The sequence below is a fragment of the Danio rerio genome, chromosome 7 (assembly GCF_049306965.1).
Source record: "Danio rerio strain Tuebingen ecotype United States chromosome 7, GRCz12tu, whole genome shotgun sequence".
In the NCBI taxonomy this organism is placed as follows: domain Eukaryota; kingdom Metazoa; phylum Chordata; class Actinopteri; order Cypriniformes; family Danionidae; genus Danio; species Danio rerio.
Genome location: NC_133182.1, coordinates 6,032,270 through 6,094,171, shown reverse-complemented (window position 1 = coordinate 6,094,171; position 61,902 = coordinate 6,032,270). Strand labels below are relative to the sequence as shown.

Below are 61,902 nucleotides of genomic sequence, written 5' to 3'. Positions count from 1 at the left end.
ACATAGGCCAAATCACTACAAAATATTGAAAAGACATTAATAAACGTAATAACCACTTAGTCAGTACTCACATTTGAGCAGCAGCAGCAATTTTGTTCTTAAAATACCCGAACCAGAGTGCATTGGTAGCTTTAGTAGCATGCTGTTCCATACCAAACACAACTCTTGCTCTTTTGACGAGCTGAAATATATTTTGTTATCGCACCCTAGTGGCGCCTAGTGCCATTACAATCTCTGTTTTTCACATGACAAAGAACCAAAATGAACATTTACAAAAACATGTGATGTTTATCCGTTACAATGTAAATTAAATAAAGCATTTTCAAATAAATAACTTTGTTTTAAAATTATTTATGAAATGCTAAAATACTGCAATTACTTCTGAGTATTTTCTGACAACGATAGTGTATTTAAGGTTGTGAATATGTATTGTGAATATGTTTATTTCAAACTTGAGTAGCTTATTTATGAAAAGCCAATTAATATCTTCCTTGAAAGCCAAGGTTAAACTTTTCATTCACTTTCCTTCGGCTTAGACCCTTTATTCATCAGCAGTCGACACAGTGGAAAGGACCGAAGACTTTATCAGCATTTGTTCTAGAGAGGATGACCTTCTAACTGCAACCCATTACTGGGAAACACCCACTAGCACATTCACTCTCATAGACTACGGCCAATTTAGTTTATTCAATGCATCTATACCGCATGTCTTTGAACTGTGAAAACTGGAGCCCCCAACACAGGGAGAACATGCAAACTCCACACAGAAATGCCAACTGACCTAGCCGAGACTCGAACCTGCGACCTTCTTGCTGTGAGGCGACAGTGCTAACCACTGTGTCACCCCTAAGGTTGAACTTTTACCCCCATAGACAGTATTGACAGTGCTTACTTTGTCTAAACATTTTCATGACACAGGATTAATTGCATCTCTGGACAGCAGACATTATAGACAAGGCATATTAATCATGTTTCTATTAGTTTTATGTTGCAACAAAAACTGAATAATAAACTTCTGATGACTGCATTGTTATTTACGGATTTTGTATTTCGTAGGATTTGCATTTTCTTATATATAATCCATTATATTTTATTTATTTTATTGTATGATGAGCTCCGGTTTGCATTTTTCTTTTGGATTAATAAAGTGCAAACAAACAAACAAACAAAATATAAATGATAAAAAGGGTCTTATGTTAGAAAAAGACAAAAAAAAAAACACACAAATAACTCTTGCTGCACATCTTGTTATATTTTTTCCACAGGCCGTATGTGTAGTAAAACAACTTCAGTGAATGAACAGAAGATAAATGACTCCATAAATCTAGAAAAAAATTCAGGGCGTGTCCTATTTGAATTCCACGGAAAAGCCTTGACCCTCTTCATATCAATAAGGTATTTCTAGTCTGCTGTAAAACATTTTATTGCACTTTTTTTAGTCTTTGTTTAAACGGAGAAAGCACAAGTTTTGTGTCGAGGCGATTGTCTGAGGAGCTGTGGTTGAGTCTACACGGTTCTCATGTGGTAGTTAAGTTCACAGCGCCGCCCAGCAGAGCTTCATTATTCACTGCTAGTTGTAGGTGAAGGTTCTTCCACTGAGAAATGGCTGAAACTGCTCCAGCTCCCGCTGCCACGCCGGCAAAAGCTCCTAAGAAGAAAGCGGCGTCCAAGCCCAAGAAAACGGGCCCAAATGTCCGCGACCTCATCGTCAAGACTGTGACGGCCTCCAAGGAGAGAAACGGCGTGTCTCTCGCAGCCCTGAAGAAGGCTCTCTCCGCCGGCGGATATGATGTGGAGAAGAACAACTCCCGCGTCAAAACCGCCGTCAAGGCCTTGGTGACCAACGGCACTCTGGCCCAGACCAAAGGCACAGGCGCCTCCGGTTCATTCAAGCTCAACAAGAAGCAAGCCGAGCCCAAGAAGGCAGCCAAGAAAACCGCCGCGAAAGCCAAGAAGCCGGCTGCTAAGAAACCCGCCGCTAAGAAATCTCCCAAGAAGGCGAAGAAACCGGCGGCCACATCTGTGAAGAAGGCGACAAAGAGCCCAAAGAAAGCTAAGCCAGCAGCTGCCAAGAAGGCCACCAAGAGCCCCAAGAAGGCAAAGAAACCAGCAGCTGCCAAGAAAGCAGCCAAGAGCCCCAAGAAGGTGAAGGCAGTCAAGCCCAAAACGGCCAAACCTAAGGCGGCGAAGCCTAAAAAGGCGGCTCCCAAGAAGAAGTAATCGCCTATATCTGCTCGAGTCTTCCAAAAACCAAACGGCTCTTTTAAGAGCCACTCACATAACAGTGAAGAGCATTATTTCAGAAGCCTCAAACAACTAATCATGAATAGTAACTAAATAAACCACCAGAATAAAGAAAAGGGCAGGAAACGTAACGTATGTGTTCGAAAGCATCCCTTTCGTTCCGGATGAGGAATACCTTTGTTATTTGCAGTTTTGTTTCATCCACGTGAATCAATTTACTCAAAGGCCTAAAGTAGAACACAGGTCGGCGCACAGGTTTAGCACAAACGTATGACGCTCGCTTAAAGCTTATTTTTGTCCATATTTCCACTTGAAGCATTTACTCACATGAAAATCACAAATTACGGTTGGCTTATTCTACTCTAAACGGAAAAAAATGCAAAGGATTGAACATAAAGTTAAACAAACAAATCTACAAATTAAAAATAAAATGTCTAGTTTCTCCATTACTTTCCATGCAATAAGAACGTATCCTAAATAAGCTTTTTTTTGAGCGGGAAAGGCAGTTGGCTGTCAGTCTGTTAAAAAAAAAAAAAAAAAAGCACTGCCATTGGTCAAAATGTTCACGTCACACTACGTGTGTTTACGACGTAAATGCAACAGCCAATCAACCGCCTCAACAACCACTGCCTTCCTATAAAAAAGCTGAGTCTGCGTACAGTGAACATCATTCTACTAGAGCTCTATCTAGAAGTTTAGTCACAATGGCAAGAACCAAGCAGACCGCCCGTAAATCCACCGGAGGAAAGGCTCCGAGGAAGCAGCTCGCCACTAAAGCTGCCCGTAAAAGCGCACCAGCAACCGGCGGCGTCAAGAAGCCTCATCGTTACAGGCCTGGTACCGTGGCTCTGAGAGAGATCCGCCGTTATCAGAAGTCTACTGAGCTGCTGATCCGTAAACTGCCCTTTCAGCGTCTGGTGAGAGAAATCGCTCAAGATTTCAAGACTGATCTGCGTTTCCAGAGCTCCGCCGTCATGGCTCTGCAGGAGGCCAGCGAGGCTTACCTGGTGGGTCTGTTTGAGGACACAAACCTGTGCGCCATCCACGCTAAGAGGGTCACCATCATGCCCAAAGACATCCAGCTGGCCCGCCGCATCCGCGGAGAGCGCGCTTAAACCCACTGGTGACGCATTAAAACCCAAAGGCTCTTTTAAGAGCCCCCTCAATGTGTCTAGAAAAGATGCTGTTTTTTTTAATGGGTGAAAACTTCACTGTTAATATAGTGCGGTTTGATGTAGGCAGATTTAGCTAACTGCATTGTCTCCTAAACCTTCATAACATTTTTTTTTTACCGCGAGTCAACGGAATAAGCATATTTTACTTGTTGAGAATTATGAGGAAGAATTCATCTACCAGATAGAGGTGGCTGTTGGGTTCTGCTTACACACTTTAGGTGAATGCAGTCACACAAAAGATTCTTGAATAAAAGTAAAAGATGCTACAGTATTGTTCAGTAAATACCATAGCAGCTTTGAATTATTTTAAATTAAAGTGCATTATACTTCAGATACTTTAGTATTAATTCAACACTTGGTTAATATTACAGCATACTTTAAGCCAAGTAATGTAGTAAACTTTAGTTTTTACTACAGTAATCTATAATATTCTGTGGTTTATTACATGGCTTTCTGGAATACATGAATGAATTTGATCAGTCATTCCAAGGTATGTTTTTCCAGATAATCACTGACTCATGCTTTTTCGTGCATTTGCTTTTTACCAACAAAACACAAGCCTCTCCTAAAAATGAGCACTGAAAGTATGATCGTCGGAACTATGGCTTCTGTGCAGTATTGCCAAAAGTGCCAGGAGTAAAAATGTTACTATTTACCCCACCTGCGGGGCAGGTTGTAACAGACAGGGGGTTAATTGTAACACATGCTTAAAAAGACAGATTACACACAATTAATTAAATCCAGTTTACTTCAAATAGCTATATTTTCAATTTATTTTTGATTCTACATAGCACAGAATGTATATTTATTGATTTATTGGATAAACACATTTGGATCTATTTGGATTATTACCATTATTATTATTATACAATGTTTGTATTTGCAATATTAGCAATAAAATATTTTTTGTCCATCAAAAAAATTCTATTTAGCATTTTATTCAAAATGTTCTCAACATTACACTCAAAATTAAAAATTATATATGTATTGTGTTAGTTTAATTGGTGTCCAACAGTGTGTGGCTTAACTGTAACACCCTGTTACAACTAACCACGCGGAGTCGTTTTTTCTTCAAAACTGGCTAGCAGCATAGGCTAGCAGTCACTGTTTCTTACAACTTTCAAAAGGGAAGACGGCAATCACAACAATATAAGATTTAGCTTATATACTTTCACAATGTTTTTTTTAATAAAAAATATTGACTTTAATAAAAAATACTTTTATGCTGCAAAAATAATCCAAATTTCACCAAACTTTTACAATAAATGGCTGGAAGACACAGGGGCGTTGCTAGGGTCGAAAGGGATAAGGGGCTTAGCCCCAAAGAAATTGCCCCACCCCACCCAAAATAAAAAATTTATATAAAAAAAGAAGTTTTAATTTACCAAACTAATATACCTACTCTAATCTTATTAACAGGATTAAAAATGGTTAATAATAAATAAGGGGTTTTTAAGACTTGTAAAATCCAAATAGGAAAAAAAACATTGATAAATTAACCCACTTCTCATTTAATAGTCTGTTATGAGCCATACCAATCCTCTTGAGCCTCCTATCTCCTCCTGATTTGAACTTTCTGTTTGTTTTTTGAAAATGTAAATTTCTGCATGTCTTCAAATCTGAAAATATGAATTATTTTATAGTGTGAGTTGTTATCCAATGTGATACAAAGCTACAAACATGTTCATTTGGACAGAGTGATTAACTGAGGTGTAGTGTTGTCAAGATAATGGAATTTCTAAATTCAATACCTTGCAAAATATTGATATTCAATAGGCTACTATTTTTTTTATATAATAACAATTCTATCAAAAGTAGTAGGCTACAAAAAATAAAAATAAAGATCTATATGCTAGAAATATGTTTACTTTAAATTTCTTCAGGGAATTTTTTTTCAGTTTTCCTCAAAATAGGGTGATGTGGGCATTGTAGCACTTTAAATGCATGTAATGCCTGTTTTAATCATACTTGAGCAGAAATTCCATATATGCCTCACAAAAGTAGAACATTCTAGGAAATCCCTAATATGGATGAAGGCAACCAGCTGTTGCTGTAGTAGAATGAAAATAAGATCTGAATAAAAATAAAAAGGCTTTAACTGATCATTTACACGACTGCAACAATAAATGTTTTATACAGTTGAATTATTAGCCCTCCTTTGAATTTTATTTTCTTTTTTAAATATTTCCCAAATTATGTTTAACAGAGCAAGGAAATTTTCACTGTAGCCTATGTCTGATAATATTTTCCTTTTGAAGAAAGTCTTATTTGATTTATTTCAGCTAGAATAAAAGCAGTTTTACATAAAAAAAACATTTTAGGGTCAAAATTATTAGCCCTTTTAAGCTATATTTTTTTCGATAGTCTACAGAACAAACCATCGTTATACAATAACTTGCCTAATTACCCTAACCTGCCTTTAAAGCCTTTAAATGTCACTTTAAGCTGTATAGAAGTGTTTTTAAAAATGTCTTGTCAAATATGACTGTAATCATGGCAAAGATAAAATAAATCAGTTATTAGAGTTGAGTTATTAAAACTATTATGATTAGAAATGTGCTGAAAACAAATTTCTCTCCATTAAACAGAATTTGGGGAAAAAAATAAACGGGGGCTAATAATTCAGACTTCAACTGTATGTGCTCTTCCAACCATTTTATGTATTTTCATAAGAAAGTCGATTTATAATTTGATGCAAATTGACATAGCATGTTACACTAGAATATAGCTATATAACAATAAGCTAGATGAATAAACTCACTGTGATTTAACTATTACAGAAATATGTGACTTGCTATCTCATATATATATTATATCTAGAAAGCTAGAACAATTTACGTTTTTTTGTACTTACTCGCATGTATTTACATTGATATGATGCCCATTTTACTGATTATAGTTATTTTAAAATCACCAGAACTACACACATTTTATACTGGGGAAACAAGTTTCATAGTTAAAACTATTCAGTTTCGCGAAAGAGTTGTATTATTACCTCATTAGCTTCAGCTCCTCAAAATAATGAATGAATGAAGTGCAGTGGCGGGATTTTTTTTAACACCATGTGACAACAGAGCCACTCCCACCTGCCGGTAGAAACAGGTACTGCTGAACAGCTGACGATTTAATTACCTAACACAAACGCTGCGTTAAGTGGAATGTTCGTGATGTATGTGGTCATTTTCAGTACTTAGATAACAAAATAAATGTTATACAACATATTTTTATTTAAGTGCAATATATTCCAAGAGATCAGGGGCTTTTGACAATACATCAGGGGCTTAAGCCCCCAAAGCCCCCCCCTCGCAACGCCCCTGGGAAGACATCTGCCGACACTGGTGAAAACCTTGGAAGCAGTCCATGGTTCACCCTGAGTAAATACCTTAAAACTCTGTTACATTTAACCCTGCATTACTTTGTGCCCTGCGCTCCCCTAGGTTAGTATATGCTCCATTCAGCCATTTTATTTTCTGTTGATGTTTAACTGAACATTTAATAAACTATTAGACTTCGGGACAATCCATCTAAATTGTGATGTCTTGTGTCAAGTAGCCAGGCATGTGCACAGATAGGGCTCAACCTGTGCAGTGTACATGTCCTTTTTCTCTTGGACTAAAACATGCCCTTTAAAAATTAACTACAGTAAATTGAAGGACACTTTATAATTTAATATACCCTACAGTTGTAGAAAACTGCAGTATTGGGCAATTTGTCCACACGCCGTACTTTGTGTTTGTATTTTCAGCTGTTAAAATCCTTCTGTTTGGTCGGCGTATTCATTTTAAATACATTACTGACATTATTAGGTGTTCACGCTTGACCAGAAAAGTTGACTAAATGTAAATAATCTACCTTTCATTGTTTGAATTGTCGCCAGTAAACGTGGCCTAACCGCTTTTCGGGCTCTCCTAAAGACACGTGACTTTGTGAAGCACCGCCTACACTGGTTTCAACTAGGTCCTATAGATAATTGTAAAAGTCGCTTGTGTGCAGTTGATGTGGTATTATACAGTTTGCGATTACTGTGATCATGTCTGGAAGAGGCAAAGGCGGTAAAGGACTGGGAAAAGGAGGCGCTAAGCGTCACCGTAAAGTTCTGCGTGATAACATCCAGGGAATCACCAAACCCGCCATCCGTCGTCTCGCTCGCCGTGGCGGAGTCAAGCGTATCTCTGGTCTGATCTATGAAGAGACCCGCGGAGTGTTGAAGGTGTTCCTGGAGAATGTGATCCGTGATGCCGTTACATACACTGAGCACGCCAAGAGAAAGACCGTGACCGCCATGGATGTTGTGTATGCGCTGAAACGGCAGGGACGCACTCTGTACGGATTCGGCGGTTAAACTTCTCAATTCTAAAACCAAAGGCTCTTTTAAGAGCCACCCACTGTTCTCAAGAAAGAGTCCGCTATTTTATTGTTGATTTTGTTGTAAAGTTGATAGGGTGTTGGGCTCGTACTACAGAAATGAAGCATGTGATTAGCAGATTACATTGAAACTTCTGTCCAATGAAGTCTTGTCTGTCTAAAATTAACTATAGGGTCGATTAAATCACCAGTGTGTGTCATTCAGAAGAAAAAAAAAAAAAAAAACAAAAGCCAAACTTAATGTCTTTAAGCTTTTAATTACACAAATATATTTTAATCTTGATAAACATTTTACATTTAACTATTAAAATATCTGGCGTGTTGTACTGAGATGGCGAAAATGAGAATTCATTAGCTCCCATTAATGAATAATGTAAAGATTTTTAATGTATTTGTGTCTAATTTTATAAAGGAATATTTTCTCTTTTGGTGTATTATGAAAGATCTACAGTAGCATTGTTTAGTATACCTAAGGATTAAAACTCAAATGAAATTACAATCATTCTTAAGTTGTAAGCTCAGCTTCTATCAAAATAATTCCATATCAATCAGATTTCTTTCTTCACTCAATTCTTTGGATAAATAGCAGTTAAAATAGACTCTATCTGGCACTGATGAAAACAAGTGGTGCTCGCTGCAGAGCCATTTGAGGAGAGCTGAGCTCCAGCGAGGGGGAGCTTAAGCTTGAGCTCCACCTTTTTTGCACTTCTTCTACGAGTGATGTCACTGAGGGTAGGGTTAGGGGTGGGGTTGGTGTACGCATTAAAACAGCTTACAGGAGGAAAACAGCCTTTAGACTACGAACCACAAACAGGTTTTTGGTTTTCTATGATTTTATCCATTTATTAATTTTGTTATTATTTTTACCTGCTATGAAACCGCTTACAAATGTTTAGCTCAACTGTTTTGTGCGTCGGTAGATTCAAATGAGTTTAGATAAAGTGCTTTAGAAATTACAGAAAATAAATATGTAAAAAATCATCAGTTCATTACAGTTTAAACACTTCAACAGTATTCTTGCGTCAGATCATGTTATTATAAATAATAACACAAATGTGAAGAAACATTTAAATGTATTTATTACACACTCATGTTTTGTTCTACAATCAGTTATTCAAGCATGCTATCTAGAAGAGCAAACTGGTTCAAAACACTAAAATACAAAGAAAATTATGTACTATCTGATAAAAAGTCAAAAATTTACAGCCTTTAAAAACAACACTAATAGAATATATGTAATGTTTCATGAAAAATAACCAAATATATAAGGTTATTAAAGTGTTGCAATAATAACAGCATTAAAGATCAACATTCAGAATCTTTATATGTTAAACATGCTTAAATCAAGGTGAAGTTAATTCCTCTACAACGGCGTTCTGACTCTGTGCTTTAGCAGATTGAGCTGTGAAATAAACACAAAATACTTATTCACAGTTTAAAAATAAATAAAGAGTTTGGGAGACGGACCAGACAAAAGTTTTACCTCTCGCTTTGTAGATTTTGAAGAGCAGCACGACTGTCGCTGACAGAAACGGACAAACAGCCAGAAGAAAAAAGACAATCTTACAGGCAGAAATCTGAGCTGCAGAATCAAGTGGTGGAAAAGAGCAACACAAACAATACTGGTTAAACATGAAATACAGTCATTGTTAGTCTCAGTCATTGTTTTTTATTCTAGAGTACACCGATTTAACATTAACATTAAGCTGCACCACGCGAAATCCCTTTAACTGTTCAACAGATGAAACTTAAATAATAAAGAAATGTGGTCAAAAAAACCTCATCCTATATTCTTAGGCCCCATATGGTGATGCATATGTCTACAAAAACCCGACAGGTGGACAAATCTAAGTTTGTTTTTATTAAAACAAATATAAATATACATATAATAAATGTTACTACTCATAATAACATTATACAAATGCAATTTGCCATGAATAAACAGAATACAACAGAGCCAGCTTCCAAAGCGCCCTGAGGTAAAGAAGACATTATTTCAAATATAACGATATTTGTGTATAGCTGTACATCCTTTGTGTGTATTGAGCAATCTGTCAGTGTGGTTTGGACCTGCATAGGTAAATAACTAACACGCTCTTTGAATAATAAAAACTCTGTGATATTGACTTTAGACCAGCTTTTGGTTGGTCAATGGCATGGTCTATTTCAGTTATGATAGATCTATTTTAGATATTATTTTTGGCAGGTGTATAGTGCCCAAAAAATCATCACAGTAATGACATGACATTTAAGTTATGTTTTCATTTTGTGGACTTTTGAATTTGGCATCATGCCGCACAACATGACATGTTTACTATTGCAGCCTGTCTTTTTTTGCAACCGGGGACCCGTTGGTAATTGGTCTATAAGTTGCTTTTGGAAGTTGTGTTAGTATGGCCAGCAGGGGGCACTCAGCCTGTGGTATGTGTGGGTTAAGGCTGATTTGTACTTCTGCGTCAAGCAAACGCGTATGCTCCAGCGCAGCCTGCGTGTGGTCGCATAGCCCCCGCCGTCGCTGACACTGACTTGCACCTCTCAAAAATTGCAACTACATGTTGCAACGACGCGTAGCGCAAGCTCTGTGATTGGTCAGCTAGGTTGCGCTGACGAGTGTGGGCAGGACGGACAGCCACATGAACCCACTGGAGTGAGTGTTTACAAGTGTCGAGTCCTAAAGAGGAGCTCCAGATGGAGACTGATGTTTTGTGTTTACCTTATGATTAAAGTTGCTGCACGTCCACCGGTTCCTGCCTCAAAATGAGCAAGTTTTAGCTACTTGTACGTTAAGGTAGTGTTCAGAAAAAACAAAACGCCAGCGAAGAAACTTGACACAAAAAAACAAACACCTACTGCCAGCTAGCGTTTTGAAAATATTATTGCAGAGCAACACAAACAGCATGCAGAAGTATAAATGCACTACTACGCGTAAGGCAGGCACTGTGGGTCACGTCGATCACTCAACACAGAACACAGAAGTATAAACCAGGCTTTAGTGCTGTGCACTGCAAAGTGAGGCTCAATGAAACACTGAAACAGTCAAAGAAAATGTCAAAGCTTCAAAATGTTTGAAACCCATCTACAGTAACCTAGTGGTCATTTTTATGTATTGCACTGAAACAGCTTCAGCAAAGAATCAGTTAGCAAATGGATGTGTTATGTTGTAGAATTGAGGTTTCAAGTGATTTAGTGAAGCGGCAAGTGTTCCTGACTAGCTTGCAGAGAAAATGGGTTTGAATCAATAGTAAAGTTAGTTTTTAAATGCTCTGTTGAGTCTGTTTTTATAACATGTTATGTTTTAACATTAGTCTGACACCAGAATGAACACTTTGAATAAATATGTTTTGTTTTGGTCATAAAAAGTAACATCTTTACAACACATCGTAATTTCAGTCATAATTCTGTGCGCAGGCATGGTCCACTGGCTACATGAGATTTTATTTTGACCCTGTCAGTCAAACACAGATTTGCCAGGTCTTAAAATGCTTCTGAAATGACAGATGTTTTGAATCGCTCTAGTCACATCATCTGGTGTTTCAAAACACTTTAGTCACATGACGTGGTTGTTTCAGAACACTGTAGAAGTGACCTGGGTGTTTCAAAACACTGTAGAAGTGACCTGGGTGTTTCAAAACACTGTAGAAGTGACCTGGGTGTTTTAAAACACTTTAGTCACATGACCTGGTTGTTTCAGAACACTTTAGAAGTGACCTGGGTGTTTCGAAACACTTTAGACATGTGACCTGGTTGTTTCAAAACACTTTTGTCACGTGACCTGGGGTCCGTTCTTCGTACCTCGCTTAAATGATCTAAGATGATTTGGCAGATCCTGAATCTTTTAATCTTGATAACTGATCTCTCGCTTATTTGGTTCTTCAAACAAGTTCGCGAATCAGATTAGAATGTCTGGATGAACTGATCTGAGATCGCTGCGTTTGTTGTTAAGGACAGATCTATCGATCCTCGAAATCATGATCAGCAATGCAACGATTGGCTGACGGCACAGCAGCGTAATGACATCATCTGATTAATATTCAATTATCCATGTGAGCAAAATTACATCAAATTAGCAGTAAACGGCTTGTTAAATAAGACACGCAGTAACTTCACATTTGTTGTGAGCTGCAGGCTTTACACTTTCATTTGTCAAGACAAGAGTATTCATCATGTATTTCAATGCAAATCAGTGTATTTAGTTCTACATTTAGAAAAGATTTTCTTTATTATAGTACAGTTTTTAATCGGTGTAAAGAATAACTGGTTGTTTACAAAAGCATTTTGATATTGGTAAAGGCGTCTGCAACTTTCGTGAAGCATCAAATCACTGGCATATAAACTGTCAAAACATGTTTATGACTGCATAAATGTATTATTGCTTTTAAAAAGTCACATATTGTGCATTTCTATTATACACAATTTGTACTAAAGCGATCTAAAAAGTTCATATCAATAAGTTTTCTCTTTGCACCACCAGGTGGCAGTCTTTGTACTTTCATTTCGAGGGTGCAGATTGCATACGTTTTATTAATATGTAAAACTTTATTCATTTTATTAATGACTATAACTTTAAATATATAGTTAAAAACTACTATTTTCCCAAGTGTATATAACTTTTACTGTAAGAAAATATCAGAACTCGGTACATACTTTCTGTATTATCTTTGCTTGAACTGAGCCGATCTAATCCTGTTTATATGATTTGAACCTGCTCCCGATCAGGTTTGACCTAGCAGATCTGTTGCCATGACAACAACTCTCGGATCAGCTTTGAAGAACGAAACGATCCTGGATCGTGTCAAATCGTCAATATCCAAATCCAGCTAACTGAGTAATCCACGTACGAAGAACTGACCCCTGGTTGTTTCGAAACACTTTAGACATGTGACCTGGTTGTTTCAAAACACTTTTGTCACGTGACCTGGTTGTTTCGAAACACTTTAGACATGTGACCTGGGTGTTTCGAAACACTTTAGAAGTGACTTGGGTGTTTCAAACCAGTTTAGACATGTGACCTGGGTGTTTCGGATCATGCTTCAGCGCAGTGTTTCCAAAAACTTGCACTTCAGAATCTCGACACTGTCCAAACATCAGTGTCACTTCAGCCATCCCTAGTGTTGGTCCTAATGCCTCAGTATAGTGATGGGGACTGTCAGTGAGCATCTTCTTTTGGATGAGACATTAAAGATGACTTTATTTAGCATTATTTACATAAAAATAATTTATTGATAAGCAATTAAATTTTTGGTGGGGACATTTTAATAATCGGTGGATACTGGTGGGGAAACATCCCCTTCGACCATGCTAATACTACACCCATGTCCCAATCGCTGGAAATTAGAAGTCCAACGCTCACTGTGTATGCGCTCTCACTTCTTACTCAAAATGTGTGCGCGCACTTAGATGAGTTAAAAGCAGAGGACCAGTTTCAAGTACAGGTAAAACCTTACTTGCCAAGACACACTAAAGGTTAGGGATGTAACCCCTCCATTGGCCATTACCTATCATGGCTTCCTAATCATCCCCATCCATTGAATGGGCTTTATGCAGAGCTAGTGTTTTTCAGCCACTGATAAAAGTTTAGTAAAATAAAAAGGTTTGACTATTTTCAATTTCATGCTCAAACTGGTGGTGGTCTGGAGAGACTCCCTCATAAGATTATGAAGAGCTTTGGCAATACACAATAAATGCACTGCAAGTATGATTCTTTTAGAAGTACATTAAAAGATGTGAAGTACAATGCCCTGTTAATGGATCTGAAGCAAAATAAAGTAACAAATTAAATATTCAGAAAGTCAATAATATTCAACTCACGTTTGACAATGAAAAAAGATGTTGATTGTATAGAGACTGATCTTCCATCTATGAGTCCTTTACACTCATAGAAACTCTCATCAGGCTTAACTCCTCTGATAGTGAGAGTGTCTCGGTTTACAATGTGACGATTAGACGACTGTAACTTGACTCCGTTTCGGTCTTTATACCACTCATACTTCCAGTCACTGTGACCAGTCTCAATCACACACTTCAGAATGATCATCTCTGTCATAGTAACTGTAGGTGTGGGTAAAGCTGTGGAGAACAGAATAAAGACAGTGACTCAAAGCAACTATCTAACTCACACACTTGTTATTACATTTCAAAACATTTCTCTGTTTTAGTTTTGTGCGGTCATTCATTCTCATCTAACGTTTTTAGGGAAGCTACTGCTTTATTTCTACAATGTAGAATTGATCGTAAGGAGCCTTTCATGTGAGTATATTTTCACCAAGCTTACTGATAGTGAAACGTAAAGACATTTAGAAATTACAAAAAAAAATATTTTTCTCAATTACGAAAAATAAATGTTAGGGTGACATGGTGGCTCAGTGGTTAGTACTGTTGACTAACAGCAAGAACGTCACTAGAAAAAAAATAAATAAATGAAAATAGATGTTAGTTAATGCATACATATTGATTAATACCACAAAACCTTATCAAAATTCTAAATAATATAAAAATATATTATTAAACAAAAAATATATGTAAATGATTTTATTAAAAAAGAGAGGGGTGTTCGTCTCCTTTTGGCCACGAAAACCACAATTATGATTAACAAATGAGGAACACCAGAGGATTAAAGATGCACTACATTTCTTTTAAAAAACACATGGCTCATTCAGAAGAGCACAGTGAAAGTTATTACACTTAATCAAAAATATTGATTGTAAATGTGATAAAAAGCCTCACCCAATACAGCCAGTGTAACAGCATCACTGATGTCTGATCTCTGTGAGTCTGATCTCTCTCCTCTACAGCTGTATTGACCACTGACAGACGCAGAAACAGCTCTGAAACTCAACTCTGCTGCTGATGTTGTTCTGTGTGGATTGTTAGTGTCTCCATCTTTAATCCAGCTGTATTTGACCCACTCAATGTTTTCCCTTGTCTGTATGACACATGTGAGAGTGACTGTCTCTCCAGTGAACACTCGCTGATCTGGACTCACCTTCACTACAGGCTTCGGTCTCGCTGCATTAATCCACACATGAGGAAATATTGATGAAAACAGCATCTAAGTATCGGGATTACTGAACTAAAAAAACTCTTATGAGATAAATACTGCATTAAATAAAACATCTAGTTTGTTTGTGGTTGCATTGGATACATCAGCAAATATCTGTATTATATAACCTAAAATACATTTTGATTTTAATCTACAATTAATAATAATAATCAGAATAGAGTATATACAGTATTGTGCTGAATTCAATAACTGTAGAGTGTAGGAAGATAATAGTATTGAACTCACGCATCACTGAGAGAGAAACAGCAGAGCTTGATTGTGATGAGTTTGGTCTTCCAGATCTCTGTCCTTTACACTGGTACTGACCCTGATCAGACTCAGCAGCTCCTCTGATTGTGAGAGTGTCTCTGTTTACAGTTTGACGAGAAGATGACTGTATCTTTACACTGTTTCTGTTTTTATACCACTCATATGTCCAGTCACTGTGACCAGACTCAATCACACACTTCAGATTGACTGGCTCTCCAGTAAATACAGGATTGCCTGGTCTCGCATGCAATGTAGGCATGGGTAAGGCTGTGAAGCAAGACAAAAGTGAAAAATGTATTTTGGAAATTCCTCACAAAAAAAATAAATACATCCACAAGCTCAAATCCTACGAAAAACAAAAACAACGTAAAGCAATATAATTTCATTAAACAACATTTTTAATATTATTAAAAATAACCTTATTAAATAAGTTTAGGATTGCAATTATCCAAAATGTACTGTAAAATTTAATGTAAAGCAGATTTTTATATTTGATAATTTGTTGATCACCTTACAGCAGTAACAGCACAGTATTTACTGAGATACTTACCCTTTACTGAGAGATAAACAGAGGTTAACTGTTTTGATACTTACATGTCCAAGGAAGACAATGATATTGAACTCACCCTTCACTGAGAGAGAAACAGCAGAGCTTGATTGTGATGAGTTTGGTCTTCCAGATCTCTGTCCTCTACACCAGTACTGACCCTGATCAGATTCAGCAGCTCCTCTGATAGTGAGAGTGTCTCTGTTTACAGTGTAACGACCATCAGACTGTAAATTTACACTGTTTCTGTCTTTATACCACTCATATGTCCAGTCACTGTGATCAGACTCAATCACACACGTCAGATTGACTGTCTCTTCAGTGAATACAGCACTGTCTGGTGTCACAGTCACTCTAGATCTGGGTAAAGCTGAGAAAAAAAAAACACAAAAACATAAAGTGGCTCAAACTTATTTCAGTGAAAATTGTTAAATCTGTAAATTAAATACTATATAAATCTTATCTCATATTTCATAATGTGCTTTTTATTTTTCTTGTGTGTTGTCAATAGTTTTCTGGCTCCCTCAAGTTCTCAGACAAACACCAGCTAAATTTAGTTTTACTCAGGAATTTGTTGTACTGTTTCCACAGTGAAAAAGTCTGAATAACAGCATTCACTGTATATATATTGTTACACTGCTGATCATTTCATAATAATTTAGGTCATTTCAGTTATAATAGGCAGCAGTTTTAACTGAACTGTATGTTAAAATTATTTATCTCATTTATGCAATTTGATATGTCCAAGTTTGAATTATGAAACATGCTATTTTTATTTGTTAATAAGTTTTTATTGTGCTGTAGGGTTTTGTGAGTCGCTTCAAGGTGTATGGGATAAAGATGCTGTGCAAATATAGGTTAGATTGCATTTCTGATTGAATAAAAAAACACATTATATGAGACTCCCGGAGTCGATGGATTTCTTAAGTTGTACAGTGTGTCATGCACAGAGAAATCTAAAACTGAATTGTTTTATCCTTCTTAATTGAAGAGGCTGATATAAAAACAGCATAATAACAATTTTGTGTCACAAATAATGATTTTAAATGAAGCTTCACCTGATACAGTCAGTGTAAGAGTATCACTGATGTCTGATCTCTGTGAGTCTGATCTCTCTCCTCTACAGCTGTATTGACCACTGACAGACGCAGAAACAGCTCTGAAACTCAACTCTGCTGCTGATGTTGTTCTGTGTGGATTGTGAGTGTCTCCATCTTTAATCCAGCTGTATCCGATCCACTGAATGTTTCCTCCTGTCTGTATGTCACATGTGAGAGTGACTGTCTCTCCAATGAACACATGCTGATCTGGACTCACCTTCACTACAGGCTTTGGTCTCGCTGCATTAATACAAACATAAGAGAAATATTGATTAACATTACCTTTACATTGTTTTCTTAAGTTCTAAACAGTATTGTGCTACATACATCATACAGTATTTTATTTTTACAGTTTAGTGACAAAAACAAAGTTGTCTTTTACACACACACACAAACACACACACACACACACACACACACACATATATATATATATATATATATATATATATATATATATATATATATATATATATATATATATATATATATATATATATGTGTGTGTGTGTGTAAAAGTATATGTATGATATATATATATATCGGGTATATAAATATATTCATCGGTTCAGTTCAAGCAATGATAATACTGAAAGTATGGACCAAATGCTGATATTCTCTTACAGTAGTAGTTATATACACTTGGTAAAATAGTGAATATATTGTTTAACTATATATATATATATATATATATATATATATATATATATATATATATATATATATATATATATATATATATATATATATAAAGTTAAAAATATATGTATTAATAAAACTTATGCAATCTGCACCCCCGAAATGAAAGTACAAAGACTGCCACCTGGTGGTGCAAAAAGAAAACTTATTGATATAAAATTTTAGATAGCTTTAGTACAACTTATGTATGATAATACAAATGCACAATATGTGACTTTTTAAAAGCAATAATACATGTATGCAGTCATAAACATGCTTTGACAGTTAATATGACGGTGATTTGATGCTTCATGAAAGTTGCAGATGCCTTTACCAATATCAAAATGCTTTTGTAAACAACCAGTTATTCTTTACACCAATTAACAAAAAAACGGCTACTTTAATAAGGAAAATCCACTCTAACTGTAAAACTGAATAAACTGCTCTTGACACATGAAAGGGCCAAGCATGCAGCCCTCAACAAGGTGTAAGTTATTGCATATCATATTTAACAAACCGTTTACTGCTAATTTTATTTAATTTTGCTCACATGGATAATTGAATATTAGTTCAAGTTCAATTTATTTATATAGCATGTTTCCAACTGCCACAGGGCGGCACAAAGGGCTTTACAGAGAGAAAATAAACAGTAAAAGCAGCAATAAGCACATAATAGGAAGGAACATAGAAAAATTATCAATAAAAGAGCAAAAATTTAAATAAAAAAATAGTAATAATAATAATAATAATAAAGTATTTTTTCCTAATTAAAAGATGCTACCACAGTTGACCAACACTAAACACGATAGAGAACATGACCGTTTTGATCCCCCTCCCCACTCCCAACAGCCCCCCCCTCACCTTCTGAAAGGGAAGGACTTATGCTTCAAAAAGACCAAGAAAATAGTTGCCTCTTTAATTTGGACTTAAAAACAGGCAGCGACGAAGCCTTTTTTAGCTCTAATGGCAGAGAGTTCCAGAGGCGAGGACCTGCTATGGCAAAAGCACGTTCACCCCTACTTTTGAGGTGGGACTTTGGAACTATTAATAAAAAACTGATCAGCGGAACGCAAGTGTCTTTGAGGAGTGTAGTTAACAATCAGTTGGGATAAATAATGAGGGCCAAGACCATGCAGGGCTTTATACACAAAGAGAAGGATTTTAAATTAGATTCTTTGTGTCACCGGTAGCCAATGTAGAGACCTCTGAATAGGAGTGATGTGTGCATATTTCGGGCTTTTAGTTAAAAAATCTAGCTGCTGCATTTTGCACTAACTGTACGCGAGCAATCTGAGACTTAGGCAGCCCTAAATAGAGAGAGTTGCAAAAGTCCAACCGGAAGGTTATAAGCGCGTGTATGGCAGTTTCTACAGAGTGTAAAGGAAGAGAGGATTTAATTTTTGAAAGAAGGTGGAGTTGGTAGAAACTATTCTACCATAAATATTAATCAGGTGATGTCATTATGCTGCTGTGCCGTCAGCCAATATTTGCATTGCTGATTATGATTTTGAGGATTGATAGATCTGTCCTTCACAACACACGCAGAGATCTCAGATCAGTTTATCCAGACACTGTAATTTGATTCACGAACTTGTTTGAAGAACCAAATTAGCCAGAGATCAAAGATTAAAGATCAAGATTAAAAGATCCAGAATCTGCCAAATCATCTTAGATCATTTAAGCGAGCTATGAAGAACGGACCCCTGTTTAAAACAGTGGCCAATCTAAGCAAAAATAAAGCATCAGCATGCATTTCTCAACACAGCAGTAATGACTTTATGAATATCTTCAGATTGAGGATATCAGACATACAATAAGCACTTTCAATCTGTCACCAACAGCATCATCCTAATTAGAGCACTGTAGATCATTTATGGATAAACAACAACATCTATGTTAGATCCTTTATCGACCAAATGATTAAAACCATTGTTTTCAGAAGTTCTGATCTAAATGTGTTTATATGTATTTTTATATACTGGGTAAGGCATAAAAAAAAGTTCTAATCTTCGGGCTGACATCTCTTATAAATCCAATAAGTAGCCCAAACTGTCTGTAAGCAAATGCTGATGTACGTTAATGTTAGATGTTGTTGTTACAAATGGGTTATATCTGCACTGAAGTGTCGTTCAGCCACTAAAATCTTCCGATACGAGACTGATGTGACTATTTTCAGTTTCATAAGGTCCTTTTACAGCATCGATAATGTAGATTTTATTTATTTTAACAACAAAACACAATAGCCGTATTCCGCCTAGCCCGCTTTACTAAGGTAAGGATGGTTTTATATTCACAACACATTGGTTCATTTTTGAACAGTGATGACCTGTGACACTCTCCTTATATTGTTTAACATGCTACTCTGAATATTTGCTCTGAAATAGCATGTCAGTTTAGCTTAGTAATGAGTGTAATTCTTGTGTTTCAGGAGGCGTGGCTTTGGACGGCAGGGGAGGGACTGTGATTCAGAGATTTATGCTAAGCTGTTAGCATTGTGGAGGATCACCTACTGCACCTTTAAGTACAATATTTGTGCAAGGCTGCTATGAAGTTAGATACACAGTAGTGATGGGAAGTTTTAACGTGGATGTTAGGACTCAACATACCAAAATTATGTATTTAGCAATAGTAATTTCAGTCAGTTAAACCATCACCATGATCTAAAAAATGTCTTACAGTAAAGTTTTGCAACCCAACTGAAGCATGATTCACTTATTTAAATTCCATTACGATTGTCTGTTATGAAATAAACTTACGTTTTCACCAGATCCTTTCATTTAAGCCCTCGGTTTACCCGTGGTGCTGTTGTTGAAGTTTAGTTCAGTCACAGCAGGCTGTCATGTGCTGTTTGTGTTTGGTTCACTGAATCATTCATACCCCGTTTTATCAGTTCACCACTTCTCAAATTTAATCTGTGTAATAACTGTTCTAATAACTGAATGAGAGTATATATTGGATTATTTCGAGCCAGATGTGGGTATTAGGCTTGTTAAAAAGTAAGTAGTTGGAGGATAAGTGCTTACTGGAGATGCGAACTTTTTCAAATGATTCAGTTCGTTTTGAACTAGTTCAACTAGTTTACTTAGAGGATCCGGTTAAAAAGATTTGTTCGTGACCGCGATACAGAAATAAAACCCATTATTTAACACAAATGTGTTAAAGTAATAGTTTTAAGTCTCTGTATTTAATACTGTCACCGTGCTGCTGTCATGTCCACTCGTTGTTTTTGGTTGCAGGAGCAACAGCGAGGAACGACTGGAGGAGAACCGGCTATATCTGGCCAATGGCAGCAGGACTACAGGCTTTTTAGGTGCGAAAGGGTCAAACACCTGCAGCACGAATTATATTTACTTCTTTTTTAAACCGCTTACAGTAAGATTATGTATTAAATACATTTACCAATACAAAAACGAAGGAGGTTTCTGTTATAATTTTAGGTAGTTTCAGTTAGTTTTGTATGTACACAATAAAAAAAAAACTCTTGTTTTTATGTTATTTCAGTTAACGACAATTATTTTACATTTTAGTTTTCTTTTTTTCATTTGTTTTCATTAACTACAATAACCTTGGTTGTCACAGGCAATAAAATTGAACCTTTCACTTAAAGGACAATGCTAAGCTAGAGCATAATAGGGTCAGCTAATCCCCACCTGTATACGTGTGGAAACAAGACCTTTGTGCATTGTAAAAGAGAAGCCTATGGCCATTGATTTGCTGAAAGTACTATAATCAGACTTCAATGAGAAGAAATATGGAGAAGAGTATGTGCTGCAGGATGACAATTGCTTCAAACAAGGGGGGTGTTGCTGGGTGATTCCCAAAAATCTAATTAGTTTTATAAAAGTCATGCAGGGGGTGTTTGGAAGCGTAAAATTCAAACCATCCGAAGTAGGTTGAATGTTACATTTGCCAAGTGTTAAGGTAGACTGCATAATACCTCCTGCAGAATGCTGTAGTATAAAGCAATGGCGAATGTTAGCAGTCACCCATTAAATGTTGATGGAATTAATAGCTGTGTTTCCACTATCACATCTAAAGTGAGCAAGCCAGGGCAAGCCAGGCCCAGTCGCATTTCCACTGTCACTTCCGGGGCCTGATTGGGCCAAAGCAGAGCTTCATCGGGACAGCGGCTGGCCTTTTTTTGGCCTGCTGAATACCTTGTGCTAAAGAGGGCCAGCTGGGGCTTCGGGGCGGAGTGAAAGGAGAGGCGAAGATTGCCCAAGTCTGGTAAAGATGGCGTGCCGTAATTACACTAGTTTTCGGATCACACACGAGTACATGCCCCAAAATAAACACATAAATAAATAAGGGAAAAAAAAAACATATAGCTGCTCAGTTTAAGTTATTCCATAAAACACCTTTTAGACTAGGGGGTTTTGCTTCTTATCGCCCTTATGTTTCCCTTTTTAATGTAAGGCTGTTGCATAAAATAATAAAGTAGTTTTAATTTATAAGTGACATTTCTTTGCTGTGTCCTCCTTGATTTTTCTATAACGCATAATAATTTATACACCATATTAAAGACACAGCAGCCAGTGACAGTTGTTGAGAGTTTTTGTCAAATGTAAAATGTGTGTTGATGTTTAGATGCCTGTATGTCAGGGGTGGAGAACGGAACTGTATGCCGCCTGTGAGACCATTTGATCCAGCCCCATCCATCAATTCAAAATCACCCCTCAGGAAAGTGACAGGAAATGACAGTTGTACACATTTGTTTCTCTGCAAAGCTCAGTTTGAAATGAAAATGACTAAAAGCATGTGCTGTAATGTAACGTTTGCAGCATGGGATGTATCATTCATTGATGTACGTTCTAATTATTTATATTTTTAATAGTGCGAACAAGAACGCATGGCATGCTTCTGTGTGTGTGCGCGCTTAGCCTCAGAGATGAGCAGAGTACAAACATCCAACAACTAGCTATAATGGTCAAATACATGCACATTTTTGTCAGAGCGCTGTGTTTAGTGATTATTTATATTAACCCTCATTTGTGTAATAAACAAACGAGTTGAGAATCAAAAGACATGCGAAAGAAAACCATATCAGAGTCGCACTATTCTTACTCTGCGCAATATTCCTGCTGCCGCCTGTTTTTATCATTAATCAAACAACAAAAAGAGAAAATCTCTCACTGCTCTTGACTGAAGGACTTTTGTAGCTAAAGTGTTTTTCTTACAGTGATGATGCTTAAAGCAGTTTGTTTCGTATTTTAATTCTATTGTATTTATTTCCCTTTTCTTATTTACAGGGAGGAATATAATGTGCATATATAAAATAAGATCTATTTGCCCTCCTGAATTATTAGCGACCCTTTCCTTCATTTTCTGTTTAATGGAAATATTTATTTTCACCCCTTTTTTCAACATAGTGAGATTTAATAACTCACTTCTAATAACTGATTTATTTTACCTTTGCTGTGATTGTCACAGTTGTAAGTGTGTGCGCACTTCTGAGTGTCTGTTTGGTCACATGAAACACGGGATGATTTCTCCTGTACGCTGGAGGAAGTTTGAGGCAGGCTGCCACCGGACTAATCTTGGTGACAGTGAATGGGCCAATAAATTTAGGTGTAAGTTTATTACATACGGAACGCAAGGGAATATTCTTAGTAGAAAGCCACACTATCTGACCGACGCCATAAATGGGAGGCTTAGGGCGTACTCACACTATGCTATCCGAACCGTTCCCAGGCCCGTTTCCCGGATCATTTGAGAAGTGAGAAGTGAGTGTGCTGAATCCGGCTCAGGCACGGTTTACTTGGGCTTTGGCACAGTACGCTTGTGTGCTAAACCCGCTTAAGCCCGAAATCGAAACCAAGATGTGACTTTCAAGGGACTGTTTCGTATGGATTTATTAATAAATCTTACTGTTTAATGTGCACAAACTGTTGTAGTTTATTAAAGACTGAAACCTCTCACTGCACCACAGCTGCGCCTTCAGCAAACCTCCTAGTTCTTGCAGCACGAGGGCTTTATGATTGTTTGTGAGCGCTAAAAGTGGCTGATCTGTTTGGCGAAGTATCTGACTGCGTGTCACCGCATATCAAACAACTAAAACAATATAAGTAGAGAAATCTCCACTGTGCTGAGCGAGAGCGCTTCTCTACTGAACAGCGCAGCATCGAGGACGTAAGCGTGCTCAGGCCCAAATGTAATGTGAGTCCGGCCGTCGGGTAAGATGGGAGAGGGAACAAGCGTGCTTTGGCCCGGTTCAAGGCAACTGTACATAGTGTGAGTATGGCCTAAAGTTGATCGCCACCGGTCTAAGCCTTCTGTTTACGTCGTCAGTCAGAAAGTGTGGCTTTCTACTAAGAATATTCCCTTGTGTTCCATATGTAATCAACTTGCACCTAAAGGCTTAATTAGTGTAATTAGGCAAGTCATTGTATAACAGTAGTTTCTTCTGCAGACAATAAAAATATATATTGCTTAAGGGGGCTAATAATATCGACCTTAAAATAGGTTTCAAAATATTAAAAATGCTTTTAATCTAGCCAAAATACAAACAAACCATGCGAATAAGCCTTTCTCCTGAAGAAAAAATATTATAGGTAATACAGTGAAAAATTCCTCTGGTAAACATAATTTGGGAAATAATTATATATAAAAAAACTAAACTCAAAGAAGGGTGAATAATTTTGACTTCAACTGATAATCGTTTTGAATAATCGTGATTACAATTATGATCAAAATAATTGCGATTTAGATTTTTCCCAGAATCGAGCAGGCCTATAATTTAGTATGGCCCCTAAACAATGTTACAAAAATGTAAATGGACCATGATAGAAAAACGGTTCTGCACCCTTGCTCTAGTGAATACAGCACTGTCGGGTGTCACAGTCACTGTAGGTGTGGGTAAAGCTGAAACAAAAAAACAAAACAAAACAGAAAAAAGAAAGAAACACCAACAACAAATAATTCAAACAGCATTTAAAATGTATATTATATTTTGTAAAGTTGACAGAATTACACAGTGAATACTTTGTCTAAAATGTATAAAAGATGAGGATTGAAGGAATCTGAATTAACTTCAGCCAACCTGAATATGTTATGTTCCCGGTCATTACTGATATAGAATTTTGTAACTGTGATGTGTGGAGAGTATTTGATGGCGGAGTCAGTGGTGTGGTGAAATCTGAAAAGAAAGAAAAAATGAAAAAAATTTGGTCAGCAGGTCGATACATTATTAATTAAGACCTTCTATATAATAAGACCTTCTCAAGACCTTTGGTCTACATGACACAGTTTTAATGTTGTCCAGATTTTATGAGTAATAAGCTACATGAAGCGTGGTTATGACTTAATTAAGCTGACTTCACAAGATTTATTAACAGATTTGATGATTATCGGTAGCCTATATACAGATATGACTCTAAATATGGGTTATTTTGCATGTGTGGGTCGGTCTAGATCAGGAGTGTCCAAACTCAGTGATGAAGGGCCGATGTCCTGCATAGTTTAGCTCCAACTTCCCTCAACACATCTGCCTGGAAGTTTCTAGTACACCTACAACGAGCTTGATTAGCTGCTTCAAGTGTGTTTAATTGGGGTTGAAGCTAAAATATGCAGGACACCGGCCCTCCAGGGCCAAGTTTGGACACCCCTGGTCTACATGATCTCAAGGGCAAATTTCTTTGTCCCAGTCCAGGTGTGTCTTTACCTAAAACCAGGGCTTAATTTGTGCCAGAACATGCTGGATCCGGATCCTCTGAAATCTGATCCAGTCATCCGGCACCTCATTTTACTGATCCAACCGCCCTCCTCCCCGTCCGCTGTTCATTTTCACTTTCTTCCAACATCCCCCCCATTGAGATTGACCAGTTATGCCATCCTGCATAACCTGCCTCAAATAATCACCACTAATCACTAAATTAACATGTAGTCTGAGGAATAACAACAATGTCAAATACTAGTTTTAATTGCTCATCATTGCAAAATATGATTCATGTCAGAGCCTTTCCTTTACCATCCTATCACTGTTGTTTACATTCTATATGTCTATGTTTATCTTGTGTCTGAGCATGTCTCAACCTGTGTTTGTGTCCACCTCTGTCTCTTCCATCTTTTTTGACTTATTTTGTTTTGGATCATGAGCTCAGTCCACTACCATGCACATGCTTTTTACTACTGACTTCTATTTATGCGGACTTTGATTGCTTTAAATATTTTTGTTAGTTACGTTTTAGTTGATAAATCATTTGTCTCTTCAATTTACTGGGTCTGTATTGTCTCTCTAATGTTGCAACTTTGAGCTGGTTGTAACACTTTAGTTTTCCAGTTTTAGTATTTGCTCTTTGTTTAGTTCATTATTTTGTTTCTTAGTTTAGTTCCCCCTGTCTGTTTTTGTGTCTCATCTCTCTCTGTCCCAGTCTAGCCCACTGTGAGTCCCTGGCTGGGGAGATAATGATCTCTGGTCTGCAGTGCCTTTTCCAAGGCCTTCACCATTTTAAATACAGCCTCATGATGAAAGCTGTAGGTGACCTATTATTTAAAAGCAGAATTCACAACACGTCTCCAAAGCTTGTGAAAAAAAAAATAGCATACGTTAATGCTTTTAATTTATAGTGGGTTATTTATTAAGTACTGTATATGACATGGGCCTGCTGGTTAGAACATTTCTGCTGGGGTTTGCATGTGTCAAATTATAAAAGTAGACTTTTCAAAAAATATATACTATATACTACTTAATAATAATCATCATCATACATCATATATCATATATCATATACATCATGAAATATTCTGAATATTTGTAAAGAAAACACAGGCCCTATATATACCATTTACATATATTTCAATATGGAAAGCGAGTGCATGTTTTTAACAAAAGTAATATTGGATGTTTTTATTCGTGTGCGTGTAAAACAATGTAATTTGCACAAATAAAATTTGAGTTTATTCTCTTAAGTAGTTGTTACTTCACCCCATTTTGATCATCATTATGGAGGTTTTACGTTATAACTAATATGATTCAAATGATGGATCTGCGACAAAGAAACTACGGGTTTGGGGAAACACTTATCACTACATCGTACTTTTCCCAAACGATGTATCCCATACATTGTTGTTTGGGAAACGCATCCCAGGACTCAATCTCCATCTTCATCTAACCCCTATTTCAGATCCCAGGTCACCTTCGACAGCAACTTTTCATTCACTGCACGTGTTAATAATGTCACCCGGTCCGCTTATTTCCACCTTTGTAATATAAATCGTTTACGTCCTTCATTCATACCAGATTCAGCTGCCATTCTTGTTCATAGTTTAGGCCGTACTCACACTGGGTACTGTTGCCTCGAACCGGGCCAAAGCACGCCTGTCCCCCCTGCTGCGCTGTATTTGACATGCAGTCAAATATTTCGTCAAACAGTCCTTAGGGATGCGGTGACACACAGTCAGATATTTCGACAAACAGATCCGCCACTTTTGGCGCTCATAAACAATCATAAAGCCCTCATGCTGCAGGAATGAGGAGGTTTGCCAAAGGCGCGCAGCTGTCGTGCAGTGAGAGGTTTGCGTCTTTAATAAACTACGGCAGTTTGCGTTCACTGAACAGTAAGAATGATTAATAAATCCATATGAAACAGTCCCTTAAAGTCACGTCTCGCTTTCAGTTTCGGGTTTTGGCGTGGTTTGCACTCAACTACTACAAACGTACCGCGCCAAAGCTCAAGTGAACCGCGCTCAGGGCACTCATACTTCTCAAACGATCCGGGAAAAGGGCCTGGGCACGGTTTGGATAGCGTGAATAGGCCCCGAGTCACCTCCTGTCTAGAATACTGTAATTCCCTTCTGTTTGGCCTCCCTAAAAGAACTCTTTATAAATTACAACTGGTCCAAAACGCTGCAGCCCGTATTATCACAAAAACACCCTCTGTCTGTCACATCACACCCATTCTACAACAGCTTCACTGGCTTCCCATCTGTTTCAGAATTAATTATAAAATACTTCTACTCACTTTTATAGTCATTCACAATCTCGCTACTCCATACCTTGCTACTCTTGTTCATATCGCCACACCTTCTCCAGTTGTCAGAAAAATAAGTAGTGGAGTAAAATACTGATACCAGAAAAATCTACTTAAGTACAGCAATGAAGTATTTGTACTTTGCTACTTCCCATCTCTGCCAGATACTATTGGGCTGTCATGGTGCACACGGTGACGTTCGTGGGTTTGCCTTGAGTGTCTGCACCACGCACTAAATAATTCCACATTTCACTTCGCAAATCAACTCGGTCCACAAAAAGGGGGATCACCACATTGTTTTGTTACTATCGAGATGGCATCTATGCATATGTTGACAAGCACACTACACCCACACTCTATTGACAAACACTCAGAACTACAGCTGTCACTTACTTATCTTGTGAATACAGCACTGTCTGGTGTCAGTCACTGTAGGTGTGGGTAAAGCTAAAACAAAAAAACAAAACAAAACAAAAAAGAAAGAAAGAAAGAAACACCAACAACAAATAATTCAAACAGCATTTAAAATATATATTATATTCTGTAAAGTTGACAGATCTACACAGTGAAAACTTTGTCTAAAATGTATAAAAGATGAGGATTGAAGGAATCTGAATTAACTTCAGCCAACCTGAATATGTTGTTTCGTTCATGTCAAATGTGTAATTTTGTAACTGTGATGTGTGGAGAGTATTTGATGGCGGAGTCAGTGGTGTGGTGAAATCTGAAAAGAAAGAAAAAATTAAAAAAAATTGGTCAGCAGGTCGATACATTATTAATTAAGACCTTCTATATAATAAGACCTTCTCAAGACATTTGGTCTACATGACACAGTTTTAATGTTGTCCAGATTTTATGAGTAATAAGCTACATGAAGCGTGGTTATGACTTAATTAAGCTGACTTCACTAGATTTATTAACAGATTTGATGATTATCGGCAGCTTATATACGGGTATGAATAGTCTAAATGTGGGTTAGTTTGCATGTGTGGGTCGGTCTAGATCAGGATTGTCCAAACTCAGTCATGAAGGGCCGATGTCCTGCATAGTTAAGCTCCAACTTCCTTCAACACACCTGCCTGGAAGTTTCTAGTACACCTAGACAGAGCTTGATTAGCTGCTTCAAGTGTGTTTAATTGGGGTTGGAGCTAAAATATGCAGGACACCGGCCCTCCAGGACCAAGTTTGTACACCCCTCGTCTAGATGATCCCAAGGGCAAATTTCTTTGTCCCAGTCCAGGTGTGTCTTTACCTAAAACCAGGGCTTAATTTGTGCCAGAACATGCCGGATCCGGATCCTCTGAAATCTGATCCAGTCATCCGGCACCTCATTTTACTGATCCAACCGCCCTCCTCCCCGTCTGCTGTTCATTTTCACTTTCTTCCATGACTTCCTAACCCACTTCACTTTTGTCCGCAACCCTCCTTTGCCATTCAATGCCCCGTTATCCAACCTCCATCCCCCCAACCACCCCAAACCCACTGTAGATAACTGCTATGTTCATATATGGTCTTTCCGGTGCCCGGATGAACACACAGTTTCCCTATCCGGGTGGTTGTAGAAGTTGGTTATGTTATGAGCAGCCGAGCATGTGAAAGCTAAAATAAAGTAAGCCTATTGTTCCTGATAACTGTCTCCATTTTTTTATATCAACAAACTACACCCACCACCCCCCACTAGGTCAACTTTCCTCAATCTATGACATTTATACCCAAAACTATTGCAAATAGCCAAAGCACATTAAAGGCTATGCTGTATTCATAAAGACAGCTTAAAATTCTAAAGTCAGGTTTGCATCTTTTGATCTTGGATCTATCTTTGAGAATTTGATGTCTTGTAATGATTGTTTATGAATTGACAGAATAATTGGCATTATACATATTTACCTGACTATTAAATTGTTACGTTTGAACATATTTTGCTTACTCTGTAATTATTCATTCTAGTAGATCAGGTCAGTAGATGGGCTAAAATCCAGTTAGGGTGGAGAATTGGGCACACTAATTGTGTTTTATGGATCTGATTGACTCTTGATTTTGATTCAAGTGTGCTCATGTGGAAAGGGGGTTAATTCCGTCCAGGGCAACAAGGAGTTGCATGACTAACCTAAATAGGGTACCCAACCTTTGTTTGAAAGTAATGCTATTCTAACTTAAGTGTACATGTGAAACCATGGGCTTGGCTAAACCAAAACTATTATAGAGTACAGTAGTCAGTTACATTTATAATAATGGCCTTGACCTCTGATTAGAAATGATATTGTCTTTACTCAAGGGTGTACATCTAAGAAGGACTAATCAAAAATACTTTAGAATGAGCAAGCATGGGAGCGGCCATCTAAAAGTATTAGTCAATTACTACTGTTTAATAATCCAGACTGACGAGAGTGTGACGGTGAGAGACGTGATCGGCCAGGGCGATGTCCTCTGAGCGACATGAACAAATGTAATAGTAACGAGTGAAGATAAAAGGATCAAACATTTATGTAAATTATATATATATAATTGTTTATTGTAAATTATTAATATATGCTTCTTAATGTTTTATTTAGTGTTTTTATATTCTTTTATAATGTTTTATTGGAGTCAGATAAAACAAAAGATAAATATATTAATATTCTAAACCACCTCATATTCAAATTGGAGTCAGATATGAGTTAAATTTAAAGTAAATCAGCAGTGTGCACTGGAAAGACACTTCCATTAAGCCAACTGAGTGGACATTACACAAGATAATATTTTTTCGCTTGTACATAAATTGTGCAATTCTTTAAGTATATTTTGGGGATATTTTGCACTAGAAACAAAACAAATAAACCTAAGAAAAAATATTTTTACAGTGTACAATGTTCATAAACTAGACTCTTTGTCCTAAATGCAACATTTTGGATGTTTGACATCTACAGCTTTGAAATTTTCAAAAGAGATGAGGAAAAGAAACTTTAGAAGCATAAAACAAAAGCATTACATGCATTTTAGACTTTTAAGAATATAAACTCTCACCTGATACAGTCACATACACAGCATCACTGCTGATTTTTCCTTCACAGCTGTATTTACCAGTGTCAGACGCAGAAGTGATGGCGAAGACTCTCTCATTGATGTATGGAATCAATGAGCCATCTTTAAACCAGCTGTATGTCCACTGAATGTTTCCTCTTATCTGTATGTCACATGTGAGAGTGACTGTCTCTCCAGTGAACACGTGATAATCCCGACTCACTCTCACTATAGCCTTTGCTGAACACACACACACACACAATATATATATATATTATTAATTAACAGTCATGTGATGAGTCATTTAGAGATATTTCACACTCTTCAACAACACTTCAGACAGAAACCAAAGCCAACAGACACATTTAGTACTTGTGTTTCCTCTCAGTGTGTGCTGGCTTGTTGGTCAGTGTTTGTGAGATCTGATGATATATGAAGCTTTACTTACCTTGTGTGCGTCCAGACTGGCTGAAGCACAGAATTAACACTAAATATGAAAAAAAAAGAAATTATTGAAGGATTATTTCTACCTTCCAGTCCGTCTCAGCATGGATTGTTTATCCTTTTCTCATCACCCTGTTTCTCATTATTTTTTACTGAAGATGATTATTGAATAATGAATAAGTTAACACATTGTTTAATATGAGAATGTTCAGTGCATTTGCCTGTCTCTGTGTAACTATTTTCAGGAGCCACCAAACCGTGTCAGAGGTCACAGAGACTTTGATTGGAACTGAGGGCTGAGGACTGGAAGCAACTGTTTCTATTGTTATTTCTAGTAGTTAATACTGTCTAAAATGTCTAAAGTGATTTAGCTATTTTTACGGTTAAATCTTTTAAAGTGATTCAACTTTTTATTCAAGATAGACTTTGTGTAGTAAAGATATTATAACTGTCTGGATGTAGATTATACTTGTTTTAACCAGGTTTGATAAAGATGGCTAAAGGCTGATTTATACTTCTGTGTCAAACACCGGCGTATGCTACGGCGCTGACTCATAGCCCTTCGCCATGGCCGTTGCCGTCACTGACGTGCACCTCTCAAAAATTGTAACTACACGTCGCAACAACGCGTAGCGCAAGCTCTGTGATTGGTCGGCTTGGTATCGCTGACGAGTCGAGGCGGGACCAAGAACCGCGCGAATGGCGTGAACCCAATGTAGCGATTGTTTACAAGTGTGGAGTCCCGTAAAGGAGCTACGGATGGAAAGTTTTGTATTGTGTTTACCTCATAGTTAAAGTTGCTGCACGTCCGCCGGTTGCTGCCTCAAAATGAGCGAGTTTGAGCCACTTGTACATCCCGGAAGTGTTCAGGAAAAGCAAAATTGCAGAGAAGAAACTCGACACAGAGGAACATTAACACCTCACTGCCAACTAGAGTTTCGGAAGTGTTGCATGCGCCGTGGGTTACGCCGGTCACTTGACGCAGAAGTATAAATCAGGCTTAAGAGTATACTCAGCCTTGGATAAGAAACAGATTATACTTTAAGTGTGTGTGCTCTACTTGATTATTGATCCATTTCAAAGGTCTGGGGTCAACTCTAAACAGTTTGTTGGATGTTTGACGATTATATGCTTAAGATATTGTTTAGAATTGTACGCCCGCACCCCACATGGAAACTTTCCTAGTCTATCTGTGTTTTAACCAATCAGGTTAGAACACCTAGTTTATTCATAAACTAATTTTGAGAGGAGCACATAATTATGATTGAACACGGCTGGTTCTGCATTAGCATGCATGATCCACCAATCAGGCCATTCCTAACCCATTATAAAGACCCAGGATTTTTTCACTACAGTCATCTTTGATTTGAAGAATCCCCCTTTCCACCCCTACATCTTCACCTTTCCCTCCATAGGGCAGCACGGTGGCCCAGTGATTAGCACTGTCGCCTCACAGCAAGAACGTCACCGTTTCTAGTCCTTTAACAGGCCGGTGGTTGTTTCTGTGTGTAGTTTGCATGTTCTTCCCGTACTCCAGTGGGTTTTCCCTGGGTCTTCCGGTTTCCTCTCACATTCCAAAAACATGCACAACAAGTAAATTGATAAATCTAAATTTTGCACTACAGTTAATCTCTCACCATGCAGCACATCTTTTCATAGCATTCAATTTTTAGGCATCAGTTTTTATCAAGAGGGAGTTGTCGAGATCTACCTGAGCTCAAGGCTCCCCTCTCGCCCTTCAAACGGGAGGGAGCCCAGGGCTTAAGAACCTTTGAGCTCAGGGCTCTCTTCCGGGACAGCATGCCAAACTTGCTTATAATCAATCATCAGCTAAGTGTGAACTCTTGAAATGTTTGATGCAGTTAATGGCGTTATGTGTGAGTATAACTGTTATTGATTGGTGATTGTAAGCAGAGCGGCCTAGGAACTCATTGGAGTGTTGAAGCTGGCTTCTGCTGATAAAACTGCAAACTATCTTCAGTAAACTTGATTTATTTATTTGAATCTCTGACTCCGGCTCTTCTTCATCTGACAGACTGTATACAATCCCTACAAGGGATTCTCAACCGGTGGGTTGTGGCCCACTAGTGGGCCTCAGCAATCCTGCAGGTGGGCCACAAAATAGCTTAAAATTAACTTAAATATTATGCTATAACTATTTGGTTTTATTAATAAATATGTCATAATAAAATGAACAAAGTAATGGCAATTTCCCATTTTCTGTGATTGATTACTTCGGACTCTGTGCAAAAACAGCCTCATTGTTAAACAGACAAACTGGTGCTTAAACCTCCAACCGTTGCATGCCAAGTAGGACTACATTGCGTGGTATAAAGCAAAACAATACGCGAGTGTAAAGGTAACAATAATTAGAGTAATTGCCTAATAACCAGCTCTCGTCTGCGGCTCAAATCAGAGTCGCACAAGTCTGTTAATTCCTAAACTATTTGCGCTCTCTTTGAGTGAACACATTAAAATATCCGCATAGTTGTCCAAATGAAAGTCCTGCGAGTGTTTTATAATAGACGTGGTCATGTAAAGGAGGATCTAGCAAGACTAGGGTCATTTAGTGGTGAACAGCTGGTCACTGTTTTTGTCAGCGAACTTCAATGATATCCAGCCCCAATCTCAACAGCCTTCAGAACGATACGTTTCAACAGATTTAGAGTGTTTTTACTGTATTTAAATTAGTCAGTCCAATTCAAAGCAGCAGCTGTTCTTTGCCATAACCTGTTGTCCTGCCAGATTAATTTATTGAAGAAAAGGTTTAAATCTCCTGCAGTTGTAAAGAATATAACAAAAAAAAAAAAATCTGATAATTTCAATCTGTGCGTTTAAAAAAATAAATACAAAAATGATAATGCATATATATATATATATATATATATATATATATATATATATATATATATATATATATATATATATATATATATATATATATAAAATATAAAACATAAAATGCTTGACTTTTTATAAAATGCTGTAGCAAAATAAGAGAATAATAGTAGAAGGCAAAATAAATGTTTTGCTAATAAATAAAGGTTTAAAGTAAGCTTTTTTTTAGACAATCAGTTTAAGACAAAATGTAAGACAGCTTTAAGGGGCCTTCAAAATATTTTTTAACAGAAAGAGGTGGGCCACGAAGGGAAAAGGGTTGAGAACCCCTGATTTAAATGACTCTGCAGTTAAATATTTTATTATTTAAAATAAAATAAATTTAAATTTTTTAAAAAAGGTGAACTTTCAGATTTAAACTTCAGCTGGATGTTTTCATTCACTTAGAGCTGTAGCTACTGCACACTGCATAGAATGTAATTTTAAGTATGTTTTTTTAGAATTGGAATGAACTTGCTAATGGAATTGTGCTATTATTTAAGAAATACATTTTAACACTTTTGTAGCCATTTTGATCTCAAAAACGTCCACAGTACAGCAAAAAAAGAAGAGAAAAAAATCACCATGCAGTCACACATTCAGTAATTTCAGTCAGTTTGTTCTTTTACACCTTGGCCTCACAGTCATAACCAATCCTTTTAACCAGATCAGCCACAATCACCATTTCCACCAGCACCAGCTCAAGTACCACAATGTAAAGAAAGCAGTCATGCTGGTTGTACTGTACAACACGAGGAAGTAAAACTTCTTCCTCTAACTGCACATCTCATCTTAGGCCCTTCTATAATCTTTAGATGGCAGTAACCAGACTTTCAGTAAGTGCAGTCAAAAATCTATAAATAATACAGTAAACAACAAGATTCACAGGACTAAAGTGCCCAAGAGAGCCCTCGTTACATCTCCGTTCATCTCAGTCCAACATACTGATGTTTGCGGAGCAGCCATGGCTTCTGAGCACTCTTATGAAATGACATCCCATACAAATAAGCCTATTGTGAGTTTTGAAGGACTGTGTGACATTGAAAGAAAGGATGATTCACTTCTAATATTGTAGAGTTTATTTACATTTTTAATAATCTTTATCAGTTGTACAGTTTTACTGTATTTTAAAAATGTGATCACAATTACGGGTTAAACTGGGATTGCTTCCCAGATGAAGAGATCTCAGTGTTCAGTAAGGACAGAGGCACAGTACAGCTCATGAGTGTTGTATTATATTAAGCATCTATGTGTCTTGCTTGGATTATTTTTTGATATAGAGAATTATTTGTTTACTTGTTTAAGGTAAAGTTGGTTTTACATTTTAAATTTCATCTGTAGCTGCACTCAGTTGCTATTCAGGATGACATTGTGTAGGTCAGAGCAAATTATTTGTAAATGTGGAGCATTTAGCAGCTTTAAGGGCTGTCCTCATTTCTCTGAGCACTAACTGTTCCCTTCTATCAGTATCATGTCTTGTTTGTCATGCTGAATCAAAGAATGCCTATTTATTTGTAAGTCGCTTCAGACAAAATTGTCTGCTAAATGATTAAATGTAAATGTATTATGATGTATTGCTTGTTGTATCCATCATTTGTAAATAGCTTTATAACATCTGCTAAATAAATAATCATGCATTCAAATAAAAACCAGATACTCACAGAGGACGAAGAATGGCACACTGAACCCCATCCTGCCTCAGTGTTGTGTGTTCAGAAGCAGGCACTTCCTTGATCAAGCTGTCATTTATACTTTAAGAAAGAGGGAGGGTCTAATAAAACATTACATTTAATTTGTAATCTGTTTTATTAAAAGTGCCACAAAGATTCAACAGCACTGCACAACTATATGATTTACTCACAGTGAGATTAAATGCTGATTTAGACCGAATGTGGATGCAGTTTATAAAAGACCTTGAGCTTGAGAAGGATTGTGATATTCATTCATTCATTCATTTTCTTGTCGGCTTAGTCCCTTTATTAATCCGGGGTTGCCACAGCAGAATGAACCGCCAACTTATCCAGCAAGTTTTTACGCAGCGGATGCCTTTCCAGCCCCAACCCATCTTTGGGAAACAACCACACACATTCACACACACACATACACTACGGATAATTTAGCCTACCCAATTTACCTGTACCGCATGTCTTTGGACTGTGGGGGAAACCGGAGCACCCTGAGGAAACCCACACAAAGGCAGGGAGAACATGCAAACTACACACAGAAACACCAACTGAGCTGAGGTTCGAACCAGCGACCCAGCGACCTCCTTGCTGTGAGGCGACAGCACTATACCTACTGCGCCACTGCCTCACCCCCTGATTGTGATATGTAACATTTATTAGTAATATATATTTTTATAGTATTAAACAAATGAATAGTTTATTTATTTTGTTCTGTGCCTATGCTTGACAGCAAAACATAAAACATGTTGATTTGTAACTATGTAAACAGAAGTGAGAAGTGTCGCTTTTAGATTTCCTGAATGAAAACTGGAGAACATAAACAGACCTAGTCAAACCACAACCAGCTACACTAAATTAGCACAGCTCTAAAACTTAAGGCTCAAATTGTCCTCACCATTTACTCACTTAATTAGTTCCAAACTTCTTCTGATGAACACAAGTTTAAATACTATGAAGAATGTTGGAAAACAGATAACTATTGAAATCCATAGATGGAACAAAATAAATTCTACAGATGTCAGTGCTGTTTGTTTCCAACAATCTTCAGAGATTCCTAGGGATGTAACGGTATCAGAATTTCACGGTACGGTAATACCTCGGTATGAATGTCACGGTACGGTATTTATTGAATCATTTACAGGAAAAACAAAACTTATGAAAATACTCCAAAAAAGTGCCAAAAGTGTCAATGACATACAAATTAGCCATCTATCTGTAAGCTTTGAAACAGGAACTTCAATTTTAATAACAAAAAATTATTAAACCATGTAAAAAAATTAAGTTTCAATTTAGTATTGTTGAAAACTCATCACATTCAACATTTAATCACTCACTCACTTACTTAGATAGAGATGGGCTTTAAGGAAAATTATCTTATAACTATAATCTGGTAAAAGCTGGTATCTCTGGGTATTTACAATGTCCCCTGCAACAGAAAAAAACCCTCTCCTTTGGGACTGAGGTTTCTGGGACAGAGAGATATGACTTGGCCCAGGTTGACAGCAGTGGGTAACGTTGTGCATTGTCTTTCCCCCACTTGAGAGGACAAGCCATGACTGAGATAGAGGTCTCATGTCTGCATCAATCTGAACAGTGTGCTGTGTTTCTGCAGTCCCCATGACTGATTATTAGTCGTATTCCCCAACTTGCAGGCACGTGCACACACAGGGCTCAACCTGTGCAGTGCACATGCCCTTTTTAGTCTTGGATAGAACGTGCCCTTCCAAAATGATCAAAAGTGCCCCCGCGACGTGACACACGCTCCGTCCCGCCCTTCAGTAGGCGCGCGACAACAACGCTCTTGAGTATGCGCGCTCAACCCCCCTCTCTGCTTTAAGCAGGTTGCACACCAGAAGGCGCGCACATGACAGTTTAAAAGTATCACACACCAGACGCGCACATTCGAAGGATATTTAACATGAAACTAATCAGATGGCGCTCTGTGGCACGGCTGAAAAATGAACTGCGTCCTGAGCCGTCGCCGGGCGCCGCCGACAGCCGCCGACTTGCGGTGCCGGTGTGTGTATCCTGATAGAAACCTATGTTTAGAATTCTAAAATACATGGCGCTGCGTGGCGCTGCGTGGCGCTGCCCGCCGCCGAGCGGCGCTTCTGGTGTGCGACCTGCTTTACAGTAGGCGCGCGGCGACAACACCCGCTTTAGGTTTCAATCATCTCCAGCTCTTTTTCATCCCCGCTACTAGAAGCACACTCCATTTCCGCATTACTGGATCTGTAGTGACAACAGACCGCAAAGGATTATGGCCACGCCTGGGCTGATGGGAAATGAAGTTTCAGCTACCTCCCGTTCGCTTCATTCGTCTGAGCAAATTTTCTCAGAAGACCTATAGTTTTACCGAGTCATGCGACTACGGTAATATCGAAAAAAATTAATATTGCGGTATGACGGTATTAACAATACCGTTACATCCCTAGAGATTCCTCATTTGTTCCACAGAAGAAACTCAAACGGGGTTGGAACAAGTGAGTAAATGATGAGAGGATTTTCACTTTTGGGTGAACCAACTCTACATATTAAAAATACATTCATTTTATAAAAACAATTTAGAATTCTTAAGTTATTATCCAGTGTATTATAGGTAATTTTATAAGCTGATGCAATACCTGGAATGATGAAATCCAGTCAGTCACAGTCTTTCACCTTTTTTTTTTTTTCTTTCGAGCAAATGTGTGTACAAGTGTCGAGTCCCATAAGGGAGCTCCAAATGAAAATTTTTGTTTTGCGTTTACCTTATGATTAAAGTTGTTGCACATCCGTTTTGAGTTTGGGCAAATTTGAGCTACTTGTTAGGTTAAAAAAGACACCCACAAAGAAACTTGACTCAGAGGAACATACAAACCTACTGCCAGCTAGCATTATGGAAGTGTTATTGCAGAGCAACACAAACAGCACGCATACATGCCCACACTCTCGTATTTCCTGGGAGTCTCCTGTATTTCAAACCCATTTCCCGCCACCCTCCTGTTTTGTTATTTCTCCCCCAGTCTGTAATACCTTCGGGTCGCCAACTTTGGTAAAGTAACCGATCACGGCCGCCTGAAAACACGGTGCATAGTAAGTTTCTCGCTTCAGTGCCACCAGCCTCCAGAATTTCACTCCCTAAGCATCTTGCTAAACTAGCACAGCAGCAACAACTTCAGTCTCAAAGTTCAAAGTGACAAGGCTCTATCTGCACCTGGCCTTTATTATGGAGGACCCTAGACTGTCAAAGTCACTCTGAACTGGTGGAATACGAGCATCAGAAGGAGGCCGGTTAATTTGAAATTAGATTAATTATTTAAAATTAGAGCTGCTTGCTTCATAGCTAGTGATTTGGCCAACCATTACCATTATCTTGAGTTGGGTTGTAAAAATATAGAATAAGTTTACTTGAGGTTACTGCCTTACTTCAGGGGCACTCTTCTGTCAGGGTTTTTGTCTCAATGTACAAACTCTGCTTGCAAAAGGGATGATAAAATGAGAGCAGTCTTAGTGGTTCTTCCTCAGTCAATCTCAGGCCCTGTTTACGCTAATACATTTTAGTTGTAAAACACAAAAGTTTTGCTATGGTTAGACCATCCGTCCACATTACGCCAGAGTTTTGCGCTTTAAACTGCTGCTGCTCCATGTTAGTGTGAATGGGGAAAAAAGAAACATCTGAAAATGGATGTGGAACTGCAGCCATTCGCCTATCTGATTGGGGTTTTTTCCTCAATATTTAGTAGCCTACACAAAGTTCCGTCTTGCATCCTTGCATTCATGTTGGGTAAATCTTTAAAAGGTAACCGTGTACTTAATAACATCATTCACATCACCATAACTACGTTGTTTCACTTCCTTAACAATAAAATGAAAATATGATGAGGAACTGCCTATTATTAATTTTGATATCAGCAATTTACAACACCAAAGATGTCGAGGCATTATGTAGCTGCATATTTATAGGAGTGTCATCTTCACTGTATGCATATCTATAACAAAATGGAGCCTATAACATTACTGTGCCCTTTCATTCTCATAATAAATAGGAAACATACCCTCTCATTCACTGAATATCAGATTTAATAATCAATAATGGCCATTATAAAAGTATAACGTACAATACATTTATACATTATAGGAAATAAATGCAAGCAAAAATGTTCAGAATCAGCGTACACGGTTACATAACTTAATATATTAACTTATCTTTGCGCTCAGCCAAAACACCTTACTCAAAAACAAGTAATAGATTTAAAGGACTAAAGTCGAGAATGTGGTTAGATAGAAACAACAAGATGAATTAAATATCACGTTTAACAAATATAATGAGATTAGATTCAGTGGTAGATCCTTGATAAACAGTCTGACATTCACAGTTCTTATTGCTGCAGCACATGCCAGAGTATGTTTGGTCACATAATGTGCGCTTTCAGAGGTTTAATGTGAATGGAGAGCTGTTCAGAAATGCTGGGTGAAACGCCAGTGTGGACGTGGATCGTTTTCATTCTAAAACGCTGTTTTAAAACTAAAATGTATCAGTGTAAACGGGGTCTCAATGGCCCTTCTATGAAAAATACCACTGAGAGGAAACCTTAAAGGGTCACGAAACACCAAAACACTTTTTTTGAGCTGTTGTCAGTCGTATATGTGTCGCACACTGCTAAAAACACTATTAGGACACCTATATTTCACTAAAAAATGTGTAAATTGGTTGTTTTTGCGTTATTTCAAGCAAATTCGTACTTCCGGTTCGAAATGAATTTTTGAAGCTGCGTCACGGTCATGACATAATAGCGTGTATTCCAGCGTGCAGACTGGGCGTCTGTGCCAGAGTGTGTCTTATTACGTCTTACAGTGTGATGCATTAATGCATGAGTAAAGCTTGCTTCAAACCAATCAGCGCGCTCTATTGTGCAACTTCATTAATATCCATTACTGTCACAGTGTTTAGACGACAGAGACGCCACATTGTGTTGGCAAAACAAGCGTGAAGTGTTGCTTTTATAGTTTGCTGCAGTTAAGTTTTGTTTTCATTTTCTCTCTGTGAGAGCTCAGCTGGAGTCACATGTGGATTAACAGTGTACGCGACGCTCGACAACAATAACTTACATGTCTAAGAAGGAACATTGTTTACCTGAGAGCTGTTCTTATTTGCAAACGCTGAGATCCGGATTCGCTTGTAGTCTCCTCTTAATAAAGACGCGGCTCTAGTTGCTGTGGATTGTCCTGTCTCTACAGATTTGGTAAGTGAGCGACCAGTGCTCTTTGTTTATTCAGTTCGTATTTTATTCGTATCAAACAAACTATTGCACCGAGTGTAAACAAGTTAGCACTAACAGTTACAACCAAACTATAACCTCGTGTTGCATTTTGTGACCGGAATAACACACGCGGCTTTCTGACGCTGCCTGCCGTGTGCATCTAAGTTTCCGGGAAATGCTGAGTTTTTTTTCTCTCATTCGCCGTGCGGTATCAAACATTGCATGAAAAAAACACGCTTAGATCAGCTCCTCGAATCAAATATTTCGTTTGTCGGGAGGGACATGAATGAATTCCCTGAATGAAAGAGCCAAACTGCAGTTAAAGTCCACCATTTAATAATTTGGCAAATAATTCGACTACAGATGTCCATGTACACACAGTCACATTGTCCGCTGTGGTTGTGTGTTTTGACTCTAAAATTCAGCGCGGCCAAATAGACACTCCCATACCAAGCCTCTTTTCTTCCTCCGACACTCCCCCCTAAACAGAGCTGGACACACCCACTTTTCTGACTTTTTCCAAAGTAGAGGTGTGAAAACACCCTGCGGAAAAGAGGGGGTTTCATGGCCCTTTAAAGGGCCATGAAACCCCCCTGTCACAGCAGCGTGTTTTTACACCTCCAGTGTGAAAAAAGTCAGGAAAGTGGGTGTGTCCAGCTTTGTTTGGGTGGCAATGTCGACTGGTGAAAAAGGGTTTGCATGAAATAGGCAGTTTCAGTACATGCACACCCTGATTTTCACAGCGGCAACACAGACACAGATAGACATAAACAAACACCACTGATCACACACTTACCAAATCTGTAGAGACAGGACAATCATCACCAACTGGAGCCGCGTCTTTTTAAAAAGGAGATGAGCGGCAAATCCGGATTTCACCATTTCCAGATGCGAAAAGTTATCAGGTAAAATAAAAGTTCCTTACAAACATATTTTTGTCACGTGTTAGCAGACCACTATAGCCCACATGTCCACACGCAGCGATTCTCATCACAGGGACACTGAAGACCCATGTCTCCGATCAATTCTTCTTCCACAACATGGCAAAAACAACCAATTTTCACTTTTCTCTGTGAAATAGATGTGTCCTTATAGTGTTTTTGGCAACGTGGGACACATATATGACTGTGAACATCTCAAAAAATGTGTTTTGTGATGCTTCTAAGGAAGCAAGCAAGAAGCAAAATCCAAGGTCCCTGATACAAGTTGTGGTCGCTTTATCTGTATAGCCTAGGGAACCTGCACTGCACTCAGCTGACAAGGTTTGCAGTCATCAAATACAAAAGACAAGAAAGACACACAAACAAAGCACAAACTGAGTGACTTAAGGTTGAAGTCCTTTCTAGCAGGCATCTTATCAAAACTGTACAATAAACATCCTCTACTGGCATCTGACTAATACAGAGATAGTTGGCCTTACAACAAAACCAATTAAAAGAAATTCACTTTTACACACAGTAAAGTTAACATCAAGAAATAGCTGTTTAAGTCAGGCAATGATTAGCTTCATTTATCAAAATCATGTTAAAGATTAAATACTGATTCAAACAATAACGATAAAGCAAAAGAAAGTCGTGTTTATGCCAATCCATCCATCACTTAAGTCCTGGGGCCTCATGTACGAAGACTTGTGTTGAAATCAAGCTAAAACAATGTTTATGATTCACATATGCAAATTTATCTTCAGATGGCACCTTTACAGCAATATGTGTGCAGTCGATTGCTCCGATTACATTGGGAAAAACGGCGACTGCTGCAAATTGCGCTTTAATGTTTGGCTGGTCAACTGCATGGTAGGGAAACCTTAAATACCTGCTAGACATGCGGATGATCTCGTCTCGCCATTGCACAACACTTTGTAGAGTGCAATTTAACAAAACTGCCACTAGGAGTCACCAATGAAAATAAAACAGACACACACAAGAAATGTGCATATGCAAGGCATGAAGTTGGCGTGGACCTGCGCACATTCCCACGTTCATTTCATCTTTCGTTATTAAATCTAAATGTGAGCGTGAAACCTGGCGTACGCAAAGCTTTTGTGTGTACGCAGTGTTGATACATGAGGCCCCAGGTCATGTCAAGCAAAATAGGTGAAATCAAATAAGTGAAGTCTCTCAAACTTATTTCAGGAGGAGCATGTGATATTATTGATTGTGGCTGGTTTCTCATCTGCGATCATTAAAAAACCAATCAGATTATTCCAAACTCACAATAAACAGCCTGTCTCGTCTATCTAAATTATCTTTGTTTTTGAAGAATCCCTCTTCCACCCCATTTTCCCCTTTTCCTCCTTTATCAATGGGAGCTCTCAATAATACCTGATATCATACCCCCTTTCATACTCATTGACCAGGCGGGAGACCTGGGCTCAATTATTTCTTGGAAACATAGTTTAGACACCCTTGAGCAGAAACAGCAGCACTTTGCAAATATCTGTACCAAATGAGCAGCTAGCTCTCTGCAACTCTCACATGGTCGCCCACTGAAGCTAAGCAGGGCTGCGCCCGGTCAGTACCTGGATGGGAGACCACTTGGGAAAGCTAGGTTGCTGCCGGAAGTGGTGTTAGTGAGGCCAGCAGGGGGCGCCCAACCTGCGGTCTGTGTGGGTCCTAATGCCCCAGTATAGTGACGGGGACTCTATACTGCTCAGTGAGCGCCGTCTTTTGGATGAGACGTTAAACCGAGGTCCCGACTCTCTGTGGTCGTTAAAAATCCCAGGATGTCCTTCGAAAAAGAGTAGGGGTTTAACCCCGGCATCCTGGCCAAATCTGCCCACTGGCCTCTGTCCATCATGGCCTCCTAACCCTCCCCATATCATGATTGGCATATCATCACTCTGTCTCCTCTCCACCAATCAGCTGGTGTGTGGTGTGCGGTCTGGCGCAAAATGGCTGCCGTCGCGTCATCCAGGTGGATGCTGTACACTGGTGGTGGATGAGGAGATTCCCCCCCCATTGTGTAAAGCGCTTTGAGTGCCCAGAAAAGCGCTATATAAATGTAACGAATTATTATTATTAAATCAGAGAAATACAAATAGTCTAAAATGTCAAACTGCAGAAAACTACCTCATGCTTATTGAATGTGGATACAGAAGAGAATATATAACAATAATTCAGTAACAACAAACAAAGGTACCAATATTAATCTATATATGCTGATTACAAAGAATTATTTGAATACAGAAATTATATCACACACCAATTATTATGTAGAACTGTAGCTGTAGTCAACTTGGGAAATAACGTACTGCTTCATGATGTGTGAAAAAGGCCTGACACTTTTTTAGACTGTAGTCCTCAATGTTTTTTTTTATTATGTTTTTTTTTACACATACAAGTTAACAGTGTGCTAAATATATAAATGTAGAACTGAGAGAGCTCGTCTGCACGGTAGATTTCCAATTATGAGCATGTCCAAATATAAAAGAAGAGCTGATAGAGTGACAAAGTAAATGGAGTTACGAAACATTTTACATTTTTGGAATTGCATTTTACCACTTGTGAGTTAAACAGCAGGCAAAAATGTTAACAACCAGATCTGTAATCATGTGAACAAAATCGTCAAAAACAGAAGATGTGACAAAAGGCTGAGAATGTGTGAAGCACCCCAAACACTTCACACTTCACAGCTAAAACCAGCCATAACTGGTTGACTGGTCCATCAGTGTGATTATCTGAAGCACGTACATGCAGAGAGGTGCTTTGGGGGCTTGAGCTCCTGCCCTGTTTTCTTGCTCTTTTTTTAAAATGATAAATAATATACAGTTGAAGGCAGAAAAACGATGAGCCCCCCTGTGAAGTTTAAACTTTCTAAAAATATTTTGCAACAGTGTTTGATTATATTTTTAACACATTTAAAAAAAAATAATAGGTTTAATAACTAATTGCTAGGGACATTTATTACTATTTCTGTGGAGAATTTTGTAAAAAAAATATGTGGATTTATGCAGAACGATTTTAGAAGAATCATAACTAAAAACGTAATATTTAAAATAAAAGTTAATAAGCTTTTTAATTTATTTAACGGTTACAATGCAAATCCAATTAGATCCACTTATTTGTAAGCAAAGCAAGTCTCCCATATAATATACATCTACTAAAAGACAGAAAATATTACTTGACAAACTGTACTGTAAATAAATTATATGAGTATTTTAATATTACTATTATTATATGACAAAATATTAGTGAAATTAATTTTAAAAACTGAGTAAATATAAATTTACACACATTTACACAAGCAGATACATAGACTCAATGATGGGCAAAAAATCTGCGGAAATCTGCGGATTTCTGCATGCGCAGAATGAACCGCCAACTTATCCAGCATATGTTTTACACAGCGGATGCTATTCAGTCGCAACCTAGCACTGGAAAACACCCATACTTACACATTCATTACAGCCAATTTAGCCTATTTAATTCTCCTATAACGCATGTGTTTGGACTGAGGAGGAAACTGGAGCACCAGGAGGAAACCCACAGGGAGAACATGCAAACTCCACACAGAAATACCAACTGGACCAGCTGGGGCTCGAACCAGTGACCTTCCTGTGATGTTGACAGTGCTAACCACTGAGCCACCATGTCACTTGCAGACAGCTTTCTCTGTTAAATAAAAATGACTAAATATCAGGTCAGGAAAAATTAAGATTTTCAAGTTTCCCTTCATGTCTGCACAGGTGCACTATGGCTCCTTTATACCTACTCCAAACAGGCCTCAAACAGGTGATTGTTGCATGTGAAATGGGTTCTCCAATGAGGACACTAGCTTTCTGCAGTGTTTGTTACTAGAGTGAGATGAGAGAAGTAGAGTGGAGTGAAGTTTACCTGCAGTGGTTTAATTTTGAAGTTAAATGTAACCGAACATGTGCAGGGTTTGCCCAAGGCCCTGTTTAGACTAGTCCATTATAGTTTTAAAACTGGGTTTTAGAATGAAAAGGATCCATGCCACACTGGCATTTTCATCTAGCGTTTCTGAACAACTCCACATTATCCACATTACACTGCTGAAAACACACATCACGTGACCACACATACACTCTGGTATGCACTGCAGCATGTGTGCAAGTCTGAGGTCCAGGCAGTCAGCGTGTGAGAGCTGTGCACAACGGACTGTTCATCAAGGATCTACCACTGAATCTAATCTCACTATATTTGTTAAACGTGATGTTTAATTCATCTTGTCTATATCTAAGGACAAATTTCCTGACTTTGGTCTTTTAAATCTATTACTTGTACTTGAGTAACGTGGTTTGTCTGAGCACAAACATAAGTTAATTTTTTATTAAATAATGCAACCACGTACACTGATTGTGCACATTTGACTGATTACCTTTGAAGATTGTAGTGCTGCCACTTAATTGAGTTTATACTTTCTGTTATATTCATTAAATGTGTGAATAGGCCATACAGTAAAGCGTACTCACGGTTTTTGAAGCTCCAAATATACCATTGAGTTATGGACTTTTATTTTAGATTCTTTATTTTGAAGTGATGAGGTGAGGTGAATGTGTCTGTGTTCTATTTCCTGTTCTGTTGCCTTTTTTCTATATATACACATTTACATAACATACACACCACAAGGGGGAGATAGAAGGCACATGGACACTACTCACTGTGACACCTGAAGAAGCCAGAGGAGCACATGGAGTAGAAGTTTGCTATATCCATATTTTTTCTTGTTTCGTGTGCGAAGAACAATTGTTTTGCATGGATTTTTTGCTCTTTTTGAACTCAGTAGTCTTGCAGAACCACAATAAAGACTGTCTATGGAGAACATTTAATGTACTGCAACTTGACATGTTTCCAATTATCCGGACTCAAACTTTGCGGTGAGAGCAATCCATTTTGCATGTACACTCATCCATGGACTTTTGGACTTTGCACACACGCATATAAAGACATACAAACACACACACACACACACACACACACACACACACACACACAATTTTTGTATTGATGTTATTGTATATATTTTGTTTGTGTTTATGTTTCATTGTTAGGACATTTTCAGAGAATTTTGTGATTATAATACATAAAGTATGCTTAATCGATTTAATAAATGTGATAAAATTTGAATACTGAAAGTAAATTGAACCATTTTTATTCTTGTGTATCCTGTTGATTTAAAGATGAGTGTTACAAGATTTACCCGACGTGTTCACAATTACTGGTAAGTAAGTTAAAAATGACTTGTTTTTATGATTCAGATTCAGCTCGGAAACTATAACTTAATACACAAACTTTGCAGGATGTTTTCATACACTTAGAGCTGTTTTGGTTCTTCAAACAAGTTCGTGAATCAGATTAAAATGTCTGGGTGAACTGATCTGAAATCGCTGCGTGTGTTGTGAAGAACATATCTCTCCATCCTCGAAATCATGATCAGCAATGCAATGATTGCCCGACGGCACAGCAGCGTAATGACATCATTATTATTAATGTTACTTTAGTGTATTAACTTATAGTTTCCGAGCTGAATCCGAATCATAAAAACGAGTCATTTTTAAAACAAATTCCAAGCAGTTTCAATTTTGTTTGTTCATACACTGTATAAACCTGTCAACAATATATAAACTTGAATACAGTAGTTGTGAACATGTGCTGTATGCAGTAGACCAATCACAAAAGCCCTTGCTTGCGTAGTAGAAGGGGCAGAGTTTTGTGCACTGATGTTTGATTACTTTATTCATTTTGGACTATGAAAGCAAAAATCTCCTATAAAAAGTGATTATAGCGCCTTCTGATGGTGAGTGGCAGATATTAGTTGGTACTTTGGTCATTTATTTTGGTCATTTATTAAGGGGAAGAAGTTAAAAGCGCTCCTTTTCAGTTTATTTGGACCCAAGAAATGGAGGAAAAACTAGCAGAAATTTGGCAGGAGCACCCGTGTCTGTTTGATGTGTCATTAGAGCAAAATCCCAATTGGGTCAAAAAAGAAAGTTGAGGAGAAATTGGTAATTCCCTTAAAACCCATGTGAGCAAATATGCTAATTTCTATCCTATTAAAGGCTTCTTTCTTGTCATGTATTTATTAACAAAAGATATACTATGTGTTTTTGGTTGTGAGACGTAGTTTGGACGAAGTTGTCAGCGATTCTTCATATCGTAAAGTCATGCAGTGTTAAAGCCACTGTCGCCGATCCATCTTGCATTGTAAACAAAGCAGCGATAGAAGACTGGCCCAAATAGTCATGCAGTGTGAAAACATCTGTCACGACTACTTTGAAAATCATTTGCACCTCTAAATAAGCTGAAGGGTATTTTTATTAAGTCTTGTTTTCTTTAGTACCTTGTAGTGGAAGTCCCATCATTTTTCGGTTATCTAAAATTAGCCAAAGCCTTCCAGAGGCCAGTAGTGGTGCAGCATGAACATTCATACAGCAATACACATCATTTACATTTCCACATGTCCTTCTGTCTTCCTCCAGCTCATAACTGAAGTCATGTTTTTCCTTCATGATTTTCTGACTGCAGAAATGATTGTACTGGGAAAATGCACGATTAGTTTAAGAGGCCTGAATGGTTTAAGTTTGAGCTGATGATTGTGGTTTGACTTCTGGGGTCCGTTCTTCATACGTGGATTACTCAATTAGCTGGATTTGGATATTGACGATTTGACACGATCCAGGATCGTTTCGTTCTTCAAAGCTGATCCGAGAGTTGTTGTCATGGCAACAGTTCTGCTAGGTCAAACCTGATCGGGAGCAGGTTCAATTCATATAAACAGGATTAGATCGGCTCAGTTCAAGCAAAGATAATACAGAAAGTATGTTCTGAATTCTGATATTTTCTTACAGTAGTAGTTATATACACTTGGGAAAATGGTACATATTTTTAAACTATATATATATAAAGTTATAGTCATTAATAAAATAAATAAAGTTATACATATTAATAAAATGTATGGAATCTGCACCCTCGAAATGAAAATACAAAGACTGCCAGCTGGTGCAAAGAGAAAACTTATTGATATGAACTTTTTAGATCGCTTTAGTACAAATTGTGTAAAATAGAAATGCACAATATGTGACTTTTTTTTTTTTTAAAGCAATAATACATTTATGCAGTCATAAACATGTTTTGATAGTTAATATGCAGTGATTTGATGCTTCACAAAAGTTGCAGACGCCTTTACCAATATGAAAATGCTTTTGTAAACAACCAGTTATTCTTTACACCGATTAAAAAATGGCTACTATAATAAAGAAAATCTTTTCTAAATGTAGAACTAAATACATTGATTTGCATTGAAATACATGATGAATACTCTTGACACATGAAAGTGTAAAGCCTGCAGCTCACAACAAATGTTGAAAGTTCTTGCGTGTCATATTTAACAAGCCGTTTACTGCTAATTTGATGTAATTTTGCTCACATGGATAATTGAATATTAATCAGATGATGTCATTACGCTGCTGTGCCGTCAGCCAATCGTTGCATTGCTGATCATGATTTCGAGGATTGATAGATCTGTCCTTCATAACACACGCAGCGATCTCAGATCAGTTCATCCAGACATTCTAATCTGATTCGCGAACTTGTTTGAAGAACCAAATTAGCGAGAGATCAGTCATCAAGATGAAAAGATCCAGGATCTGCCAAATCATCTTAGATCATTTAAGCGAGGTACGAAGAACGGACCCCTGGTCTCTGATCAGTGGTTTAACCTTGTAGAGAGAAACGGGTTTGGTTTTCTGCATCTTTACTTTCATAAACCCCAAACTTTAACCACAATAGCAAAGGTTCACATGAACTATTTTTATAGACTACCCCTATGCATCCATCTGTCGGTGTTCAGGAAGGTCAGAATGAAGCAGCACTTCTCACTTCTTACATCACGTTCATTTTTAAAAGAAGTAAAAACAATTAAATCTACTTATTGCAAATAAAGCTGTAGATGTGTTTTAATCCTGTCACAAATACACACATGAACACAGGTTTTCCATTTTTAGTATTTGCTGCTCTTGTTGCATTATATTATTTTTTTAGAGTTAACACCTAAATACTGTAGTGCAGAAACAGTTAACAGTGCATGTGTAAACTGCATAACTTACACTTGTTTAGAGAAAAAAAATGTGTCTGCGTGAACTTAACACATTGTGTGCATACAGCATAGCATTCTGTAAAAACAAAAGTAAAATCTGACCTTAAAGGTGGCATCGGATGCCCATTAAACACAAGTTCATATGATTATTTAGAGTGTAAATAAAAAGTCTATCACTTACTTTTGTTAAATGTCTCATTGGTAGTTTATATAAACACCCTTTTTACCCAGTCAGAAACACCTCAGTTCACAGCGACTCTAGTCTCTTTTAATGCTAATTAGCTGCTGCTCACCCCGCCCCCTTTGACGCTGCATCAGGAATGGCTGTATCGATCTTAATTTTCTGCCTCCTGGTGGTAAATGCAGTTAATATTCATGACAGGTATTACTTGATAGTTTGGTCATTTATTTAACAAATTTGGCAATTGTCAAATGTTTTCCTTTTTTTTTTTTTTTTTTTTTTTTTCACATATGGAGTGATTGTTAGAAATCACTGAATGCAAATATGCCAAACTAGTGCAAATGCTGGTTAAAGTGTCAGAGAGATGAAAGAGTGTGTTTTCTACAAGTGGTTTGTCAAGCACAACCGAAATCATATAATGTTTTGTCATGTAGTGTGGTGAAAAGTATATCATCATCATCATCATCATAATTTTCATCCACTTATGCAGGGCAGAGTCACGGGAGCAGCAGTCTTAGGAGAAAACTTCAAACTTCCCTTTAACCAAACTCTTCCTCCAGCTTCTCCGGGGGATCCAGAGGCGTTCTGAGGCCAGCCGAGAGACATAGTCCCTCCCAGTGGGACATGCCTGGAACACCTCCCTAGGTAGGCATTCTAGAGGCAACCACCTCAGCTGACTTCTCTCGATGTGGAGGAGAAGGAGCTCTACTCCAAGCTCCTTCTGGGTGACAGAGCGTCTCACTCGGTCTATAAAGGTGCGCCCTGCCATTCTTTTAAGGATACTCATTTTTTCTGCTTGTATCCGAGATCTTGTCCTTTTGGTCATAACCCAATTCTCATGACCATAGGTGAGAGTAGGAACATAGACTGACCAGTAACGCGTGAGCTTTGCCTTTTGGCTTAGCTTCTTCTTTAACACAATGGACTGGTACATCGACCGCATTGACAGGTGGATTGGTGCAGCAGCAGCAGCAATCTCATGTTCCATATTTCCCTTAATCAAGAACAAAGGCCAAAGATACTTGAACTCCTCAACTTGGGGTGAGGACTTTCCTCCAACCTGGAGGTGGCAAACCACTTTCTCTGGTGGAGCGCAATGGCCTCGGACTTGGTGGTGCTGATTCTTATCGCAGCCGTGTCACACTTGGCAGCAAACTGCCCCTGTGCATACTGAAGGTCCATGTTCAATGAAGCCAACAGGACAACATCGTCTGCAAAAAAACAGAGATGAAATCCTGTGGTCCCCGAACCAGACTGAAGGATTCAGATTTCTGCTTTCCAATCCGTCTCATCATGGACCACTGTTTATCCTTTTCATCATCATGTTTCTCAGTATTTAACTGTGGATTTATTTTAACTAATGCATATGGTAGCTGTCTGTCTATTTTAACTTTTTCAGGAAACACACAAACCAGATCATAGGTCATGGAGATCTCTCTCTCTCTCCCCATCTGTTCCTATGACTGGAGGTCCAATACAGAGGAGAAGACACCTGTTCTAGTTGTCCTGATATTGCCTATAATATTATAGCTGCTTGATTGATCTGTTTTTGAGTATAATTAATTTTAATGTAATTCCTTTTTGTGTGGAGACAGACTGTGTGGAGTAAAGATATTGCAGCAGACTGTTGATGGAAACAGTCTTGAACCAGCCTGATAACACAGCTGAACGTACAAGAAACATCCTTAAGTCTTTAACACAAATGGTTGTTTGTGTCTATTGTGTCCCTGGTTTAGCTTTTTACAGGTCGGAGATCAGCTCCTAATAACTTAGGGCGACCTCACCTCTAGGTATCAGGTCACCATCCATATCTGGAGACAGATACAATGCTGTCTTTGACGCACACATTAAGGCCATCCATATCTGGAAGTAGATACTATGTTTCTTTGCATGTATTTAGAATTGTCTATTTCTGTTGTAGCCAATGAGGACTGTTTACCTGGATCCCACTCTTTCTGGACTTGTGTAAAGAGTATAATTGTTCGATTGTTGAAACTTTAAGCAGAGCGACCTAGGAACTCATTGAGAGTGTTGAAGCTGGCTTCTGCGAATGAAACTGCAAACTATCTTCAATAAACTTGATTTATTTATTTAAATCTCTGACTCCGGCTCTTCTTCATCTACCAGACTCTACAAGGCCCCCTCTAGCCCAGGGATGCGCTTTGAAATTGGTGACAAAGGGCAACCCTGCCGGAGCCCAACATACACTGTTAACAATTTTGACTTATTGCCGACAATGTGAACCACACTCTTACTCTGTTCATACAGGCACAAGACAGCCCTTAACAAAGCACCTCTGACCTTATACTCCTACAGCACCCTCCACAGAATGCCATGAGGGACAGGGTCGAATGCCTTCTCCAAGTCCACAAAAGACACGTGGACTGGTTGGGCATATTCCCATGAACCCTTGAGCACCCTGGTAAGGGTAAAGAGTTTGTCCAGTGTACCACAGCCTGGACGAAAATCACATTGTTCCTCGTGAATCCTGGGTTCGATCATCGGCCAGATCCTCCTCTCCAGTACCTTAGCATATACTTTTCCAGAAAGGCTGAGGAGTGTGATTTTTTTTTTTTTCCCCTATAGTTGGAGCACACATTCCGGTCCCCTTTCTTAAAAATGCGAACCACCACCCCAATTGCCCAGTTCAGAGGGACTGTCCCCAATCTCCATTCAACATTGTAGAGACGTGTCAGTCAAGACAGCCCCACAATATCCAGTGACCTAAGATACACAGGATGAATCTCATCCACCCCCACTGGTTTGCCACTGTGGAGCTAGCAATCTACCTCAGTGACCTCAGCTTTGGTGATGGGTGAGTCCACCCCTGTATCTCCAAGTTTGTTAGATTATTTTTGGGGTCATCCTATAGTCTCCCTCCATGGTCTCCCCAAACTCCTCCCACGCCTGAGTTTTTGCTTCCGCAATCGCCCTTGCTGCAGCACGCTTGGCCTGCCGGTGCCCAACAGCTGCCTTAGGAGTCCTGCAAGCCAACCAAGACCTGTAGGACTCCTTCAGCTTGATGGCATCCCGTATTTCTGCCCCTTTCTTTACTAGAGTGTCCAAGACATACGGTCGAATATCAGATGATACAACCACAAAGTCGATCATTGACCTCCACCCTAGGGTGTCCTGGTGCCATGTGCACTGATGGACACCCTTATGGTTTAACATGGTGTTTGCTATTGACAAACTGTGATTAGTACAGAAATCCAATAACAGAACGCCTCTCCAATCCTCAGTCTGAGCACCTTCCTGCATCTCTCCCAAGGACTCCAAGAAGGCTGGGTACTCTGCACTGGTTTTTGGCCCATAGGCACAAACTACAATTAGAGACCTATCTCAATTAGAGAAGCATCGATGGAGGCATTGGAGCTGGAGCTGGAAGAAGTGGAGTCCCAGATCCGGGCACTTCTGGTGAGGCAGACGCAGCTGCAGGAACAACTGCTTGTTGTGCCTAACGCTAAGGCCGCCTCATCATCTAAGGTACGTGGAAATTACAACCACATCATTCCCTCTACCTCAACCCCGCGTCCTTCTCTGTCCAGGCCCAGCGCACCGGGGCGCGGTTTGGCCAGGCGTCGTTCATGCCGACACCCGGCTACCACGGCGCCTGGGTGCAGCAGCGTAAGGTGCTTGCCAGATCCCGGGGCAGAACGTCTCTTCCTCCCGTGTTCGAGATCTTCACGGAGAACCGATTCTCCCCTCTCCGCGAGTCGGGTCCTGATGTGGCCATCATCGGTGACTCGATTGTTCATCACGTCCGTGCCGCCTCCTCAAAAGGTAATAAAGTACGTACTTTCTGCTTTCCTGGTGCCCGTGTGAGAAATATTTCTACACAGATTCCAACCATCCTGGGCGCTGCCGAGAGCCCTGGTGGCGTTGTCCTTCACGTGGGAGATCCTGAAGAAGGACTTCAGGAGCCTGATCGAGACGGTTCGACGCACCTCGCCCGCCACGCAGATCAACGTTTCTGGGCCGCTTCCTACCTACCGCCGAGGAAATGAAAGGTTCAGTAGACTTTTAGCTCTGAATGAATGGCTAATAACATGGTGTAAAGAACAGAAATTGCTCTTTGCTAATAACTGGAATCTTTTCTGGGAGCGTCCTAGGCTCTTCTGTGCTGACGGCCTGCACCCCAGTCGAGCCGGAGCTGAACTCCTGTCGGACAACATCTCCAGATTACTTCGCACCATCTGACTAGCAGGTAAAAATTCACAAAATTCACATTATAGCCACCTAGACTCTTGTTCATCCCACTTAAACATCAGTAACGCATATCTGGCAAATCCTATAGAGACTGTGTCTGTTCCTCGTATTATTAGATTTAGAAATAAATGTACTGTGTGCTCCAGAAAAAATCTATTAAGAATCAAACCAGAAAAACCAGTAGAAAGTGAAAATACAAATTTCGTAAGCTTGGTCTCCTAAACATCAGGTCACTTGCACCTAAAGCACTTATCATTAATGAAATAATAACAGAAAACAATCTTAATGTACTCTGTCTCACTGAAACCTGGCTGAAACAAAATGACTATATTAGCTTAAACGAAGCAACTCCTCCAGGATTCTTATATAAACATGAGGCTCGTCAAACTGGTCGTGGTGTTGGAGTTGCATCAATCTTTAGTGATTTTCTTAATATTAATCAGAGAAAAGGACTTATGTTTAGCTCCTTTGAAGTATTATCGCTTAATGTTCAGCTTCCAGATACTATGCAAAAACTAAAAAAAATGTTATCTCTCGCTTTAATCACCATATATTGACCCCCAGGACCCTATGTCAATTTTCTAAAATAATTTTTTGATTTTATTTCTGACTTACTAGTCAAAACTGATAAAATGCTAATTGTAGGTGACTTTAACATCCACATAGATGACGCTAACGATACACTAGGACTCGCGTTTATGGATTTAATACACTCACTTGGGATAAAGCAAAACATTGTGGGTCCAACCCATCGCTTAAAGCATACATTAGATCTAATTTTGTCTTATGGAATCGAGGTTATTGACGTAGACATTATACCACAAAGTGATGATATTACAGATCACTACCTCCTACTATATAAGCTGTGTTTACCTGAAATCAGCAAACCAGCTCCAATACTCCGCCCTAAAAGAACTATTGTTCCGTCAACTAAAGATGAATTTATAAATAACTTACCTGATCTCTCTCTATTTCGTAATGCACCCGCAAACTCAAATGATCTTGATGTAGTAACCAGCAGTATGGATGCCATCTTTACTAGCACACTAAATACTGTGGCACCCATCAAATTAAAAAAGGCTAGTGAGATTAAAACTATACCATGGTATAATAGTCATACTCGTGCGCTCAAAAAAGCAACCCGCGCCCTGGAACGTAAATGGAAAAAAACTAATTTAGAGGTCTTTAGAATTGCGTACAAAGACAGTATGTCCAGCTATAGGAAGGCTCTAAAATCTGCCAGGACCGAGCACCTGCGCAAACTGATAGAAAATAATCAAAACAATCCTAGATTTTTATTTAACACCATCTCTAAATTAGCAAATAATCGGTCATCCTTGGAACAAACTACTCCACCGCAAATTAGTAGTGATGACTTCATGAATTTTTTCAGTGATAAAATAGAAAATAGGAGATGCCAAACTTTCTGCACCGGCTTATACTCCAAATCCTGTAAATATTTCATTGAATCATAATAATAACCTACACTGCTTCAAAATCATAGAACACAAAGAGTTAGTAAAAATTATAAATAGCTCTAAACCAGCTACGTGTATGCTGGACTCAATTCCAACAAAATTACTGAAAGAGCTGCTATACCTGCTATAGGAGAACCTCTTCTTAACATGATCAACTCTTCTTTATCTATAGGCCATGTTCCAAACTCTTACAAGCTAGCTGTTATTAAGCCTATTATTAAGAAACCGCAACTAGACACCAACAACTTAGCTAACTATAGGCCTATTTCAAATCTTCCATTTATGTCTAAAATACTAGAAAAAGTTGTTTCCACTCAATTATGCTCTTTTCTGCAGACGAACAATATTTTTGAAGTGTTTCAGTCAGGTTTCAGGGCTCACCACAGTACAGAAACCGCCTTAGTGAAAATAACCAATGATTTACTCTTAGCTGCTGACCGAGGGTGCGTCTCGCTATTAGTTTTACTCGATCTTAGTGCGGCATTTGACACCATTGACCACAATATCCTCATAAATCGCTTAAAGTCAACAGGTGTCCAGGGACAAGCTCTACAATGGTTTAAGTCATACTTAACTGACCGTTACCAGTTTGTGAATCTTAATGGACAGCCTTCACAAGTCAGCCCAGTAAAGTATGGGGTGCCTCAAGGATCAGTTTTAGGCCCTTTACTGTTTACAATTTACATGCTACCTCTGGGAGACATTATTACAAGACATGGGATCAGCTTTCACTGCTATGCAGATGATAGTCAATTATATATTTCAACTAAACCTGACGAGACGTCTGAACTGTCTAAACTAACTGAGTGTATCAAAGACATTAAAGACTGGATGACCAACAATTTTCTTCTCTTAAACTCCGACAAAACAGAATTATTACTTATTGGGCCTAAATCTTGCACACAGCAGATCTCGCAACTCAATTTACAATTAGAGGGATACAAAGTTAGCTTTAGCTCTACTATAAAAGATCTGGGTGTCATATTAGACAGCAATCTAACTTTTAAAAACCATATATCCCATGTCACAAAAACTGCCTTCTTTCATCTGAGAAATATCGCTAAATTACGAAATATGCTATCCATCTCAGATGCAGAAAAGCTAGTCCATGCTTTTATGACTTCGAGACTGGATTACTGTAATGCTCTATTTGCTGGCTGCCCAGCATCCTCTATTAACAAACTTCAAATAGTACAAAATACAGCAGCCAGAGTTCTGACCAGGTCTAGAAAATATGATCATATCACCCCAATTTTATCCTCCTTACACTGGCTGCCTGTTAAGTTTCATATTGAATATAAAATATTACTTCTCACCTATAAAGCTCTAAATAATCTAACTCCTGTTTATCTAACCAACCTTCTGTCTCGCTACAAACCAACTCGCTCTTTAAGATCTCAAAACTCAGGGCTTCTGGTAGTACCTAGAATAGCAAAATCAAGTAAAGGAGGTCGAGTCTTCTCTTTCATGGCTCCTACACTCTGGAATAGCCTTCCTGATAATGTCCGAGGCTCAGACACACTCTCCCAGTTCAAAACTAGATTAAAGACCTATCTGTTTAATAAAGCATACACTCAATGCATCACCTAGCGGGTTCCACACAGGTTTCTGCATCTTGTTTATATACACTATGAACAGCAGCTACGCTAATTATTTTCTTTATTCTCTATTTTCACCTGGGGATACTCATCCCGAGGTCCTCAGATTATGCGGAGTCACTGATTGGATCCAAGACCAGTGACGAGATGATCCCAAGGATTCCATATCCGGGACCAGGCCATATCCTGAGCTGCTGCTGCGCTGATGGTCGTGGGGAGTGGAGAACATGAGTCTGATTCCAGCGACGTTCCAGGGACAGACGAGTCTTCGCTGAGGCCATCTTCCTGCCTCAACCACGGCGAATGAAGTTCTGCACAAGACTTTTGGCCAGCGGAGAAATTAAAATGGTCGTGCCCAACTGAGTCTGGTTCTCTCAAGGTTTTTTTTCTTCACTCTCCGCTGTCGCCACTGCCTCGCATGATTCAAGATTGGTAGAGCTACGCATCTATGAATTTGCTCTTCAGTGTTTGAACACTGAGTAATGATTAAATCACACTGAACTGAGCTAAACTGAACTGAATTGAACTTAAACACTAAAAACTGAACTACACTGTTCCAGTTACTATGACCATTTATGTGAAGCTGCTTTGACACAATCTACATTGTAAAAGCACTATACAAATAAAGCTGAATTGAATTGAATTGAATATTTGGCGTGCTAAATATCTCAAGCTGTCGGTGAGTTTTGACTGAAAAAACATTGGCGATCGCCTACAGCCAATGAGAGAGCAGCATTCACTAGACTAGTGTGTGTGTACCTGCAGGCCAGCGGGAGGCTTGTGGATAAGTTTAAGCTCCTTTTTCAGTTTATTTGGACCAAAGTAATGGAGGAAAAACTAGGAGAAATTTGGCCGGAGCACCCGTGTCTTTTGACGTGTCATGAGAAGAAAATCACAACTGGGTCAAAAAAGAAAGTTGAGGAGAAATAGCTAATTCCCTTCAAACCGAGGTGAGCAAATAGGCTATGTACATTTTCTACCCTATTAAAGGCTTCTTTCTCATTAATAACAAAAGAAATACTATGTGTTTTTGGCTGTGAGACGTAGTTTGGATGAAGTTGTCGGCGATTCTTCCTATTGTAAAATCATGCAATGTGAAAGCCCCTGTCATCGATCCATCTTGCAGTGTAAACAAAGCAGCGACAGAACGCTAGCCCAGATAGTCATGCAGTATGAAAACATCTGTGACGCGACTACTTTGAAAATCATTTAGTCAGAACTCGGCTTCACACTTGACAAAAAAAATCATGTGTCTAATCATCTGTCTTCATAAGCCTCATCTGTGCAATCTTTAGGTGTTTATAACTTCACTAATAAGCACTATAGTGCCATTTGTGTTTGCATTCTGGTGTGATATTCCTTCTATACTAATAAACCGGTACATTCTGTATCCTTGATCGTTTCCTTTGAAAGGACGTGTATGCTTTAGAGATGCAATATTATAACCCCCTCCCCTGACTTCCTTGTGTGCCAACTTGCTGTTTGTGCATGAATTAAAGTTATAATTAGGCGTGGGTTAGGTTTTGCACATCTAAATGAGCTGAAGAGTATTTTTATTCAGTGTTGTTTTCTCGAGTATCTTGTATTGGAAGTCACATCATTTTTTTAGTTGTGTCTAAAAATAGCCAAAGGCTTTCAGAGGCCTCGAGTGTGACAGCATAACATTCATACAGCTACACATCATTTCCACATGTCCTTCTGTCTTCTTCCAGCTAATCATTGAAGTCATGTTCATCCCTCATGATTTCTGACTACTGAAATGCTTGTAGCGGGAAAATACACAATCAGTTTAAGCGGCCTGAATGGTTTAAGTTTGAGCTGATGATTGTGGTTTGACTTCTGGTCTCTGATCACTGGTTAACCTTGCAGGAGGAAACAGGTTTGGTTTTCTGCATCTTTAGTTTCATAAACCCCAAACTATAACCACAATAGCAAAGGTTCACATGAACTATTTTATAGACTTCCCTTATTATCCATCCATCTGTCTGTTCAGGAAGGCCTGAATGAAGCAGCACGTCTCACTTCTAAAATGATATCATGTTCATTTTTTAAATAAGTAAAACATTACATCTACTTATTGAAAATAAAGCTGCAGATCTGTTTTAATCCTGTCACAAATGCACACATGAACACAGGTTTTCCTTTTTCAGTTTTTGACGCTCTTGTTGCATGTCATTGTGTTTTTTAGTTTTTATTTTGATTACAGCCGGATTCATCAGAGTTGAAACCTAAATTTTAGTGCAGAAACAGTTAACAGTGCATGTGTAAACTGCATAACTTTTACAATTTAAAAATGTGTCTGCGTGAACTTAACACATTGTCTGCATACACCAATAGCTTTCAGTAAAAACCAAAGTATAATCTGAACTTAAATGTGGCATTGGATGCCCATTGTGAGGCACAACCGGAATCACATAATGTTTTGTCATGTGGTGTGGTCACTTTCTCCTGTTAAACACAAAAGTAGATCATCATCATTTTCATCCACTTATCCAAGGCCGAGTTGCAGGGGCAGCAGTCTTAGGAGAGTACTCCAGACTTCCTTCTAACCGGACACTTCCTCTAGCTACTCCGGAGGGATCCAGAGGCGTTCCCAGGCCAGCCGAAAGACATAGGCCCCGTTTACACTAATGCGTTTTAGTTTGAAAACGCATAAGTTTTGCTGCGGTTACGCCATCCGTCCACACTACGCCGGAGTTCTCGAGCGCCGAAAACGGAGCGTTTCGAAAATGCTGGAGAGGCCGTTTTCATTCTGAAACGCTGCTGCTCCATCTCAGTGTGGATGGGGAAAGACGGAGACATCTGAAAACGGAGGCGGGGCTGCCGACATTCACCTCTCTGATTGGGGCTTTTCCTCAATATTTAGTAGCCTACAAACAGTTCAGTCCCGCATCTTCTCCGTGTAAGTTCAGACTTCGCAAGTTTGATCAAGGCTGCAGTCTATTCTTCTCAGTTTTATATGGAAAACAGACTATACTGAGGACACGGGTAAATCTTCGGTAACGCTTTCTTTTACAACCCGCAAAGTACCGCGTAAGTACAGTGAAATTACAGTGTACTTTTCTGTACGTACTGTGTAAGTATAATGAACGTATGTGTAGGTATGAGGGAACAAACCGTAATGCTTGGGTAATAAGGGGGTAACAACCAGATGTTCATCACGAAAATTACCGCGTAAGTACAGTGAAATAACGGTGTACTTTTCTGTACCTATAGTGTAAGTATAAATAACGTTTACGTAAGTATAAGGGAACAAACTGTAATGCTCGGGTAATAAGGGGGTAACAACCAGATATTTAGCATGAAAGGTGCCGCTTAAGTACAGTGAAATAACGGTGCACTTTTCTTTAAATTGCAAAAGAACAAACCATAATGTTTGCGTAAAAGGGGAGTAACAATAACATATACATCACGCAAAGAAGTATATTAAGTTTACGATGTACATTTCTTCAAGTATTGTATACATATAAAGAATTATGCAAGGATGGTGACAACCTATTGCTATCTGCAAATGTACTGTATATGCACCTGCGTGAGTACATTAGTACTCTTATTCAGTGCTTGGGTTTTATATGGGGTGTTTAATGAATAAAAGGTTTACAACCTCTGAAATTATGAACCCTTATTGTATACTGTATGTATTTTAAATCTGCAATTCAATATAAAATATATTTCCATACACTACTTACCTTATGTTTACTCGTCGATCTCACCAAAGCCATCAATGTCTCCATAACTCACTATCAACAAATAACTTTGCATGACATAGGCCTACCGTCAGGATTCAATGTAGATTAAAACAGGCTCGCATCTTTACTGCTGTTGCACAGGGGGGCTAACTGTTGCATTTCAGTAAATGTATAGCTGATGCTTTATAGAAAAATCTAGTAATTTGGTCTTCAATCAATAAAAACTGCTGCTGTAGTTTACTCTGTTCTTAGTGTTCAAGTATACACTAGTATGTTAAAGTTCAGCTTCTTCCCTCTTTGTTCCCTGTAGTTAAAGGGTAAATACAGTATTTGTTCCCTCCTTGTTCCCTGTACTTACAGGGTAAATACCACATTTGAGGGTTGTAAATTAAAGTGAAGCTTTGTTCCTCTCTTGTTACCTCCTTGTTACCTGTACTTACAGGGTAAATACCACATTTGAGGGTTGTAAATTAAAGTGAAACTTTGTTCCTCTCTTGTTACCTGTAGTTAAAGGGTAAATACAACATTTGTTCCCCCCTTGTTCCCTTTAGTTTACAATGTAAAATCTTGAAGGCAGTGAAATAAATATACAAACACACAATATATTTCTTCTTTACTTTGTAACCTTTATTTTAATAAATAAGCATTTTAAAAGACTTCATATTAATCAAACATTGTCTTGTCTATCATTGCCTATACTCATTCATTTTCTCTTCGGCTTTGTCCTTTTGTTAATCTGGGGTCGCCACAGTGGAATAAACCACCATCTTATCCAGCATATGTTTTACGCAGTGGATGCCCTTCCAGCTGCAACCCATCTCTGGGAAACATCCATACACACCCACTCACACACATTCACTACGGACAATTTAGCCTACCCAATTCACCTGTACCGCATGTCTTTGGACTGTGAGGGAAACCGGAGCACCCGGAGGAAACCCACGCGAACGCAGGGAGAACTCCATGCAGAAACCTTCTTGATGTGAGGAAACAGCACTACCTACTGTGCCACCGTGTTGCCACCCAGCTGCAACCCATCACTGGGAAACATCCATACA

At 38.5% G+C, this 61,902-nt stretch overlaps 4 protein-coding genes across 9 annotated transcripts; 3 read left to right on the top strand and 1 right to left on the bottom strand.

Moving 5' to 3' along the window:
* The first annotated feature begins 1,559 nt into the window (after positions 1-1,559).
* On the top strand, positions 1,560-4,395 carry si:ch73-368j24.11. The gene has a single exon (XM_005168801.6). It carries the CDS (start codon positions 1,603-1,605, stop codon positions 2,218-2,220), a length of 618 nt encoding a protein of 205 aa, XP_005168858.1. The 5' UTR covers positions 1,560-1,602; the 3' UTR covers positions 2,221-4,395.
* LOC137496132 (histone H3) lies at positions 2,909-4,395 on the top strand. The gene has a single exon (XM_068222524.2). It carries the CDS (start codon positions 2,949-2,951, stop codon positions 3,357-3,359), a length of 411 nt encoding a protein of 136 aa, XP_068078625.1. The 5' UTR covers positions 2,909-2,948; the 3' UTR covers positions 3,360-4,395.
* A 3,024-nt stretch (positions 4,396-7,419) lies between these two features.
* Positions 7,420-8,848, top strand: LOC137487299 (histone H4). Its single transcript, XM_068222531.2, has 2 exons — positions 7,420-8,408; positions 8,574-8,848. The coding sequence occupies exon 1, from the start codon at positions 7,450-7,452 to the stop codon at positions 7,759-7,761; it is 312 nt and encodes a 103-aa protein (XP_068078632.1). The 5' UTR covers positions 7,420-7,449; the 3' UTR covers positions 7,762-8,408; positions 8,574-8,848.
* On the bottom strand, positions 8,842-35,462 carry si:ch211-165f21.2. Of its 6 annotated transcripts, XM_073906056.1 has the most exons (13): positions 35,369-35,462; positions 30,835-30,873; positions 30,390-30,626; positions 28,018-28,110; positions 27,780-27,833; positions 24,458-24,553; positions 16,699-16,980; positions 15,720-16,010; positions 15,070-15,360; positions 14,508-14,789; positions 13,593-13,850; positions 9,268-9,366; positions 8,847-9,186 (listed from the first exon to the last, which is right to left on the bottom strand). In XM_073906056.1, exons 1-13 carry the CDS (start codon positions 35,397-35,399, stop codon positions 9,128-9,130), a joined length of 2,112 nt encoding a protein of 703 aa, XP_073762157.1. In that variant the 5' UTR covers positions 35,400-35,462; the 3' UTR covers positions 8,847-9,127. The 6 variants fall into 6 exon arrangements, with proteins under 6 accessions (NP_001410128.1, XP_073762157.1, XP_073762158.1 ...); XM_073906057.1 differs by lacking the exon at positions 27,780-27,833 and having other exon boundaries at positions 35,369-35,433; XM_073906060.1 differs by lacking the exon at positions 28,018-28,110 and having other exon boundaries at positions 24,458-24,717; positions 27,736-27,833; positions 35,369-35,427.
* Between the last annotated feature and the right edge of the window lie 26,440 nt (positions 35,463-61,902).

Coding starts and splice junctions, on each gene's coding strand:
- si:ch73-368j24.11 (XM_005168801.6), top strand. CDS start 1,603: ATGGCTGAAACTGCTCCAGCTCCCGCTGCCACGCCGGCAAAAGCTCCT.
- LOC137496132 (XM_068222524.2), top strand. CDS start 2,949: ATGGCAAGAACCAAGCAGACCGCCCGTAAATCCACCGGAGGAAAGGCT.
- LOC137487299 (XM_068222531.2), top strand. CDS start 7,450: ATGTCTGGAAGAGGCAAAGGCGGTAAAGGACTGGGAAAAGGAGGCGCT.
- si:ch211-165f21.2 (XM_073906056.1), bottom strand. CDS start 35,399: ATGGGGTTCAGTGTGCCATTCTTCGTCCTCT. Junction 30,627..30,834: donor CCAGTCTGGACGCACACAAG/GTAAGTAAAGCT, acceptor GTGTGTGTTCAG/CAAAGGCTATAGTGAGAGTG. Junction 24,554..27,779: donor GTGCTGTATTCACAAGATAA/GTAAGTGACAGC, acceptor CTTTCTTTTCAG/ATTTCACCACACCACTGACT.